The sequence below is a fragment of the Cyclopterus lumpus genome, chromosome 6, assembly GCF_009769545.1.
Source record: "Cyclopterus lumpus isolate fCycLum1 chromosome 6, fCycLum1.pri, whole genome shotgun sequence".
NCBI classification, from domain to species: domain Eukaryota; kingdom Metazoa; phylum Chordata; class Actinopteri; order Perciformes; family Cyclopteridae; genus Cyclopterus; species Cyclopterus lumpus.
In genome coordinates this window covers 2,444,981-2,515,227 of record NC_046971.1, presented here as the reverse complement: position 1 = coordinate 2,515,227, position 70,247 = coordinate 2,444,981, and the positions used below count along the sequence as shown (strand labels likewise).

At 44.5% G+C, this 70,247-nt stretch overlaps 6 protein-coding genes and 1 long non-coding RNA gene across 7 annotated transcripts in view; 2 read left to right on the top strand and 5 right to left on the bottom strand.

The window, feature by feature from the left end:
* The window catches only part of gpr37a (G protein-coupled receptor 37a), a 7,481-nt gene extending 5,713 nt beyond the window's left edge, over positions 1–1,768 (top strand). Inside the window, exon 2 of the mRNA XM_034535118.1 lies at positions 1–1,768. This exon is cut by the window's left edge and continues 189 nt beyond it. Coding sequence (XP_034391009.1) covers positions 1–645 — 645 coding nt within the window. The 3' untranslated portion in view covers positions 646–1,768.
* Positions 1,769–7,849: 6,081 nt separating this feature from the next.
* On the bottom strand, positions 7,850–13,319 carry LOC117731937 (hyaluronidase PH-20-like). Its single transcript, XM_034534507.1, has 4 exons — positions 13,205–13,319; positions 8,867–9,828; positions 8,514–8,603; positions 7,850–8,419 (listed from the first exon to the last, which is right to left on the bottom strand). Exons 2-4 carry the CDS (start codon positions 9,806–9,808, stop codon positions 7,850–7,852), a joined length of 1,602 nt encoding a protein of 533 aa, XP_034390398.1. The 5' UTR covers positions 9,809–9,828; positions 13,205–13,319.
* Positions 13,320–15,717: 2,398 nt separating this feature from the next.
* Positions 15,718–20,321, bottom strand: LOC117732368 (hyaluronidase PH-20-like). The gene is made up of 4 exons (XM_034535274.1): positions 20,188–20,321; positions 16,759–17,720; positions 16,425–16,514; positions 15,718–16,330 (listed from the first exon to the last, which is right to left on the bottom strand). The coding sequence occupies exons 1-4, from the start codon at positions 20,288–20,290 to the stop codon at positions 15,890–15,892; spliced, it is 1,596 nt and encodes a 531-aa protein (XP_034391165.1). The 5' UTR covers positions 20,291–20,321; the 3' UTR covers positions 15,718–15,889.
* A 6,516-nt stretch (positions 20,322–26,837) lies between these two features.
* LOC117732539 (hyaluronidase-5-like) lies at positions 26,838–31,531 on the bottom strand. Its single transcript, XM_034535548.1, has 4 exons — positions 31,178–31,531; positions 28,882–29,806; positions 28,030–28,119; positions 26,838–27,392 (listed from the first exon to the last, which is right to left on the bottom strand). The coding sequence occupies exons 2-4, from the start codon at positions 29,794–29,796 to the stop codon at positions 27,063–27,065; spliced, it is 1,335 nt and encodes a 444-aa protein (XP_034391439.1). The 5' UTR covers positions 29,797–29,806; positions 31,178–31,531; the 3' UTR covers positions 26,838–27,062.
* Positions 31,532–32,691: 1,160 nt separating this feature from the next.
* Positions 32,692–42,805, bottom strand: LOC117732566 (hyaluronidase-4). Its single transcript, XM_034535584.1, has 4 exons — positions 42,610–42,805; positions 37,927–38,917; positions 35,800–35,889; positions 32,692–34,923 (listed from the first exon to the last, which is right to left on the bottom strand). The coding sequence occupies exons 2-4, from the start codon at positions 38,881–38,883 to the stop codon at positions 34,414–34,416; spliced, it is 1,557 nt and encodes a 518-aa protein (XP_034391475.1). The 5' UTR covers positions 38,884–38,917; positions 42,610–42,805; the 3' UTR covers positions 32,692–34,413.
* LOC117732567 lies at positions 35,641–54,792 on the top strand. Its single transcript, XR_004609610.1, has 3 exons — positions 35,641–35,914; positions 50,946–51,036; positions 53,237–54,792. It is a non-coding gene; the product is annotated as an uncharacterized LOC117732567 (long non-coding RNA).
* Positions 54,793–57,522: 2,730 nt separating this feature from the next.
* On the bottom strand, positions 57,523–59,979 carry hyal6 (hyaluronoglucosaminidase 6). The gene is made up of 3 exons (XM_034535571.1): positions 59,125–59,979; positions 58,732–58,821; positions 57,523–57,969 (listed from the first exon to the last, which is right to left on the bottom strand). The coding sequence occupies exons 1-3, from the start codon at positions 59,977–59,979 to the stop codon at positions 57,523–57,525; spliced, it is 1,392 nt and encodes a 463-aa protein (XP_034391462.1).
* Positions 59,980–70,247: the final 10,268 nt, after the last annotated feature.

Sequence of the window (70,247 nt, the reverse complement as noted above, 5' to 3'; positions counted from 1 at the left end):
ACCGAGGACGGCGAGCCGCCGGGCGCGGCGCCGTGCGAGCGCTGCGTGGTCCGGATCTCCACCGAGCTCCCGGACACGCTGTACGTGCTGGGACTCACCTACGACGGCGCGCGGCTCTGGTGGTACTTCGGCTGCTACTTCTGCCTGCCGACGCTGTTCACCATCTGCAGCTCGCTGGTCACCGCGCGCAAGATCCGGCACGCCGAGCGGGCCTGCGTCCGCGGCGGCAAGAAGCAGATCCAGCTGGAGAGCCAGATGAACTGCGCCGTGGTGTCGCTGGCCATCCTCTACGGCTTCTGCATCATCCCGGAGAACATCTGCAACATCGTGGGCGCCTACATGGCGGCCGGCGTTCCCCGGAGGACCCTGGACATCCTGCAGCTGGTCAGCCAGATGCTGCTCTTCTGCAAGTCGGCGGTGACGCCGGTGCTGCTGTTCTGCCTGTGCCAGCCGTTCACCAGAGCGCTGCTGGACTGCTGCTGCTGCTGCTGCGCCGAGTGCAGCCCGCCGCGCCGCGCAGCCGGCGCCGATGCCGACGCCGAAGACGACGAGTGCGCCGCCACCGAGCTGGAGCTGTCGCCCTTCAGCACCATCCGCGTCCAGGAGGCGTCCACCTCCTACGCCAGCGCGGGGACACACTGTTGAGGTCAAAAGAGGTCACAGATCAGCCGCGTCGGGGGCGGAGCTTCTCGTGGCCGTTTGATTGGCTGTCGATTGCTGAGGTTTTTTTAACGGTTGGACACGTGTTTACTGGCGGACTCAGTTCGTCCTTCTCACCGTTTACAGAGTTCACATGTGAACGAACACTCAGGCGGTTTTAGCTTAATAGCATTTATGAGTTTAGTTATTTTCAATTACTTTTTGTTTATTGTGACTGTATTTTACAGAAGCTAGGAGACTCGTGAGGTCACATGGAGAAAAAGAAAAAAAAAGATCATTAAATTGGGTAATGCTATATTTCAGGTGTCCGTAATTTCATTAAAAAATGTCTTGGGGGAAAAAAGCTTTCAGTTCCAGTTTAGTTTGTTTAAAACAGTTGTAAAATGTCCTGTAAATTGCTGCTCTATTTAAATACAAAATACACTGTTATTATTTCTTTTTATCAAAAATATTATCCTCCATATATTAACATTAATATCCTTTCCTTTAGTCAATTTTGCATGTTCAGTTAACGTGTTGCTAAGTGCTAAGCTAATTGATTTCAGAAAATGACATCACTTTAAAACCAGGAAAAGAAGAGACTTCTCTCATATTACAATGTCCAAAATCCAAGTCGACATCTAGTCTCACGTCACGATATCGATATAATATCTATATCGATATATTGTCCAGCTTACATGTAGCAATCGATCACTGTCTCCGTTCTCTGGTTCTTTTTAGAGGACATTTTAAGGACTTTACGGACCGCTGAAATACAGTTAAAACCCGTAAATCGTCTCGAGATAAAGGACATAAAGAAAACCTGCAGTTTGGTTCTTTTGTGTCTAGTTTTCTCCCCGTAAGCGAGTCAGAGAGTATATTGAAAAATGGCCGTTGATGCTGTTGTCGCTCTTTACTCGGTGTGTCGTGTGACCGAGTCACTGTTGTTGTTTGTTGTTGTTGTTTTTAGCCATGTGAAAGTGTCACTTTATTTAGACAGCAAGTAGATATTTGTTGTAATAAATCGTGGCGTTGCGTTTAGAGACGCTCGATGAGGAACAGAAACCGAAACCACTTTAAATTTGAAGCAAATTTTAAATAAAATGTGTGAAACAGGCTGAATGCTAAATGATGCCGATGCCAGTCTTTGTCTTTCTATACGGCCACAATGTTTTATTTTATGACATTATATATATGATTTTAAATAAGGATCACAATTCACAGTTAAAAGCCGTTCCAAGTCCTGCAAATCTTTTCAGAATAAAAGCCTCCTGTCCACGGAAAGAATCAAAAGGGCTTTTATTTGAGTCGTAAACAGGAAGTGTTGAGTTTAAAAATAAATGTTTTACATTTTTCTACGGCTGTAGACGTCACAACTGTAGTAATGTTGCTGATATGATGTCGATATAAATTTTCAAAATGTTTAGTTTTTTACCTTGAATCTCTAGAAAAGGCGCCGTCTGATTCACGAACGCCAAACTTTGGAGACAAATATGTTTTCCAAAGATGAAAAGTCAACTTTTTGCAAACAGATGTTTTCTCACGTGGGGAGTTCATCTTTTGTACCGATGATTCACTTCAAGTAAGGGACGATAAAATTACTTTAATAAGTTAATAACGTTTCTTACATATGAATAAATATCAAAGTTTTGGAGGTAACTTTTCTAATGATTTTGGGTTTCATACAAGTACTCGCAGCTGAGCACCTGCCGACCCAGAGAGTTATTATTAATACCTTTACAGTCCCAACGATATCTCTGTTGTTGACATTTTAACGTTCAACGTCGTGTTTTCCTGGTTCAAACAGAGCAGAACCGTTCAACAGGATTTATTTCGGGCCAGTCGTGGTAAAGAAAATGTGTATTTAATTTGGCAATATAGCAAATCTTTTATTCATTCATAGAGGGAAACATGTTGGTCCAGAACTATAAACAGAGTCCTCATTGTTTGTCCCGTTCAGGCTCGACAGCGTCGTCCACTCAGAGTGACAAACACAACTGAACCCTCCGCAGGCCAACACTGAGGAGGGTTCAGCACAACACAGGCAACGCAAGAAAATCATACGTTATCGTTTAAAAAATTAAAAAATAAAAATAAGTTTTTGTTGTTGTTGTTTGCTGCGTCACACTGGGCGTCACAAGTAGCTGGTCTTCCTCTCGCCATCTCCCTCGTCATCGTCGACGCCGCCCAGCCGGGGGAGGACACAGCCGCGCCATTGTCCTCGAGTCCGCCTCTCAGCTGGCCGCCACAGTGAACCACAGACGAGCACACCGAGGCTCTTTTATTGTGAAAGAAGTCGTCTCTGATGGTCTCTGGTCTGAGCCCGGTGCAGTCGGACCCCCCCCTAAAGAAGAAGTACACAAACTGAGCTCCCTAAAGGGGGTTCGGGGCGACAATTTATAGCAAACAAGAGCTTTACGAGCGCTTCATTGGCCAGTTTGATCCACACGACGATAGCAAATCAATACAGAAGATGCTAAAATGATCATAAAACATGGGACAACTCACGTTGACAACGTTTAATTAAAGTGTGCATGTGAAGGAATCTAATCACCAAATATGGGAGCAGGAGGTCGATTTTGTGTGTGTGTGTGTGTGTGTATGTTTGTTCTTGCTACATAGTGAGGACTACAACATTTTAAAACCCTTCGCTGGTCCTCACTTCTTCGAAGGCCTGTTTTCAGTGTAAAGACCTTTTGTTTTTTTATTTCAAAGGTAGGGTCGGTAATCAGCTTTGAGTGCTAACCATAGCCATGTTGGTTGTTTATGTTCATAATGATAGTTTTGGGGGAGTGTTTGAGTGACAAATCCAACATTTGAAGGTCTCGCGGTCCGGATGGACTCACGCTGAACGCCGATATCTTACTTTAATCAGGTGCTTCAGAAAAACCAAAGATTCCTTCTATGATTCAGAGCCAAGAGTTTGGACTATGTTATTGTTTTTTTTAAAAGAAATCATTTCATATGAAATCACATAAACCTTCATCTGAATTCATAGCCGTGGGTAATGACATGACATTCTTGTTTGGTTGTATTCTTCGAATCATCCGGAGGGGACTCTTCGTACGTGAACTCCATTCTTCTCTAATCACCCGTTTGGCTTTGATTTGTTCTCTGGCACCAAACTTGCGTGTTCGAGTCTTTTGTAAATGAAGGCTGGCGGCCCCCAGTCGCTGCTCCAGTAATTAGACCGCCCCATTCATTCAGAAACAATGGGGCGGCGGGTACACTGAGGCTCACTGACCTTCTCCCAAATGCTCCCATGGGACGGCTTTCTGGGATGCGACGGACGACCTGGGCGGGCTGGGATCGCTGCCCCCTGATTGGTGGACGGGAGCCAGACTGCCACGGCAACCAAGGCATTTGTGAAATCATAAAACAAATAAAATAAATAGTAACAAACATAATTTCCACAGAGAGCTTCCTTCCAAGAAGCCTTGTTTTTTTTGTCCGTTTTACTCTAAATGACCATCATTTACTAAATGAACATCACGCTGTATTGAAGAAGACTTGAAATTAGAGATTGAGACCAAAAACTAATGTTTACAATGTTTACTGAGGGAATAAATCAAGAGAAGGTCAAGGGTCAAAGGTTAAGGATAATTATGAGGAGAAATGTGAATGTGGAAAAAGGATCTGAGAGCCCGTCCGCCTTAATTATCACCATGAAAGAGTCTTTGTGTCAAAACAGTTTTAACATATCTGCTCCGACAGGCAACAGAAGCTGGAACCGGCCGGTAGCGTGAAACGGGGGGGGTGGGGTGGGGTGGAGTTCGGGGGGGGCGAGGGGAGAGGGGGGAGTTCCCCTCCGTGAGGAATCAGTCTGGGCAGCGGGGCGTTCAGTCACAGCCGGTGACCTAGAAATGTTGCTGCAATCCCCAACAAAGGAGGAGAGTCGGGACAATAAAGCTCTTATTCACCACCACCACCGGACGACAGCTTCCATCTGACAGAGCAGATTATACTGGGAGGGGGACCAGGCTGAGCCCAGCTGGGCCGGGCCGGACCAGCCTGGACCAGGCCGCCAGAGCAGGGAAGGGGGACTGCTCCACCGGGAAAAGGTTTCGTGAGCACTCAGCTGCTCTGGTGTGTACGTTCGCTAGCTGCCACCTTAGCCGCCATGTTGAGAGCTGTGTGGAGGCAACACGTGCGCTCTGAATTTGTAATTCAACACCTTTTAAAGTACAATTTTGTACAACTCGACTTACTTCACTTGACTATTTCTATTTTATGCCACTTTATATATTAGTACATTTGAGACCTACACTATACTTTTTACTCCACCCTTATATTGATTATTTAAAAAAATACCAAATATAAACATATCGCATTGATTAAAAATAGGTTATGCTTAATTCAAATAGATTAAGCTATTAAATTATGATGTATAAGTATAGATTAAACTATCCTGCAATATAGGAAGTAATTTAAATGAGCACCACCTTTACCAGCTGCAACATTAATGATGAACACTTCAATAGTTATAATCCAGTTATTATAAAACATATATATATATATTTTTATTATTATTATTTTAATTTTAAATTGAAATAGGCCTTTCTCCATAACTTGTGGTACTTTTGTATATTTTTAATACTTTTTGCACTTTAACTGAAGTTAGGTATTGCTACCTGTGGCCCCTTTAGGTGCACCGTAAAGCCAAAGGCCAGAGTCCACCACCACGACATCTCCTTCCACCACCACGACACACGTTGACTGTTTTCAAACCGCACAAAGAAACGTTCTCGGACATGAAACACAACGGGCCGGCTGTTCGGCTCAGCGCCTCAGATGCCGGATTCTTCTGGATTCTTCTGGAGGGCCGGGCTGATGACGAGGACGAGCCCTGAATATGGATGTGAGGACGCCGAATGCGTTGCGACATTAAAATATGAGTGCGCTCTGGAATTCAGTTAATTCCTGCGACGGGAAAACAAAGAGCGCGTTAGAGTCGCTTCACAAAGAACTCTGTGTACCAGAGACGTCACTGGGATTATTATTATTTACTTTACCTTCGCACAGAGACAGGCGATCGCTGTTTCACCCCTGGTTTCCTGTCCATATGCTAAGCTAGGCTAACCAGCTTCAGGTTACGGTACAAAGAGGAGACTCTCGACAATAAAGGGAATTAGCTTATTTTTTACCAACGTGCTGACGTATTCTTTTAAGATATATAAATTCTCTAGAAATAACAATATCTTTTTTATTTTCCTTGGAGGTATTATTAAATTACCTTAAAGTATATACAGTTTATATATATCTATATATATATATAGATATATAGATATATCTATAGATATATAGAGAGAGAGAGAGAGAGAGAGACTGTATATATAAATATACTGTATAATTAGATTTCTATATTGTATTATATATATTTATATAAATATTATTGTATGTATATATGTGTATGTACATATATACATATGTGTATATATGTATGTAAATATTTATATATATATACTTTTTTGTGCATCTATATTTATGTAAATATATATATATGTTTGTGTGTAAATATGTATATATGAACAATGTACAATACATATACACACATTGAGTGTGTGGTTCAGTGAGCTCTGGCGCCCTCTACAGGACAGGAAAATGCAGCTCAGTCTAGTACAGACAGTAACTATGTACATTTACTCTAAAAGAGTACATTATTTTATAGTTGAAGTATAAAGTATAAAGTAGGAGAAATGGGAAATACTCAAATATTTACTTTGCAAGAGATTATAAAAAAATAAAATAAAATGTAAATCAACTCGTACATTTTGATGTAATATAATTGTTTCAACTACTCAGCAAGATATAAAGTAATAGTATATCAAATAATTAAATACAGTTTAAGATGGAAACTCACGGCCCAAATGTTTCAGATTCGAGAGGAAACATTAATTATGCGTGGTAACATATTCATGTGGGATATTGTACATTAAGTCGGCCAAAATCCACACGAACCAGTGAAATTTAGAAACTTCGTGGTTTCTTCAAAAGCATCAACTAAGCCAGAGTTCCCAGTGCTAGAAACTAGAACGAGCTCTTGAGCAACACTTTAGTGAACCATTTTGTTGCTCTTGGCGCCATGTGGGCCTTTGTAGTCTTTAGACATCCTCGCTCATAATTAAAGAAATGATTTCTTAAATTGTGAATTGAGTATGTATATGCATTAAAAAGGACGGATTTGAGGCCGACTCAGAATGAATTGAGCAAAGAGAGTGGAAATCTTTTCAAAGTTGCGGTCAATTTAATACAAAGTTCCGTCTTCTGCGTTTTCCTTGATGCCTAGAGGAGGGGTCGCAGTACAACGAGTGTGTTTTAGAATTAAAAAAGCACTTTAATGATGTGACGGCTGCTGGTTTCCTCTCCCGATGCTGCTCCTCCTCATTCTGTGGTCGGGCTGCACTGCCCTCTAGTGGCCGTCTGCCTGTACTGCATTTCCACCGTCCGGATGTTGTGTTTCTGCTGCAGCGGGAGGAGGGTTGCGACCACACACACACACACACACACACACACACACACACACACACACACACACACACACACACACACACACACACACACACACACACACACACACACACACACACACACACACACACACACACACACACACACACACACACACACACACACACACACACACACACACACACACACACACACACACACACACACACACACACACACACACACACACACACACACACACACACACACACACACACACACACACACACCACACACACACACACACACACACACACACACACACACACACACACACACACACACACACACACACACACACACACACACACACACACACACACACACACACACACACACACACACACACACACACACACACACACACACACACACACACACACACACACACACACACACACACACACACACACACACACACACACACACACACACACACACACACACACACACACACACACACACACACACACACACACACACACACACACACACACACACACACACACACACACACACACACACACACACACACACACACACACACACACACACACACACACACACACACACACACACGATAAACGGGGTTAAAAAAAGGTCAGCAATAAAACAAAGTGGGCTGTTAAAACTGTGGACTTGTCCTTTAAGTGCCTAAAACCCACACCTCCTGAACCCCAAGTACCACATTTGTGCCATTAACTTATATCCTCATCACAACGTACTTAAGACTGAGCAATATCGTCGCCAGCAGGAGGGGGAGGGGCCTGTGAGCGCCTCCATTGGTTGCGTTGACGACGGCCTCGGGGAAGGCCTCGGGGACGGCATCGGGGACGGCCTCGGGGACGGCCTCGGGGACGGCCTCTGGGATGGAGTCGTCCATCAGGTCCGAGTCGTACATCAAGTCCGAGTCGTACATCAGGTCCGAGTCGTACATCAAGTCCGAGTCGTACATCAGGTCCGAGTAGTACATCAGGTCCGAGCGACACGTCTTCGCGTCGTAGCAAATGCAGTCAAAGTTGCGGTCGAAGTAGTCGACGTCGTCCTGCGAAAGGCCGCCGAGCACGGTCAGCGGGCCGCTGGGACGCCCGCGGCCGATGTCGTAGCGCCGCGGGTCGAGGTGGAGGTAGACGTCTTGGTCCCAGCGCTTCCTCAAGCAGCGACCACGGCCCTGGCAGAGCGCCTCGCTGCAGAGCCGAGCCGCCGTGGACACGTTCAGGATGTACGGGTTCATGACCTGCTGCAGGTGGATTTGGGCGTCCAAGCAGGAATCCTGCAGGGTTTTAGGAGAGAGGAAGTCAGGTTAGCGGGTGGTCGAGTTACGTTGGGGGAAGGAAAAAGAAAAATAAGGGAGGGTAAGTTTCTACCACTGAGTCGGTGACGGCCATGTCTCCCCAGGAAATGATGCCAGCGGCGCCGAGAGCAGCAGCTTCTCCGATGGTGTTCACGAGATCAAACTGAGAAGCGTAAACAAAAAGAAGCCAACAATCAATCTTAAGAAGTGTTTCTACTCTCATAAAGCTGGCCTCAAGAACACTGTAAATACTGCTGCCATAGATTTGAGCTCTTTATACAAAAAAGGTCTGCCTTGCGTCTTTATCCACCAGCCAATCAGGGGTCGGTATCTAACATACACATGTATAGCACACACACACACACACACACACACACACACATCATAGATTGGGTCTAGAAGGCGATTAAAAAAGGTGCGTCTGACCTCTGACATGTAGTCGTCGGTGCTGTCCTTGTAGACCGGCCGGATGTAGGCGTAGATGGGGATGGTGTAGGAGCTGTTGGGGAGCATCGACACCCTCATGGCCTCCTGGATGCGATGCCGGACGTAGTGCCGGGCCTGCAGGGTGTCCCTGAGCGTCAGCTCCAGGTAGATGGAGGGAAAGAGGGCCGTGGACTCCTTCCAGAGCCACAGCAGATTGTCGTTCCGGTCCTTCTCGGTGGGGGGGCACTCTCCGGTGAAGCCCGCCATGTCCTGGTTGTAGTCGTAGTTGTAGCAGTCGGGGTAAAGGTAGTAGCCCCAGAGGCGGTTGGGCCTCAGCGCCTTGCCGATGCGGATGGAGCGGACGAAGTACCTCCTGGCGCCGCGTTCGAAGGAGGCCTGCGCCCGGGCCTCCACTTCGTCCTCCGTCATCCACGGGTTGTTCTCCTGGACCGTCTCGATGGAAATCTGCCTGTAGATGTCCTTGCTGCCCCAGTTTCGAACCCACTGCGGCCGCCACTCCTCGAAGTCGAGCACGGCGAGGCCCGGCCGGTTGCCGGTGATGTAGAACTCGATGTCGTCCTCGGCGAGGTCGCGGTGCTCCTGCAGGTCGACCAGCTGCGGCAGGCCCTCGTCGTGCAGCTCTCCGGTGTCCTCGTCCACGTAGGGGAAGAGGCCGAAGCGGTCAATGTAGAATATGGAGATGCTCTGGTTGATCGCCGTCTTCAGCGTGCTGCTGATCAAGTGGAAGTGGGAGAGGTCGAGCGGCATGTCGAAGTGGATGTCGCACAGCTCCGTCGGGGCGTTCCACATGAACTGAAAGTGTTGGCCGCGACGGAGCGGGTGGTCCGTGCTCGGCATGGCCCGGACGCAGCTCAGCAGGGCCAACGTGGCCACGAAGACGGAGGCCAAACGCTCGGCCTGCGGCCACTGGAGTCGATTCATTTTGAAGACGGCAAATCTGACTGGTGAGCAAAAAGGGAACGGGACGTTAGGAGGTAGGAAGGAGTTCAACGAGTCCTACTCACAAAGCCGGCAACCACCTTGACTATATTTTCACTAGAAACTGCTCTACATCTAACCTCACTGTAACTCCACTTCATGTCTCTGACCACTTCTTCATCTCGTACTCTCTCCCACTCTTTGGAACTGACAACCCTCCCACAACGGACTCTGCACCTGTCCGTCGCAACATCCTGTCTGGCCTCGTCTGTTCCGTCAGCCCTCCCTTCAACTGACTCCTTCTCACTCATGCATCCTAACTCTGCCACTGACACTCTACTCTGTGTTCTTATTAACACCTCCCTCTCAACTGGCTGTTTCCCTAACTCTCTGAAGGAGGCGGAATCAACCCTCTCCTGAAGAAACTCACTTTCGACCCATCTGAAGTCAACAACTACAGACCTGTCTCTCTCCTCCCCTTCCTTTCCAAAACTCTAGAGCGAGCTATCTTTAACCAAGTCTCCTCCTATCTCCACAGTAACAACCTTCTAGACCCCCACCAGTCTGGATTCAAGGCCACTCAACAGAGACTGCCCTCCTTGCTGTCTCTGAGCAGCTTCACACTGCTAGAGCAGCCTCTCTCTCCTCTGTCCTCATCCTTCTAGACCTTTCCGCTGCCTTTGACACAGTGAACCACCAGATCCTCATGTCCTCCCTCCAGGACCTGGGTATCTCAGGCACCGCACTCTCACTCTTCTCATCCTACCTCACTGACTGCACTTACCGGGTAACCTGGAGAGGATCTGTTTCTGAGCCTTGTTCTCTGACTACTGGAGTCCCTCAGGGCTCAGTCCTTGGTCTTCTTCTCTTCTCTCTGTACACCAACTCTCTCGGCTCTGTCATTCGCTCGCATGGCTTCACCTACCACAGCTATGGTGACGACACCCAACTGATCCTCTCGTTTCCCCAATCTGAAACACAGGTAGCAGCACGAATCTCTGCCTGTCTGACTGACATCTCTCAGTGGATGTCCGCACAGCACCTGAAAATTAACCCAGACAAGACTGAACGTCTCCTCCTTCCAGGAAAAGGCTCTCCCACCCACGACCTGACTATTAACTTCAACAACTCAGTGCTGGTTCCGACTCTGACTGCCAGGAACCTCGGAGTGACGCTCGACAGTCAACTCTCCCTGACTGCCGACATCACCGCAATAACACGCTCCTGTAGGTACATGCTCTACAACATCAGGAGAATACGACCCCTTCTCACTCAGAAGGCGGCACAGGTTCTGGTCCAGACTCTGGTCATCTCACGGCTAGACTACTGCAACTCCCTCCTGGCAGGTCTACCTGCTAATGCCATTCGACCTCTACAGCTCATCCAGAATGCAGCTGCTCGACTGGTCTTCAACCTCCTGAAATTTACCCACACTACTCCGCTCCTCCGCGACCTTCACTGGTTACCGGTGGCCGCCCGCATCCGCTTCAAAACATTGGTACTTGCGTACCGTGCTGCGAACAGATCGGGTCCGGTCTACATCCAGGACATGGTCTAACCGTACACCCCAGCCCGTTCACTTCGCTCGGCTTCTGCCAATCAGCTTGTAGCTCCTTCACTTCGAGCTAAACACTCAACAAAGTCACGACTATTTGCTGTGCTGGCTCCTCATTGGTGGAACGAGCTCCCCATTGACATCAGGACAGCAGATAGTCTCTACATCTTCCGTCGCAAACTAAAAACACATCTTTTTTCGACTATACCTTGAATAGGGAAGGTAGCGCCATAGTAGCACTTTCGTAGCATTTAAATGTCTCTTACTGATAGCACTTTGTAGTTTAACTTTATTGAAGAAATTGTACTTGCTTGATTCTTGTTCTGAGTTTGGACTCATGGTTTAATGCACTTATTGTAAGTCGCTTTGGATAAAAGCATCAGCTAAATGACATGTAATGTAATGTAAAGAGCAGTGAAGCACCTGGGGAGCAACTGGGGATTCAGTGTGTTGCTCAAGGGCACTTCGACATGCAACTATGGGGGGAGCGGGGATTGAACCGGCTACCTTGTGGTACCTTTCATTTTTAGGTTGTAATTTAATTTGTCCTGAAGTCTTTTAGTTTAGTAGATCAGAGAGAGAGTAAAAGAGTGAGAGTGAGTCTGTCGGGCCTCAGAGTCTTGATTGGATAAAGTACCTCTTGGCATTTGGACCTGGATTCTAACCCCCGGGCCTCCGCTTTTCCTCCTGTCGCCAACGTGCGCTTCTTCTCACCGTTTCAATAGAAACATGTCTGCAGATTTCTTTTCATGCCCCAGAGTGTGAGACTCGTTATCCTTGATGCAGCACACCTGGGTGAGACTCGTTATCCCCGATGCAGCACACCTGGGTGAGACTCGTTAGCCCCGATGCAGCACACCTGGATGAGACTCGTTAGCCCTGATGCAGCACACCTGGATGAGACGGCCTCCCGCACAGGTGAGCCGCTTCCTTTTGTATTCATATGTGTGTATATATATATGTTATGTATACAGTATATATATCTATATATATTTGTGTAAATATATATATATATATATATATAATATAATATAATATAATATAATATAATATATGTGTGTATATGCATGTGTGTGTGTATATATATATATGAGTATGTATATATGTTTGTGTGTAAATATATGTATATGTATGTATGTATATATATACTGTATATACATGTGTGAATGTATATGTGTGTATATATATGTGTGTGTGTATATATTGTTCTGGCCAGGAAATGTCTTAGAAAATTATAAACACAGTTAGAAATGAAGCGTCACCCTTCAATTTAGTTTTCAAATACTAGTGTGACCCAACCACACTAGATAACCAAGGATCACAGTCCATTTCCAGGAAACATCTGTTAGATAACCATTTGTCATAGCAAGTTACATAATTGTTTCTGCTGGTGAACTCTAAGGAGTTCGCCTGTTTCCTCCATGTCATCTGAGTCCTTCAGATAGTCCGGAATGGGAAACAGGTCCGGTAGTCCAATCACCATTTGAGCAAACTGGGCCTTTTTCCCTTGCTCGATCGTCATCATGTTCATCATCTGAGCCAGTTGGAGGCTTGCCATAACACCCATCTGTTTGTCCATACTTCTCCGGCACTGCCTCCTCAGGATGGGTACGATGCAACATGCCAATAGAAAAGCTACAATTATAACTATTAATGCGCTAATGCCTGTGTCAAACATTTGGTCTAGCCAATCCCATAACCCCCCCCCCCCCCCCTTGCCAGCATTGTCCTTAAATTCCTGTCTCAAACCCTGCATCTTCATCATTGCAACAGAGAATGTCCCGTCTGGTGCAATGTTATTGGGGATGAATGTACAACAAAGTTTTCCAAACATTTTACTCAACTGATTCATGGGTTCTGGCTTCTCTCCAAGATGGATGAAGAGTCGTCATCTGGCCGCTGTACTGCATGCTCTTTGATGTCGTCACAGGTTCCACCATCGTCAGTCTCTCCTTCCCCATGCTTCCCGTCAGCCTGCATATAAGGAAGTTTGTTAGTTTTAGCACATATTCCAGGCTCACCTTGTATGTCATTTTCATCTGCTTTCACACAGTCCTTGGTTTTGTCCTTTGTGCAATGACTCAAGCGATACTACGTTGTACTTCCTTCGACCTGGACCGTTTTTGCCGTTGCTCTCACCACTCGGTAGGGACCTTCCCGTCTTGGCTCGTGTCACTTTCGTCGGAAGATTTTGATGTACACCTTGTTCCCTCGTACCACTGGTTTCTCGAGTTTCTGGTCGGGCCTCGGTTCCTTTCCCTTTTCCTGGAGATAAATAGATCTATGTATGGCAGTTAGTTGCTTCATATAGTCTTTTAGCTCTGTCTGCAGCTGCTCAAGTGGGGGTCCTTTGTAGGGCCAATTCAATTTCGTCTTTAGTGTTCCGTTAATCCGTTCCACCAAGCCTTGACTTTGTGGATGGTATACTGCACCCAACCTTTGTTTGATTCTCAACTGTTGTAAAATCCCCTTGGCTACTTTCTGCACAAACACTGAACCATTGTCTGAACTTATTTCTGAAGGTATGCCAAACCGTGGGACGACTTCTTTAGTCAGAAACTTGATAACTGTTTCAGCTCCTAGATTCTTTGATAGAGCCTCATCTGCAGTGTTAATTCCCCTTATAATGTCATCACTGCCCTTCCTGTGTACCTGACATTTAATGATTGCCAGCCTCGCTGGGCCCATCATTGCCGATATCAGATCCATTATTTGTTTTTCATGCTGTATTGGACTTCCGTCTGTTTTTCTGAAACCTCTCCGTTTCCACAACGCTCCAAAAAGTTGTGTGACGCCTAGTGCATTCTGGCTGTCAGTGTACATTTTTGCAACTCTACCTTTAGCAATTATGCACGCCTCAGTCAATGCTTTCAATTCGGCTAGCTGTGCTGAACATGGTTCAACACAATCTTCGGCATTCACTGTCACAAAGTCATTGTCTATTTGCTCAACCACGGCAAATCCTGCATGATTACCTAAGTAGTCCCCATAACAAGATCCATCCACAAAGTACGTCACATCTGCGTTCACTAATGGAGTGGAGTCTAGGTCAGGTGGCAACTTGATGTATCTCATTGTATCTGCCACACACTCATGTGGCTCTCCTTCAAACTCAAATGGAACAACATTTGCTGGATTCGTAGTTGTCCACTTTTTTATTGTCACATGACTATTGTGACAATAAAATATGTCAAGAGTGGCATATAGTGCAAACACCTCGTCTGAGTTACCACCTCGCCTGGAGCCACAGTTCTGGTCTCTTTAGAAGTTTAAAAGAAGACTCAACACACCATCAAACAGGAGGAAGGTTGGTGTCGGTCAGACTAGTTAATGACTTATGGTGGCAGTATTCATATTAAATCATCTAAGTATTTCAATAAGTTGTGTTTTTAAATCATTTCCAGTGCATCCCTAGTAGTAGTTGCAGTGTTTTCCTGTGTGAGGAGTGTGTGTGGTTCAGTGAGCTCTGGCGTCCTCTACAGGACAGAAACATGCAGCTCAGTCTATTACAGACAGTAAATAAGTACATTTACTCAAATAGTCCTGACTATAAAACATATTTTAAAAAAATATTGGAGTATTTCTTATTACTCCTACTTTATACTTTCACTCCAAAGTGAAGATTAAGTGAAGATTATAAAAAAAGAACTCCTCAAAATGTTCAACTAATCATATCGTGTTCAATAAAATAATTGCCATAGTTAGCCAGAGTTCCCAGTGCTGTTAAACATCTAAATTAGAACGAGCTCTTGAGCCACACTTTAGTCGGCCATTTTGTTGCTCTTGGCACCATGTGGGCTTTTGTAGTCTTCATACATCCCCGCTCATAATTACAGAAATTATTTCTTAAATTGTGAATTTTGCTGAATTAAAAAGGACGGATTTACAGACTTAAAACAATAGTCATGTGCCGATAGATTATATTATAGTTATGGATCCCGTGCATACGAAGGATCCCTTTTATTATGAACTGGGACATAAAGCCAATCTTTGTTCTGAACCAAAATGTATAATTAAAAAAAAAAAAAAAGTCATGATTTGAGGCCGACGCAGAATGAATTGAGCAAAGAGAGTGGAAATCTTTTCAAAGTTGCGGTCAATTTAATACAAAGTTCCGTCTTCTGCGTTTTCCTTGATGCCTAGAGGAGGGGTCGCAATACAACGAGTGTGTTTTAGAATTAAAAAAGCACTTTAATGATGTGACGGCTGCTGGTTTCCTCTCCCGATGCTGCTCCTCCTCATTCTGTGGTCGGGCTGCACTGCCCTCTAGTGGCCGTCTGCCTGTACTGCATTTCCACCGTCCTGATAGTGTGTTTCTGCTGCAGGAGGAGGGTTACCACACACGCACACGGATTGTTCTAAAGTTCTGTGAATTAAAACTAAATCCATCTTTAATTGAAAGGCCGATAAACGGGGTTAAAAAAAGGTCAGCAATAAAACAAAGTGGGCTGTTAAAACTGTGGACTTGTCCTTTAAGTGCCTAAAACCCACACCTCCTGAACCCCAAGTACCACATTTATGCCATTAACTTATATCCTCATCACAACGTACTTAAGACTGAGCAATATCGTCGCCAGCAGGAGGGGGAGGGGCCTGTGAGCACCTCCATTGGTTGCATTGACGACGGCCTTGGGGACGGCGTTGACGGCCTTGGGGGTGGAGTCGTCCATCAGGACCGAGCGACACGTCTTCGCGTCGTAGCAAATGCAGTCAAAGTTGCGGTCGAAGTAGTCAACGTCGTCCTGCGAAAGGCCGCCGAGCACGGTCAGCGGGCCGCCGGGACGCCCGCGGCCGATGTCGTAGCGCCGCGGGTCGAGGTGGAGGTAGACGTCTTGGTCCCAGCGCTTCCTCAAGCAGCGACCACGGCCCTGGCAGAGCGCCTCGCTGCAGAGCCGAGCCGCCGTGGACACGTTCAGGATGTACGGGTTCATGACCTGCTGCAGGTGGATTTGGGCGTCCAAGCAGGAATCCTGCAGGGTTTTAGGAGAGAGGAAGTCAGGTTAGCGGGTGGTCGAGTTACGTTGGGGGAAGGAAAAAGAAAAATAAGGGAGGGTAAGTTTCTACCACTGAGTCGGTGACGGCCATGTCTCCCCAGGAAATGATGCCAGCGGCGCCGAGAGCAGCAGCTTCTCCGATGGTGTTCACAAGATCAAACTGAGAAGCGTAAACAAAAAGAAGCCAACAATCAATCTTAAGAAGTGTTTCTACTCTCATAAAGCTGGCCTCAAGAACACTGTAAATACTGCTGCCATAGATTTGAGCTCTTTATACAAAAAAGGTCCGGAGTCCACATTGCATCTTTGTGACCTGCACATCCACCAGCCAATCAGGGGTCGGTATCTAACATACACACATCATAGATTGGGTCTAGAAGGCGATTAAAAAAGGTGCGTCTGACCTCTGACATGTAGTCGTCGGTGCTGTCCTTGTAGACGGGCCGGATATAGGCGTAGATGGGGATGGCGTAGGAGCTGTTGGGGAGGATCGACACCCTCATGGCCTCCTGGATGCGATGCCGGACGTAGTGCCGGGCCTGCAGGGTGTCCCTGAGCGTCAGCTCCAGGTAGATGGAGGGAAAGAGGGCCGTGGACTCCTTCCAGAGCCACAGCAGATTGTCGTTCCGGTCCTTCTCGATGGGGGGACACTCTCCGGTGAAGCCCGCCATGTCCTGGTTGTAGTCGTAGTTGTAGCAGTCGGGGTAAAGGTAGTAGCCCCAGAGGCGGTTGGGCCTCAGCGCCTTGCCGATGCGGATGGAGCGGACGAAGTACCTCCTGGCGCCGCGTTCGAAGGAGGCCTGCGCCCGGGCCTCCACTTCGTCCTCCGTCATCCACGGGTTGTTCTCCTGGACCGTCTCGATGGAAATCTGCCTGTAGATGTCCTTGCTGCCCCAGTTTCGAACCCACTGCGGCCGCCACTCCTCGAAGTCGAGCACGGCGAGGCCCGGCCGGTTGCCGGTGATGTAGAACTCGATGTCGTCCTCGGCGAGGTCGCGGTGCTCCTGCAGGTCGACCAGCTGCGGCAGGCCCTCGTCGTGCAGCTCTCCGGTGTCCTCGTCCACGTAGGGGAAGAGGCCGAAGCGGTCAATGTAGAATATGGAGATGCTCTGGTTGATCGCCGTCTTCAGCGTGCTGCTGATCAAGTGGAAGTGGGAGAGGTCGAGCGGCATGTCGAAGTGGATGTCGCACAGCTCCGTCGGGGCGTTCCACATGAACAGGAAGTGTTGGCCGCGACGGAGCGGGTGGTCCGTGCTCGGCATGGCCCGGACGCAGCTCAGCAGGGCCAACGTGGCCACGAAGACGGAGGCCAAACGCTCGGCCTGCGGCCACTGGAGTCGATTCATTTTGAAGATGGCAAATCTGACTGGTGAGGAAAAAGGAAACGGGACGTTAGGAGGTAGGAAGGAGTTCAACGAAAGAAACAGAGATAAGAGACGATTAAAAATAAAAATATTCTGTTTGTCAGAAAAACAAGTCGTGATTCTCGACAGAGAAATAATAATATATCTTTTATTGATCCCTGTGGGTAAATGCTTCTCTGCATTGACCCATCCTTAGTTATTAAAGACTACTACTCTTACTTCCTTCCTTTGCTCTCTCGCTCACTCCTTCCCCTGCTACTCACAAGGCTGGCAACCACCTTGACTATATTTTCACTAGAAACTGCTCTACATCTAACCTCACTGTAACTCCACTTCATGTCTCTGACCACTTCTTTATCTCGTATTCTCTCCCACTCTTTGGAACTGACAACCCTCCCACAACGGACTCTGCACCTGTCCGTCACAACATTCTGTCTGGCCTTGTCTGTTCTGTCAGCCCTCCCTTCAACTGACTCCTTCTCACTCATGCATCCTAACTCTGCCACTGACACTCTACTCTGTGTTCTTCTCTTGATTCCTCTTACGACCCGAAAGGTCCTCAAGTCCTCTCCGGCTCCGTGGCTGTCCGACTCGGTGCGCGCCGAGAGAGCCACTATGCGAGCCTCGGAAAGGAAATGGCGAAAATCCAAACACGCCAGTGACCTGCTCGCCTATCACTCTCTTCTCACCTCCTTCTCTGCCTCTATTTCTGCAGCCAAAAGTCTGTTCTACCAATCCAGAATCAAATTCTCTTTTTCTAACCCCAAAAAGCTCTTCTCTATTTTTTGATCCTCTTGTTTCCCCAATCTCAAACACAGGTAGCAGCACGAATCTCTGCCTATCTGACTGACATCTCTCAGTGGATGTCCGCGAGGGATGGGCGGATGAAGCCTTGTGAAGCATTGAGGCGTTCTTTCTATTTGTACCGAAAAGGATTCGAAGCTTCGGGGCTTCACTTTGAAGAAGAACAGCGACATCTGGTGGTAGACTGAAATTAAAGCAGCCGTGTAATAGCGTGTCGAAGCACTAGCACAACACCTCAATGTTTCAATCTTACATTTCTGCAGTAAAAGTCAATTAAAGCTGCGTGTTCATTCACAGATTTGATGTTATATATAACCGTTATCGATGCCGGTCACTCATGAAACAACGTGTTAGTGATGGGATTTGATCCCCCCCTCTCAGAATGGAAAAGTGTATCATAAAAATGTGTTACCCACTAGACTATAGAGGAACACTTGCAATATCAAATTTTTTTGTATATTATTAAGGCCTTAAAGGTTTATGCCAACAGATACTAGTGAACGCAGTTTTTCTCCAATACTCGCCATAACTCGCAATTCTTTCTATCAATCTCCTCTCTCAAAACCCACATTGTTGATTGACACTCAGTATGGAGCAGAGTTATATTCGCAACGCAGCATTCGGCACCGACACGTTCAAACTGTGCAACGTGTCAAACCAATGAAACGCTTGAAGCACCAGTGACGTTCGAAGCCTCGGACGTCGTCGGACACATGACCGCTGTCATTTGATACAAGCTCCGACACTTGGAGTCGACACACGGCGGTTCAGTAGACTGACTCAAGCTTCGGAGCTCTGGTATCGTTTGCCCATCTCTAATGTCCGCACACCACCTGAAAATTAACCCAGACAAGACTGAACTTCTCCTCCTTCCAGGAAAAGGCTCTCCCACCCACAACCTAACTATTAACTTCAACAACTCAGTGTTGGCTCTGACTCCGACTGCCAGGAACCTCGGAGTGACGCTCGACAGTCAACTCTCCCTGACTGCCGACATCACCGCAACAACACGCTCCTGTAGGTACATGCTGCATAACATCAGGAGAATACGACCCCTTCTCACTCAGAAGGCGGCACAGGTTCTAGTCCAGGCTCTGGTCATCTTACATCTAGACTACTGTAACTCCCTCCTGGCAGGTCTACCTGCTAATGCCATTCGACCTCTACAGCTCATCCAGAATGCAGCTGCTCGACTGGTCTTCAACCTCCCGAAATTTACCCACAATCCTCCGCTCCTCCGCGAACTTCACTGGTTACCGGTGGCCGCCCGCATCCGCTTCAAAACATTGGTACTTGCGTACCGTGCTGCGAACAGATCGGGTCCGGTCTGCATCCAGGACATGGTCTAACCTCACATCCAGGACATGGTCTAACCGTACACCCCAGCTCGTTCACTTCGCTCGGCTTCTGCCAATCGGCTTGTAGCTCCGTCACTTCGAGCTAAACACTCAACAAAGTCACGACTGTTTGCTGTGCTGGCTCCTCATTGGTGGAACGAGCTCCCCATTGACATCAGGACAGGAAGTCTCTACAAACTAAAAACACATCTTTTTCGACTATACCTTGAATAGGGAAGGTAGCGCCGTAGTAGCACTTTGGCAGCACTTAAATGTCTCTTACTGATAGCACTTTGTAGTTTAACTTTATTGAAGAAATTGTACTTGCTTGATTCTTGTTGGGTTACAACTCGGATACAAGCGCCCGAAATGAGCTTCCTCCGTAGGGTGGCCGGGCTCAGCCTTAGAGATAGGTTAAGGAGCTCGGACATCAGGGGGAGCTTGGAGTCGAGTCGCTGCTCCTTCGTGTCGAAAGGAGTCAGCTGAGGTGGTTCGGGCATCTAGTCAGGATGCCTCCTGGACGCCTCCCATTAGAGGTTTTCCGGGCACGTCCAACTGGTAGGAGGCCCTGGGGAAGACCGAGGACACGCTGGAGGGATTATATCTCCCGGCTGGCCTTGGAACGCCTCGGGATCCCCCAGAATGAGCTGGAAAGTGTTGCGGGTGAGAGGGAAGCCTGGGTCGGCCTGCTGAACCTGCTGCCACCGCGACCTGACCCCGGATAAGCGGGTGATAATGGATGGATGGATGGATGGATGATTCTTGTTGTTCTGAGTTTGGACTCATGGTTTAATGCACTTATTGTAAGTCGCTTTGGATAAAAGCATCAGCTAAATGACATGTAATGTAATGTAAAGAGCAGTGAAGCACCTGGGGAGCAACTGGGGATTCAGTGTGTTGCTCAAGGGCACTTCGACATGCAACTATGGGGGGAGCGGGGATTGAACCGGCTACCTGGTGGTACCTTTCATTTTTAGGTTGTAATTTAATTTGTCCTGAAGTCTTTTAGTTTAGTAGATCAGAGAGAGAGTAAAAGAGGGAGAGTGAGTCTGTCGGGCCTCAGAGTCTTGATTGGATAAAGTACCTCTTGGCAGTTGGACCTGGATTCTAACCCCCGGGCCTCCGCTTTTCCTCCTGTCGCCAACGTGTGCTTCTTCTCACCTTTTCAATGAAAATGTGTCTGCAGATTTTTTGTTCATGCCCCAGAGTGTGAGACTCGTTATCCTTGATGCAGCACACCTGGGTGAGACTCGTTAGCCCCGATGCAGCACACCTGGGTGAGACTCGTTATCCTTGATGCAGCACACCTGGATGAGACTCGTTAGACCCGATGCAGCACACCTGGATGAGACTCGTTAGCCCCGATGCAGCACACCTGGGTGAGACTCGTTAGACCCGATGCAGCACACCTGGGTGAGACTCGTTAGACCCGATGCAGCACACCTGGATGAGACTCGTTAGCTCCGATGCAGCACACCTGGGTGAGACTCGTTAGACCCGATGCAGCACACCTGGATGAGACTCGTTAGCTCCGATGCAGCACACCTGGGTGAGACTCGTTAGACCCGATGCAGCACACCTGGATGAGACTCGTTAGCCCCGATGCAGCACACCTGGGTGAGACTCGTTAGACCCGATGCAGCACACCTGGGTGAGACTCGTTAGCCCCGATGCAGCACACCTGGGTGAGACTCATTAGACCTCATGCAGCACACCTGGGTGAGATGGCCTCCCGCACAGGTGAGCCGCTTCCTTTTTATATTTGTGAGTTTGAGGCCACGTGTTTTATGACGCTTCACAGTCGACTGACCGCTCTGTTCAGAGGCAATAACTCAACTTAATGATATTATTGTAAAGTGCATTCACCGTCACACGAGAATCAGAAATAACAGCATCAACAAAAGCCTCGGGTATTTTATTCCAGTACATGGAGAACCGGAGGGGGAGAACCAGACGGGAGAACCAGACGGGAGAACCAGACGGGAGACAGGCGAACCAGACGGGAGACAGGCGAACCAGACGGGGGGAACCAGAAAGAATCCCCTTCCTCACGGGGAACTGAAGCCTTTAGTTGTCCTCAAAGACACCAGACTCCACTCCACAATATTTTTTTAATTAATACATTTCAGGTTAACGTATGACGGTGTTGACTATTCATTCAAAGTATTTATTGACCAATATTATGTTTTGAGTTATATATTAGATACCTCTTTACTGTAGTTTGTTTTAGGGCTCCATTTCTCCCCCAATTAACTCATATTTGACGTATGTCACCACTTTAATATTTTGCTTCCAGCCAAGCAGATGAGAGGAATCTTTGGTTCAAGTTCAAACTTGGACTGCTGTGATTGATTTATGGTATCCTGAAGACAATTGACTCACTCGGTAATTGCCCCCTTCGCTGACACCGAGCTCTTATTATTATTCATAAACATACAGATGAGCTTTAAGACTTTTGAGTTACACATTTTGGTAAAATTGTTTTCTGAGTTACACAAAAAGATCAATAACACAAACGTCTTCATTTATCGCAAATAAAAACATTTTCATTTTAAAATCTTCAACTTTTCCTTTTGATATTAATTAATTTATATTTATTTACCTTTTTTTTTAACCTTTTTAAAAAAAATATATATACATATGTCTTCTTTTTGATTATTTACCAAATTAGCTTATTATTTAAACTAACATTTTTTTTAAAGAAAGCACCGGCACATTCAGACGGTTCATATCTCGAAATTATAATAAGAGAATGAAATTGTATTATTCACTTTGACGTACATTTATAATATGGGTTTGACATATGTCTGCTAATAACAATAAGGACGCTTTACAGACACTACAGATTTACTTCTAATTATAGTCTCCAGTCATATCTTTAAGGAGGCAAAACCGTCTCTCATCTGAACTTTTGAGCGTTTTCACGGGTTTATTGATCCAACTGTCTGTGCTGATTTATGGATTATGCTGCACGGACACAGTTCTCAGTCATAAACCCGCCGACTGGTAGTTTTACTGCACGGTGGGAGCTTCTGTGTCTTTTTTACGAGGCTGGTAACCGGAGTGTCCTTGTCTCGAGGCGGGTTATGGTTTTATGATTTCTATAAAACACATAATAAATAAATACCACCCCTGTCAATGTCACGACCCCGGTGGCGTTAACGAGAGAATAAACAGCGGTAAACCTTTTGAACCCCAAGAGAGAAACACTTAAATGGAGACGTCCATTATCGAAGCCACCAACCTGGTCTGGGGGGTCGGCGGGTGGTCCGGCTTCTCTCCGTCCGGAGTGCACGTTGGGGAAATGATTACCTGTTGGTCACGGGGCGCTAACCCTTGCTCTCCTCCGGGAGTCTAAATAGCTACTCTTTAAATAAGCTGTTGCAGGAGCTTCAATTACAGGCAGAACACGTGTGGAAACCTGTCAGCGCAGAAGAGCCCCGAGGTGAGGACACGAGGACACGGTGTGGACATCCGAGGTCTCTGTTGGGACATGCTGGGAATGCCGCAAAAGCTTTATTAACTTGGTCAGCTGTGGCTGGAAATGTACTAAGCTGAAGGGGATGGACCCAGTTTCCTCATCTGAGGGATGAAGCAAGACGGAATGAAATTCATCACAGATGAAAACAACTTCTGCTTAAAGTTTTTAAAAGAACACAGATTTTTCAGTTAGACACGGATAACAAGTAACGGATAACTTCTTTTCTGTTTAAATGTGTTTTAATGGAACACTTTGATCTTTTGGATGTTGGAGTGTAGACGTTCTGTCATGTGAGCAGAAATTCAAAGAGAAACAAAGCCTATGGATTTGTAGCCAAGAGATGGCTTACTGAGCAAGCTGACTGGCCACAGGCCGTGGGGAACAAATCATGTACAAAGGGACATAAAGTAGCTCAGATATTGTAGACCCTTTACTGTTTTTATTACGGTTTTATTATTGACATCACTTATTTTGATTTTACTATGTCTCTTGTGTGCACTTTACCCTTTGCTGCTGTAATCCGGTACATTTCCCAACTGCCAGACTATTAAAGGATTATGTTATTTTATCTTACAAGGACACTCAGAAACAAAATAACCATACAAAACCAGCACAACGAGACACAAAACAACCCCAAAAGATAAAAAAACACCACAAAGAGACAAAACCAGCACAAAGATACAAAACCACCACAAAGAGACAAAACCAGCACAAAGATACACAAAACAACCCAAAAAGATACAAAACCACCACAAAGAGACAAAACCAGCACAAAGAGACACAGAATAAGCTCAGAGACATAAAACCACCACAAAATGGTTAAAAACTGACTCAAAATGAGCACAAGAAGATGCAACGTGACTACAAAAAGGTTAAAAACAACCTCGATGGTTAAAATCAGGGACCCATGAGCAGCGCTGGGAGAAGTGGATAGCATTCAAGGGACTAAATGTCCTAAATAGTGTAAAGAGCGATTGTTGACCCCTACTGTTTTTCATTTTCTTCATTTATCTATTTATTAATTTTAATCTTCTTTTTGTCATTTACAATGTTTTTGGAACTGGATGTTACTGGAAAAAATCTATAAATAAAAAGTTTTAAAAAAACAACCTCGAACCAAAAGAATAATAAACAACAGATGGTGGGCAGTCCCCGGGAGCCTAATTTCTCATAATACTTCTCCTGAGTCATGGTTTCAGTACCTCTTCCATTGTTGTGTGTGGTGCTTTGCATGGAGCAAGATTTTGAAAAATAAAATGTGTTGAACTTTCACCCCCAAGTTGACAGGAGTGAAGGTGTGGTCTGCTCCTGGATACGTTACCTGAATAATGACACTTTGAATTCACTCCTGATGGTAAAATGCCTTTTTTTCTCCTTCTAATGCTGATAAAATAATGATGTGTCCACAGATCATCGCCATACTGGTGAATACCAAAATGTGTTTACACCAAACCTTGATCCCCCTAAAGCTCTATGTTCTTGCTCACAAGCGAGCAGGAATTTGGAAAACAATATCATGTTCTCTTGTCAGATACTGACATAATTAATGATTGGTCTTTGCTCAGGCGTGTCGGGGCATTGATATCTGAAACGTGTCTGCAGTGAGAATCCAAGAATGTTGTGGGGAATAGACTCTGACAAGTCTTCGTCTCGTGGGTCTTTTGACCTTGACAAGTCTTCGTCTCATGAGTCTTTTGACTGACAAGTCTTCGTCTCGTGGGTCTTTTGACCTTGACAAGTCTTCGTCTCATGAGTCTTTTGACTGACAAGTCTTCGTCTCATGAGTCTTTTGACTGACAAGTCTTCGTCTCATGGGTCTTTTGACATTGACAAGTCTTCGTCTCATGGGTCTTTTGACCTTGACAAGTCTTCGTCTCATGAGTCTTTTGACTGACAAGTCTTCGTCTCATGGGTCTTTTGACCTTGACAAGTCTTTGTCTCATGGGTCTTTTGACCTTGACAAGTCTTCGTCTCATGAGTCTTTTGACCTTGACAAGTCTTCGTCTCATGAGTCTTTTGACTGACAAGTCTTCGTCTCATGGGTCTTTTGACCTTGACAAGTCTTTGTCTCGTGGGTCTTTTGACCTTAACAAGTCTTCGTCTCATGAGTCTTTTGACTGACAAGTCTTCGTCTCATGAGTCTTTTGACTGACAAGTCTTCGTCTCATGGGTCTTTTGACATTGACAAGTCTTCGTCTCATGGGTCTTTTGACCTTGACAAGTCTTCGTCTCATGAGTCTTTTGACTGACAAGTCTTCGTCTCATGGGTCTTTTGACATTGACAAGTCTTTGTCTCATGGGTCTTTTGACCTTGACAAGTCTTCGTCTCATGAGTCTTTTGACTGACAAGTCTTCGTCTCATGGGTCTTTTGACTTTGACAAGTCTTCGTCTCATGGGTCTTTTGACATTGACAAGTCTTCGTCTCATGAGTCTTTTGACTGACAAGTCTTCATCTCATGGGTCTTTTGACCTTGACAAGTCTTCGTCTCATGAGTCTTTTGACTGACAAGTCTTCGTCTCATGGGTCTTTTGACTCTGACAAGTCTTCGTCTCGTGGGTCTTTTGACATTGACAAGTCTTCGTCTCATGGGTCTTTTGACATTGACAAGTCTTCGTCTCATGAGTCTTTTGACTGACAAGTCTTCATCTCATGGGTCTTTTGACTCTGACAAGTCTTCGTCTCATGGGTCTTTTGACTCTGACAAGTCTTCGTCTCGTGGGTCTTTTGACTCTGACAAGTCTTCGTCTCATGGGTCTTTTGACCTTGACAAGTCTACGTCTCATGGGTCTTTTGACCTTGACAAGTCTTCGTCTCATGGGTCTTTTTCAATCTGACAAGTGTTCGTCTCATGGGTCTTTTGACCTTGACAAGTCTACGTCTCATGGGTCTTTTGACCTTGACAAGTCTTCGTCTCATGAGTCTTTTGACTCTGACAAGTCTACGTCTCATGGGTCTTTTTCAATCTGACAAGTGTTCGTCTCATGGGTCTTTTGACTCTGACAAGTCTTCGTCTCATGGGTCTTTTGACTCTGACAAGTCTTCGTCTCCTGGGTCTTTTGACCTTGACAAGTCTTCGTCTCATGGGTCTTTTGACTCTGACAAGTCTTCGTCTCCTGGGTCTTTTGACCTTGACAAGTCTTCGTCTCATGAGTCTTTTGACTCTGACAAGTCTTCGTCTCATGGGTCTTTTGACTCCAATCTTTCCCGGATTTGTGGGTGTTTTGACTTCTCTCCGTCTCGTGTATGTGCTTTAACTCTGTGGCCGTATTGACTCATGCTCATAGGTGTTTTAACAAACAAAGTCTTAATATTAAACGTGCACTTAACTGTCCGTGATTACCGCCCTTCCTGAAATAAATATGTAGATAATACATTTTTAATAAATAGATGTAAGACAGACATTTTTAGGGGGGTGTTTTTCATTCATCTGATCTCATTTAGCTTTTTCTCAGTCTTTGGACGGTTTGTCAAAGAAAACCAAAAGAATGCAAAGAATATTGTTTTCAGAAAAGCATTTATTTAGGTGACTTAATAATAAATAAATCAGTGTTGATACTGACGTGGGAAAGAGTTTAATTATTTAATTTGCAGAACGTGTAATCTTTCCGTCGTTGTGTAGAAGAGACCGTGAATTCATCAAATTACAGACAGTAGTAGTCTTAGTGACTAATGGAATCTGTGGATCAGCAGGAAGTGCAGTTCTGAAAACAGGATGCCAGATTAAACCCAGATGAGCTTCATTGTGGTTGGCTGCGACAGTTTGGGTGAGCAGCTCCAGCCCGCGTAGCACTGACAGGTGAAGTTCTCGGCCCAGACGTTCAGGTCGGCGGCGGACGGGAGACCGATCGCCATGTACTTCTTGTCGGCCCGCAGGATGCTGAAGTGGGCGGGGTTCAGGTGCAGGTAGTGGGCAGAGTCGTAGCTCTTCCTGACGCAGCGGCCCCTCCCCTGGCACAAGACCTGGCTGCAGAGCATGGCGGCCGCCGTCACGTTGGCGATGTACGGGTTGAAGGTGGACGTCAGGTACTCGGACAGAGACTCACAGGCATACTGAAGGGGCGGGGCGAGACTCAGGTGTATTAGGACAAGAAGTCAAGGCAATTTAAAAGCAATTAGGTTAGCCGAAATGGAGGAAATATGGGCCCAGGGAAGAAATTAAATACATTTAATTCAATATTTAAATGTTGTGTTACATTTAAGTGAACTATCTAAGATATATGTATATATATTATATTCATTTGATATATTATATATATCAACTTCCATCCACCCAGTAGAAATTTCACTATGAACCACAAATATCAAGCTGCTGGTGGCGCTAGAAAGAAATGTCAGAGGATCTCCAAAATCATTGTGATTCTCTGGGGAACCCAAATGTCAAGACGACGCACAATAATGGCAATTATTTTTAACACCACACACAAAAACACTTCACATCTGTGAGTTGAGATAACAAACACACAGCTGTCAGTTCCTCCAAAAAAACAGGAAGCAAAGGCATGTTAATTATTTGCTGAATAAAGCCTGGTCATATTGTGTTCCCCTTTTTTAGACCTGAAGAGTGTACACGATGTTCTCAAGGCTGCAGACTCACACGGAGACTTTAAAAGTGACACACGCATGAAGAACAAGGCACGACCAGAGCCTGTTTCTACACATGCATTTTGGCATATTCGAGTGTGTTTACCTTGTTGTTGTAGTCTTTGGTTCCTCCCCACATTACGACCCCTGAAGCTCCCAGAGCTGCAGACTCTCCTACAGTGCTCACCAGGTCCGCCTGATAGAGGACGAACCGCACGGAATATTTAACACATTCGCAAATAGTATTTCACACTCCTACTGATGTGTTTTTTTTAAAGCTTGTTTTCATTTTCGATAGCTTCTTTGAAAAGTCAAACATGCTCTTTCACAGCAGTCCATGAAGGTCTGGTGCATTAGACTGTGTGTAAAGATGGACGACATGACGGCAGTAAAGGTAACAAAAGCCCCCACTCCTCCCTTAGCGGATGGGAAAAGATCAAAGTACACGTATACTTAATTTACCCAAAGATGGTTTCTGTCACTTTAAGTAGTTCTCGTGACGCAGATACATGTTCAAGTGTTAATCTTTCTGATACGTTTGCAGGTGAAGCTGGATCTGGGTCTAGTCCAGGGTGGACTGGTCTCTAGTCTAAGCTGAAGGAGGTTCTGGTAAACCTGCATGACGTCATCTGGTTTCACCAGAATCCGACCCGGTGGCTCCGATGAGGAGCTTTAAGAATAACTCTATAGAACCAGTCCATCTTCTCTCTGATGGTCTAGTTTACTGATAGAGGTCTACAGAGGATCGGGACTACACTGAGACTGGTTCACAACCATTTAACAGACTGGGAGGAACATTTGACTGGTTATGAACTCAAATGAACATCACAGTGTTAACGCCAACAGATGGAGATCCGGCTGTTTGACCCTGCTGCAGTATAAGGAGAGGTTTTCTGAAGGGAACAAAACAATTCCAACAACTTTAATGTTCCTTGTAGTAACTTTAAGTTAGTTTTACCTGGGTCTCGAACTTCTGGGTCTGGTCCCGGTACAGGGGCCTGGAGTAGACGTAGACCGGCATGGTGTATGGGCGCTTGGGCAGCGCGGCCACCCTCAGCGCCTCCTGGACACGGTTGCGGACGTAGAGCGCGGCCTGGGGGGAGTTCCTCAGGTTCTGCTGCAGGTAGACGGAGGGGAAGAGGGCGGTGCTGTGCTCCCACAGCCACAGCATCTGGTTGTTCTGCTCCTGGGTCTTCAGGGAGCACTTCCCCGTGTAGCCGGTCTTCCCCCAGCCATAGTTGTAGCAGTCGGGGAACAAGTAGAAGCCCCAGCGGCGGCTTGGACGCTCGCCGATGCCAAGGCTGATGGTCTTCTCCATGAAGCGCCGCCCAGAGTGCTGGAACTGGCTCTTTGCCATCTTGGAAATTTTCCTAGATGACAAAAAAGGGGCCATCTGCAAGGCGTGAGTGATGGACAGCTTCTTATAAATATGTTTTGACCCCCAGTTCTGGTCCCACAGGGGGCGCCAGGACTCCCAATCAATGACAGCGAGCCCGGGAGAGGAATCCCGGGAGATGTAGTGATCGATTTGACTCTGCGCCATGGCCAGATGCTCCGTCAGGTTGCCCTTCTGGGGGACCCCGCCTCTGTAAAGCTTGCGTTTGGCGGTGTCGACTTTGGGGTAGAGGCCGAGGCGGTCCTCGTAGAAGATGGTGAGGAACTGACCGGGCCCGGCTGCGGGCGTGGTCACCGCCTGGAAGGCCGCGGTGTCCAGCGGGATGCGGAGCTGTCGACACTGGCCGGTGGGGGCGTTCCATATGGCCACGAAGGGGTGGTCGTGGATCAGCGGCGGCTCAGTTGGTGGCAGGGCACGGATGGCGGTGACAGATCCCACGATACAGAGGGCGACGCAAGACAGGAAGGACGACGCCATCGCGGTGGCTCTGGACAAATGGAAGAAAGACAACGAATGACGTTCACTCCCAATTCGTCCATATTCTATCCATGTCAGATTGTTTGATGGATTGTGCTACAATTTAAAGATGCCAATGTGGTATCTGCACGTTTAAGAAGTGGACGTGATCTATGTGACTCTAAAGTCATTTTCTCACAGACTTCTATACAACCAGAGGAGTCGCCCCCTGGTGGTCAGGAGAGAGAATGCAGCTTTAACACATGAAGCATAGACTTCTATACAACCAGAGGAGTCGCCCCCTGGTGGTCAGGAGAGAGAATGCAGCTTTAACACATGAAGCATAGACTTCTATACAACCAGAGGAGTCGCCCCCTGGTGGTGAGTAGAGAGAACGCAGCTTTAACACATGAAGAATAGACTTCTATACAACCAGAGGAGTCGCCCCCTGGTGGTCAGGAGAGAGAATGCAGCTTTAACACATGAAACATAGACTTCTATACAACCCGAGGAGTCGCCCCCTGGTGGTCAGGAGAGAGAATGCAGCTTTAACACATGAAACATAGACTTCTATACAACCCGAGGAGTCGCCCCCTGGTGGTCAGGAGAGAGAACGCCTGGCTGCGTCCAATGCGCTGCCTAAAGTCATTTCCTGCTGTGTTCTGGTCGGTTGGTTTGTAGACGTTGGTCGAAGCAGCATTTGCTCCTAAATTATTGATCGTGTCAAAATTGTTGAAGGCTGTTTTCAGTCTTAATAACTCTTTGTGTCGTAAGCACTGTAAACACATGCTGATTGTTTCTAAGTTTATACTGCGTTCATGTATACAGATTGTTTGTGGATCCATTTGTTCTGGATTAAATAGTTTGAATTAGTTGATTTGTTGTTGTTGTTGTTTTGATTAGATTCGTAGAGTTAAAAAGTTCTCGGACATATTGATAACATATGTTAATCTGTTCATTTTATTTCCGTGTTCCTCTTTCAGCATCTGACCAAAGACTAAGAAAGATGATACAGCTGTTGACTAAAAAACGTATAATCATGTACTGGATATAAATAAAAATATATTTATTGACGGGTCTGTCTCATAAAACACGTCATGCATCATAAGATACTTGTTGATTGATAAAGACAAGAACATATATAATAAAATGATTCTGTATACTCTTGGAAACAATCCAAAGAAGAAAGACAAAACTATATACTAGATAACTAAAGATCTACTAAACAGAAGGCGTTTATTAAGACATAACATTTAGTCATAACCCGTATTTTTGGAGATCAACACAAAATCAATATAACTGTCACTACAAAACACAAATTGTCCAGATAATTAATTGTACATCATTTATATATATATATTTACAATAATATAATATTTCACAACATGTCGTGAGTTCCTACCTGCTGCTCTCTTCTGAAGGACTGGTGTCTAAACTTCTTGCTGCTTCATGTGTCGGAGGAACCGGTTTCTTCACTCTGATTGATCGCTATCTGATCGATTTCCTGACTCCACGCTCAGCGTTCGGAGAGTTGAGGGTCGAACTTTCAGGGTCTGAAGACGTCCACACAGAGAGAGTGGACCCCACTTGGTTGATGACTCAACAGTACCAAAACGACTTTGTTCTAGTAAAGTGAGAAGAGTTGAACACGTCTTTTTAGTTTGTGTTTTAGTGTGTAAGTGTGGGAGTGTGTGTGTGTATGTATGTGTGAGTGTGTGGGGGTGTGAGTGTGTGTGAGAGTGTGTGAGTGTGTGTGGAAGTGTGTGTGTGGAAGTGTGTGAGTGTGTGTGGGAGTGTGTGTGTGAGTGTGAGTGTGCGTGTGTGCATCTGTGTGTGTGAGTGTGTATGAGTGTGAGTGTGTGTCTGTGTGAGTGTGTGTGTGTCCATCTGTGTGTGTGTGTGTGTGCGTGACTGTGTGTGCGTGTGCGTGTACATCTGTTTGTGTGTGTGTGAGAGTGTGTGTGCGTGTGTGCATCTGTGTGCGTGTGTGAGTGTGTGTCTGTGTGAGTGTGTGTGTCCAACTGTGTGTGTGCGTGAGTGACTGTGTGTGCATGTGCGTGTACATCTGTTTTTTGTGTGTGTGAGAGTGTGTGTGTGAGAGTGTGTCCATCTGTGTGTGTGTGAGTGTGAGTGTGAGTGTGAGTGTGCGTGTGTGTGTGAGTGTGAGTTTGTGTGTGTGTATGTGTGTGTGTGTGTGTGTGAGTGTGTGTGTGTGTGCGTGTACATCTGTTTGTGTGTGTGTGAGAGTGTGTGTGTATGTGAGTGTGTGTGTGTCCATCTGTGTGTGTGTGAGTGTGAGTGTGAGTGTGAGTGTGCGTGTGTGTGTGAGTGTGAGTTTGTGTGTGTATGTGTGTGTGTGTGTGTGTGTGAGTGTGTGTGTGTGAGTTTGAGTGTGTGTCTATGTGTGTGTGTGTGTGTGTGAGTGTGTGTGTGTGAGTTTGAGTGTGTGTCTATGTGTGTGTGTGTGTGTGTCGACTGCTCGATGACTCGCTGTTCTGATGCTTATTAGACAATATGGACGATATTAAAGGCAAAAAAAAACACCTTTAAAGCACAAATGATCGGCGTCAATATCTGATCAATATCTGACCTTTTGAAGTATAAATGATGTGTCACGGTGATGTTCGCCGCTGCGTTTGACTTGTTTTCCTCTCATGAAACACTTTTTTGAATGTGTGGTATTTTTCATTCCTCAGGATTATGACAGAAACCGGTTTGATGACTCAAGTTTCCACGTTTGTCACTTCAGAATATAAAGAGTGACTTTAAGGTTTATTTGAGGTATATTTAAATGGATGCCCACCCTAGGAAATATTATATATAAAACATAGACGAAAAGCCATTGCTCTACCACTCATCATGCATCGTGCATAATCCAACATGGCCGCCGACATCCTCTTACGCACAGACAACCAATAGAAACACAGAGTCTTTTATTCGCAGTGCGTTTACATTCAGGTGACATTGTCATAGTCCTCGTCGCATATCTGGTTTACAATCTTCAGAAGTAGAACAATTAATACATGTATTAAGTGCAGGAGACCCGAAACTTCACCTGGAGGCTATAGTCTTGATATGAACCGGCTGATTCAGGATCAGCGTGTGCGGCAGATGCTACATGTTTAACTTCAAAGAACAGGAAGTTATGGAAACTCAACTTTTATCAGACATCCTTGAGGAACCAGGTGGAGGATTAGTACCCGAAACCGTTATCCAGTTCAAGTCAGTTTCACTAGAGGCCTTTTGTGTATGTGTGTATATATATATATATATATATATATATATATATATATATGATATATGCACAGAATACAACCCAGATGACCAAATATTCGTATATTAAATACAATGGATTTTGTACGGACGTTCGTGGTTCCCAGAGGATGGACCACGTTCCTCCGTCCTTCCCTGTAGCGCCACCGTGAGGTCGACATTCGTGAGTTTTTTTTCAGAGAAAAGGGACCTCAAAGACCATTGGTCGGATTGACAATTATCGTTTTTAAAAACCCCGACTGAACGCGGAAAAAAAATCTTCACATTCGTCGTTTTCCAAAAAAGGATTAAGAATGATCCACTTCTACGGTTAAATGTTTGGTTAAAGTTTAGGTGGCTAAAAGTAAAGAAAAAGGTCAAGAAAGGTCAAAGAAAGGTCAAGAGAAAGGTCAGAGAAAGGTCAAGAGAAAGGTCAAGAGAAAGGTCAAGAGAGGTCAAGAGAAAGGTCAAAGAAAGGTCAAGAGAAAGGTCAAGAAAGGTCAAAGAAAGGTCAAGAGAAAGGTCAGAGAAAGGTTAAGGGAAACCTGTTAGTAGAAATCCATAGAAGAAAACCAAGTTTTATTAAACCTAACTATCATTTTGGTTTTGTTTAAATTCACAAACTGCAGCCGTGAAAATGAGTTTTTCTTCCTCAAAACATAACGAATGCAGTTATGTTGTTTGAGAAAATAAATCTTAAACCACGAGCAGACAATCGGTCCACAAGTCCGTGAATGAAATAGAAAATGCGTGTTGTTTAATTTCTGCTGCGGACGAACAAACCTGACTCTGTACGTAATGTCTAGACGGATATAGATGTGTAATGTTGTGTCAACAGCAACGTGCACACGCCTTAAAATGTAAAAACAATACAAAAACAATACGCACTGTGTGTACAACGTGGAACAACAGCTTATTGTTGAAACATGGCATCAGAAATATGTCTTCAAACATCGTCCCTTTTTCATGTGTGAGTGTGTGTGTGTGTGTGTGTGTGTGTGTGTGTGTGTGTGTGTGTCTATAAAGTGCTAACACAATCCTCAAAATAAAGTGTCATGTTTAGTTGTTTACTTTTCAACACAGCAGCTGTCCCCCCCCCATGATGTGTTGTTTCCCCAGAGGATGAACCCTTCTCTCTTCCTGGAGCGCCACCATGACCTTATTATTATGTAATCGTCTCCTGAGCTTAAACTCAGACTAAACCCGAGTTAGCCTTCTCTCTGCGCTCGCCTCGTTCTGGTCTCGTCGTGACCACGAGACCAGAACCATCAGAGTCCCCCGAAACAGATCTCGCTGTGCGCCCTGGAAACAAAGTGTTCATGTTTACTGACGGCGCTCAACGCTCGGCGAGTCTTTCAAGTCTTTTTTTAAAAAGTCGTGTTTGCCTCAAGCGACCGCCGTCAGCACCGCCAGGTTCATCAGGAGCGCCGGCAGCATCAGGAGGAAGCCGGCGGCGGGCGGCGCCTCGCTCTCCGCCTCCTCCCATCGTTCCCCCTGCTCGTCCTCCCACGCCGTCCTCCGCCGCTCCTCCTCCTCGTCCTCCTCCCCGGCCCCCCGCCGCCCGCCGTCCTCCTCCCTCACCGCGTTGGCGCTGTCGCAGCGCTCGCCCTCGTGGCCCTCGTAGCAGTGGCAGCGGAACCGCTCGGCCAGCAGCCGCAGCTCGGCCTGCGTGTGCCACCCGCTGACGGCGAAGCCCTCGTCGGCGCCGCCGGAGGGCCGGATGCGGTAGCCGTCGGCGCTCAGGTGGAGGTAGTGGCGGGCGAGGGGGTCCCGGCGGACGCAGCGGCCGTTTCCCCGGCACAGGAAGTCGCTGCAGACCTCGGCGGCCCGCGTCACGTTGGTGATGTACTGGCCCAGGCGGTGGCTCAGGAAGGTCTTCACCTTGGTGCAGTTGTGCTGCAGGGAGCAAGACACGGCTGTCATGTGATGTTATGTGATGTCATGTGATGTCATGTCATGTGACATCCTGACCACCAGGGGGCGACTCCTCTGGTTGTATAGAAGTCTATGCTTCATGTGTTAAAGCTGCATTCTCTCTCCTGACCACCAGGGGGCGACTCCTCTGGTTGTATAGAAGTCTATGCTTCATGTGTTAAAGCTGCATTCTCTCTCCTGAACACCAGGGGGCGACTCCTCTGGTTGTATAGAAGTCTATATAAATGACTCTACTTCTCTTGATTTATTCCCTCAGTAAACATTGTAAACATTAGTTTTTGGTCTCAATCTCTAGTTTCAAGTCTTCTTCAAAACAGAATGATGTTCATTTAGTAACTTCGTCCTCTTCTCATATACAATATATATGTATGTATGTATGTATGTATGTGTGTGTGTGTGTGTGTGTGTGTGTGTGTGTGTGTGTATGTGTGTGTGTGTGTGTGTGTGTGTGTGTGTGTGTGTGTGTGTGTGTGTGTGTGTGTGTGTGTGTGTATGTGTGTATGTATGTATCTACATATACATACAGGTTGGCGAGTTTACTGCTCTCTAGCTGCCCAAGGAAACCCCAATGCAGCTTTAACTGGTGTCCCTGTGTGTGTGTGTGTGTGTGTGTGTGTGTGTGTGTGTGTGTGTGTGTGTGTGTGTGTGTGTGTGTGTGTGTGTGTGTGCGCGCATGTGAAGCAACCACATAATGACAGTGGGCATCAGGCAGCTCGCAGATTGCAAATTGCATTGCAAACTTTTTGAAAAGGAGGAACAACAAAAAAAAAAAGACCGAGCGCTTCCTTAAATATTATGTGCGTATTAAAGAGAGAGTTGAGGACAAAGGACACCGACCCTGGACGAGGTCAGGTTCAGATCCCCCCAGATGACGAACCCCGCTGCTCCCAGAGCAGCGCTCTCCCCGATGGTGTGGATCAAGTCCTTCTGCAGGAAACACAGGAAGAAACGGGTAAAATCATAAAGAACACGAAAAGATATCACATGAAACTTCACCACTTCATCACTCACATTAAGAGTTATTGTGTCATAGGGTCAAAACATGACCTCATAGATATCACATGAAACTTCACCACTTCATCACTCACATTAAGAGTTATTGTGTCATAGGGTCAAAACATGACCTCATAGATATCACATGAAACTTCACCACTTCATCACTCACATTAAGAGTTATTGTGTTATAGAGTCAAAACATGACCTCATAGATATCACATGAAACTTCACCACTTCATCACATTAAGAGGAGTTATTATTATTATTATTATCAGAGGATTATTATTTTGTGAAATGTTACGTTTAAATATGCAAATGAGGCGTTATCTAATGCTACATTTTGGTGAATTTAGGAGAAATCTACAGACGGAAACAGACAAAGTGGTAGAATAAACATCTAAATGTATTTTGGATGTTTTCCGTCCCCTTATGGAGGCAGAGCATGAAAAAAATGTAGTCAAAAAGAATTTCCTTTAGTTCACTGTTTACTAAATAAAGCACAAGAAAAGACTTTTATGAACCAAAAGGTTGTCAAGGTAAATAAAAAAGCTGCGTTTAACAATGTTTTAATTTTTTCATACATAATCACATATAATTCAATCTAATAAACTTGCTGTGTTTTTGTCTTTTGGTAAACATCATACCAGTGTGAGAGATATTGTAAAGGTTATATCTGAAAGTCCTCTGCAGAGCAGTAAACACAAATTAAAACCCCTCTGGTTTTGGTGGTGAAGTTCAGGGACAACCAGGAAACCACAGCGTCGTATGTTTCTATCTAATGACTCTTGAGCTGCTTTTCTGTGGTTTTCCACCAGATGGCAGCGATGACGAAAAAGTAGACTCTGACCTTCAGTCAGTGAAAATCCATCCTTTTATGTTTCTAGAAATGTCTTCAATTAACATCTTTGTATAAGTTGAATTAGTTTTTTAATTCTGCATAATGAGTACTTCTACTTTTTCTACTTCTTCTACAATGTCCTATTTTTACTTAATTATAAGGTACGAGCACTAGGAGCACCAATTAGTCGTGTTTGCTCTACTTACTAGAAGAAAAGCTGATGTTTAATACAACATGACAAAATTAAAACAAATTGCAGTCCACAGATTGTTGTGTGTAATTAAACAGTAAAGTTATACCCCAGTCTAGCATTTCGAAGTACACATAATTAAATATTGCACTTTAATCTGGATAACATCTCCAAAGTTTCTTTCATAATGTTTGTTATCACAAACTTCCATCACCCAGTAAGGAGTCACCATGAAGGTACCTTGGAGGATATAGTGTTGTTTGTATTGAACAGATTTAATAACTCGTATTCCAAACACGGTTTTGTGTGATCATCTTCAAGTCGCTTCTCATTTTTCTTGCGTTTTTCCAGAAAAGCGTGTGGATTTCAGCTCGTTGCACGCATACGGCCTTTTCAGACTAAAATGTTGTCTTAAAGTTGGGTTTAGGGAACAAAACTACTTTGTTAGGTGCAGGAAAAGATTGTCGTTTTTTGGTTAAAATAACCACGGAACTGCGTCACTGGAGTTACGTGACAAATACATCCCCCACTCGTCCTGTTAGGGCCCTTTGGGGACTTTATACCTCCTCGTTCGTGGGTACTGCCACGAATGCTGGATGTCTTCAAGAATGTATATTTGAGTGCTTAACAGATATATAAGTCAGATCCTTTAGATTTGACTGGGTGTGGCTCTGCGTATGTGATAGTTATTTATTTTTAACTATATATGGAGCACCTGAGCTGTTAGCTCTAACGTGTAAAAGCTGTGGCGAGACAAAAACGTCCATCTTCTCTATTTTCGTGGCTGTAAACTTTAACTCGTAACTCTGGAAACACACTACTTTGTTGGGCTCCAGCAAAAGTGGCAATATGTTAATAATGGCTGAACTAGAATATGTAAATAAAGGTTTAATACTGAAGAGAAGAACGAGTGCATTGCCGTGATAACGGTGGCTCTCACCATGGTGAGGAAGGCCAGGGCCTCGTCTCGGTAGCCCAGCCTCAGGTACACGTAGGTGGGGAGGTCGTACTCCCTGGAGGTCAGCGAGGCGATGCGGAGCGACTCCCGGATCCGGTGCTGGGAGAAGTGCAGGTTGCCGATGCTGTTGGCGTGGCTCTTCCGGATCGCCACCGAGGGGAAGAGCGCCGTGCTGCTGTTCCACAGCCACAGCAGCTCGTCGTTCCTCAGCCTCTCCAGCAGAGGGCAGAAGCCCGTGTAGTTCTGCTCGTGCAGGTTGTAGTTGTGGCAGTCGGGGTAGAGGTAGAAACCCCAGAGTCCGTTGGGGCGAAGGCGGGTCCCCAGCTGGATAGTCCTCTGCATGAACGCCTTGGCGCTCTTCTCAAACCGCCGGCGTGCCAGCTCTTCCACCTGCGCCGCCGTCACGTTGACGTATGCCTTGGCGGTCATCTCCCTGGACTTGCGTCGGTAGATGTCCTTCTTGTGCCAGTTGCGGCTCCACTGAGGCCGCCAGAACTCCCAGTCGATCACAGCCAGGCCGCGGAAGTCCTCTGAGGGGATGAAGTGGTTGATGTCCTGGTAGGCCTTGAACAGGTGCAGGTCCAGGCTGCTGTTCTGTGGCACGCCGCCGTGCACGGCCGCGCCCTGCGGCGTGTAGTGGGGGTAGTAGCCCAGCCGGTTGGCGTAGAAGATGGTGACGTTCTGGCCCGTCCAGTCGGCGCGCGGGCTGCCGTAGATGTGGAAGAGGCGGTTGGCATTGGTGGTGATGTTGTACTTGATGGTGCACATGTCCAGAGGGGCGTTCCAGGCGGCGATGAAGGGCTTCCGGCCAATCAGAGGCAGCTTGGCGGGTTTCTGACCGAAGGCGGCGTGGAAGAGCAGGAGCAGCCAGGAGCAGGTGAGGGTGACAGGGACGACGTGGTGGGAGGAGGATGCCCCGCCCACTGGCACCACAGGCATCCTGGGGGTTCAGAAGGAGCAGCTGTCAATCATCCTGAAGAGAGGGGAAAAAAAGCAGAAACAGTGAATATCTTTTCATAACTTCTGTTGGGGAGGCGTAAGGACCCGTCCACATGTCGCGTTTATGGCGCCCTGGATCAGTAGTACGGCTCTGTAGTACGGCTCTTTTTAGACAATACTCCAAACAATCTAGTCCATACTTGTCTCCTGCTGCATTTACAATTAACCCAAAGCTTTTAATGACAGAGTTTCAATGAGTCACCTTCATCTGCCCCTAGACTGCTTTCAAATTAATGAGTTTATGTTGACATTTTATTTAAAATAAAATCCCTTGAAGGATAGTTTTCAGAGATACAAAGCAATGAATGAACGTGATATTAAGCCATGTGGAATATTTCTACTTAATGAATTTGGATATTTTCCTCAGTACTTTGGTTTGTATAGATTAAGATTAAAGGATGAAGAAAATTACTTAAAGTCACAGAAAATCAAAAGACAATCAGGATTCCATCAGCGATCCATATTCGAGTCATCAGTTTCCTGCAGGTTCTTGCAGCAAATTAATCTTGTGCCTGATAATATACCAGAGGTCACAGAGAGGAAGTCGGTTGACACCCAGGGATTGGAAGCAGGATTTCAGCTGAGCAGATCGCTGCTTTCCTCTCCACAACCAGTCCTCCTCCGAATGTACTGTGTGCTTTATATATTGTAGCTTTAGATAGGTAGGTAGTAGATATTTAGATAGATAGATAGATAGATAGATAGATAGATAGGTAGGTTTTTGCTACAGCAGCATTTATACATACAGGTTACGCAATATCGTATAACAAAATGCACAATATATACAACCAATAGAATATTGTAATAATATTAAATTAACTAACCCCTCGTATGAGCTAACAGATTAGCACGGAGAACACGTTAGTTACTAATCCTACACATTAAATAATACTGATCTTTATCCGACAACGTGGACAAATACCGGCTTCAAACTGAATGTTTGGCTACTATCTTTGACTGAGGACGGATAAAATACATTAAAACAATATTTAAAAATGGTTTTATAGACACACTTTTGGCTAAATTAGTGTGTCGTTAAGATTTAAGAAGTATACGTGTTCAAATACGGGTGAAAATATGAATGAAAAAAAATCATAGTTAATTGTTAACAGTTAGTTTGATTGGTCCGCTAACCAGCGGGGGACGTCCCGGCGACAACGTCCCGGCGACAACGTCCCGGCGACAACGTCCCGGCGACAACGTCCCGGCGACAACGTCCACGCCTTACGTACGGTCTCTGGCCCTGTGAACTCTGAGCCGGACCCCGGATTGGGAACCAGAGCTCCAGTCTATGGTTCTTATCCTAAAGATCCAACGCCTCGGAGTTCATGTTTAAAAGAAATAAGTCTCTGTGTCAAAGTGAATTATTCATCCAGAGGAGCTCGGAGCCGCCGGGTCGGTCTGGCATCGATTAAGATAAGAGTTTGTTGATGTCTGTGGTTCTTGTGGAACGGCTGCTTCCATTCAACGAAAACCAGAAAGGGAGACTCCGTCTAATTAACGGTGTCTCTTTTGGACGGGGGTGAGTTTGAGCCTCTCAGGGCAAAGGTCAAGACCCCCCTTTGCAGGTTCTCTGTAACACTGCGCATCTGATCACAGATCAGTTTCAGAGGACCGAAGCACGTCGTTTTATCTTTTGATCTTTGAGCAGAAACTCCTGGAGCGCCAGTTGGGTTTCAAGCCCAAAGAAGTCCCTTTTGAGCTCCGGAGTAATGCAGCGGACCGTTTGATGGAGGCCTTTTTCCTCAGAGGATGGAAAGCTGAGCGCTTTGATGATTTCGGGAATCGAGCCGAACCCCCTCCCTCCCCCAATGATGGAGAGCCGAGGGGGGCGGGCGGCCAAAGAATAACAGAATCCCTCACATGCGCCATCTGCCACGTGGATTTGGTCCAACGCCATAACTACGACTCAGTCAGTCTGATTCTGGCTGCACGGACCGGCCTCCAGGAAGGAGGGAAGGAGTTACTTCTTCTTCCAAGGTTACTTTTAAAAGTAGTGCCAATGAAATAGTCGTAATGAAAGACAATTATTTGTTAAAAAACTTTAAACTACACGTGCACGTTAAGCTTCTACACAGATTAATATTTGACTAATTTAGTCTTCAAAGGTCTCACGGGGGAAGGCGTGTAAATGGAGAAGAGGTCCCGCCCCCTTCCGGTGGACCACCACGGGACTTCGTGTTCCCGTAGTCAACATCTTGATTGCGTTTGAATTGTGCCCTCAATTACACGCATGACGTCTGTCGACTTTGAAAATACGTCATCGCGAAGACGTCGTAACTGACGTCTCTCTCTCTGCGTTCGGAGCCAGGGTGTTCTCACGTCAACGGTCGCCGGGGTAAAACTCGTCGGGGAAGTTAACGAAGCTAAGATAGTTAGCCAGCGAGCTACGTGGCGAGGCCACCGCCATGTTGGAGTTGGCGGCGAGAGAAACGGGAGTTCACCGAGCGGACACTGAAAGGGGAGGGACTTCGCATCTCCATATAGCACTTTGTTGTCCATTTAGACCATGAAGCAGAGTACGCTTTAGGGGCGTGGCTACAAGGGGATTGACAGGTCTCCCTACCTCTCTATGGTCACTCGACGTAAAAAAGGTGCAGAACCGAGTTTTAATGGCAGAGACGTTGGAAGTCGTGACATTTTGAGATAAGCTTTCATCGATCCCCCAGAAAAAGGGTTAATTTGTATTGTTTTCTGACTTAAGGTGATTAAAAAGGGTTTTGCCACAATAATCTTTTTAAAAATTCCTTACATTTTTCTTTTTCTTTTATCTGGGAAACTCTTTGGCGGGTGAATCTTTGTTTGTGTTTTTTTTTTTTTTTTTGTGGTGGTAATACTCATTTTGGCCACAAGAGGCTGATGACGTTTATCACTATCAACCAAAAACATTAATGTTTCTCCGACGGGTGATTTACGCCGATTAAAATACATGTGACATAAAACACGTGATGTTGCATAACTTACACAACTAATATATGTACACAGAGTATTTGGATGCTTTTAGCCCCGTTTAGAACATGAGATAGTGGAGCACTGCAGCCTCTTGTGGCCAAAATGATTATTACAACAACAAATGTAAAAAAAAAAAATATCCTGACTATGATGCTTTTAAGTGAATATTTTAAAGCTTGTTTCTATTTCATTTTATTTTTTTAAGATTTTCATTTCATATTAGTACCTCTCAAGATACCACAAAGCCACCGTTGGTAATAACTACAGACGTGTAAAAAAACAACTCCCATAACTGACTTGTATTTTATTTATTTTTAGCCGCCTGTGATGAACTTTAATCCAGATGCTCTCGCAGGCATTCTTTCTTCTTTTTATTTGACTATATCCTGTAAGTGTGTCTGAGACAGAGTGTCTGAAAGTCCCCCTAACTGGGACCTTTAATGTCTCCATAACGGCTGATGCGCTGATGAATGCTGGGTAAAAAATGTGCTGATTTCTACATCAGTGAAAGTTTCTCCACTTCCAGATCATTGTTACGGGTGAGCCAACATTCCTGCCCCCCCCCCCCCCCCCCCCCCTCCTCTTCCTGCATCAGACACTCGAGCCACGCTGTCGCAACCAGAGCCTCCAAAAAATATCACAAAATACATTCAAATACTTCCTCTTTTATTTGTGCAGCAAAACATGTAAAAGCTGCAAACTCGAGCCGCTCACCTGTAGACGGGCACACGGCCGATAGCTGGCAGTCCGGTGGGGGGGCGGAGGTCTCTTCTCGGGGGTCACCGCCGGGGTCATGGTGGCCCTCTGCGCCGCACGTCCTCCGACACGCTCGCGTGGGTTCACTACGAGGAGTCTGAGACACGAGACAGCCATCCACACTTATATACGGAGGAGAGAGGGAGGAGAAAACACTACAATGACTAGAGGGGGGGGGAGAGGGAGGAGAAAACACTACAATGACTAGAGGGGGGGGAGAGAGGGATAGAGAGAGGGAGGAGAAAACACCAGGGACTAGAGAGAGGGGGGAGAGAGAGAGAGGAAGAGAGAGAGGGAGGAGAAAACACTACAATGACTAGAGGGGGGGGGAGAGGGATAGAGAGAGGGAGGAGAAAACACCAGGGACTAGAGAGAGGGGGGAGAGAGAGAGAGAGGAAGAGAGAGGAAGAGAGGAAAGGAGAAAACACCACAAAAACTAGAGACAGAGGGGGGGGGGGAGAAAGGGAGAGAGAGAGAGAGAGACCACCACAACACAGTATGGAGAGCAGGGGGGAGGTTTTAAATCCCTGAGCTCCTCTGAGGTCTGATCCTCTACGAGAAAAAAGTCTCAACTCCATTTCAATCAGCATCAGACGTAAACACACAGATGTCGACAACTATTGTCTGTGTGTGTGTGTGTCTCTGCATTCTCTCTACTGACCACCAGGGGGTGACTCCTCTGGTTGTATAGAAGTCTATGCTTCATGTGTTAAAGCTGCATTCTCTCTACTGACCACCAGGGGGTGACTCCTCTGGTTGTATAGAAGTCTATGCTTCATGTGTTAAAGCTGCATTCTCTCTACTGACCACCAGGGGGTGACTCCTCTGGTTGTATAGAAGTCTATGCTTCATGTGTTAAAGCTGCATTCTCTCTACTGACCACCAGGAGGCGACTCCTCTGGTTTTATAGAAGTCTATGCTTCATGTGTTAAAGCTGCATTCTCTCTACTGACCACCAGGGGGTGACTCCTCTGGTTGTATAGAAGTCTATGCTTCATGTGTTAAAGCTGCATTCTCTCTCCTGACCACCAGGGGGCGACTCCTCTGGTTGTATAGAAGTCTATGCTTCATGTGTTAAAGCTGCATTCTCTATACTGACCACCAGGGGGCGACTCCTCTGGTTGTATAGAAGTCTATGCTTCATGTGTTAAAGCTGCATTCTCTCTACTGACCACCAGGGGGTGACTCCTCTGGTTGTATAGAAGTCTATGCTTCATGTGTTAAAGCTGCATTCTCTCTACTGACCACCAGGGGGTGACTCCTCTGGTTGTATAGAAGTCTATGCTTCATGTGTTAAAGCTGCATTCTCTCTACTGACCACCAGGAGGCGACTCCTCTGGTTTTATAGAAGTCTATGCTTCATGTGTTAAAGCTGCATTCTCTCTACTGACCACCAGGGGGTGACTCCTCTGGTTGTATAGAAGTCTATGCTTCATGTGTTAAAGCTGCATTCTCTCTACTGACCACCAGGGGGTGACTCCTCTGGTTGTATAGAAGTCTATGCTTCATGTGTTAAAGCTGCATTCTCTCTACTGACCACCAGGGGGTGACTCCTCTGGTTGTATAGAAGTCTATGCTTCATGTGTTAAAGCTGCATTCTCTCTACTGACCACCAGGGGGCGACTCCTCTGGTTGTATAGAAGTCTATGCTTCATGTGTTAAAGCTGCATTCTCTCTACTGACCACCAGGGGGCGACTCCTCTGGTTGTATAGAAGTCTATGCTTCATGTGTTAAAGCTGCATTCTCTCTACTGACCACCAGGAGGCGACTCCTCTGGTTGTATAGAAGTCTATGCTTCATGTGTTAAAGCTGCATTCTCTCTACTGACCACCAGGAGGCGACTCCTCTGGTTGTATAGAAGTCTATGCTTCATGTGTTAAAGCTGCATTCTCTCTCCTGACCACCAGGGGGCGACTCCTCTGGTTGTATAGAAGTTTATGAGAAAATATATACTCTATGTATAAACATATATATTTCCTGATACCTCTGACTATATATATATATATATATGTATACATATATATATATTATATATATATATATATATACATATATCATGTATATGGCTGCCTCGTCCCTTTGAACTCACATTCCAGGGGTCGACCGCACATATTTACCAGCAGAAGACCAAAGGAACTCCATTCCTTCTGCTTTTTGGATTCTTATTCATTTATTCCCTTTTTTCGTGTTTCCATGCTGAGTAAATATGTCTCACAGCTTTTTGTGGGAAGAAACACAACATAGTTTGTGTTTTTATAACTGCACACAATCATGTTGGAGTGTACTATTATGGGGGAAACTCTGGGCTGTTGCTTATAATTAAAATATTAACATCTGAGATCATCTGCTGTTTATTCACTGGTAGCTTTTATTGTCATCTCTGTATTAAACCCCAGGATGATTTAAATTGTGCAGAAGACGTCCGTCACTGTCATAACTCCTCGTTATGGGTTGTTTGTAGCCGCCTGAATGGGCGTCATTTTACATTCCTCACATTTTAATGCTTCATACGGACCAAACTTCACCGACACAAAAAAAACGAAACAACGAAACTACGAGGAAGAAAACTGTGGACGTTTGTTCTGTAAAATAACAACGCTGATGTGCTCAGCCCTGTCTTCTAATAGTTATATCTTTATTATATTATGTATGTGTAATATATATATATATTATAATAATTTAAAAAACAGATTATTATTATGACAAAATACACGCAAAAATATTTTATACACAATATATATACAATATATTGTATATATACATATATATTGTGTATTAAATATTTAATTGTATATTTTGTCATCATTTAAAAATATTTAATACACAATATACTGTATATATATATATATACTAAATATATATATATATATATATATATATATATATATATATATATATATATAGTGTATTAAATAGTGTATTGTATTTTTTGTTATAATTGTAAAATATTTAATACACAATGTATATTTATATATATATACTATATATATATGTAGTGTTTTAATTATTGTATCGGATATTTTGTAATAATAATTGTTTTTAGTTTTGTTTCAATTTACAAAGTTCACCACACACACACACAGACTCTCACACACAAACACACAAACACACACACACACACACAGACTCTCACACACAAACACACAAACACACACACACACACAGACTCTCACACACACACACACACACACAAACACACGCACACTCTCACACACACACAGAGTTCAAACGTTCTTTAGCCGTTAAATCAGATTAACGAGGAGGAAGCAAACATTAAAGTTTGGTTTCAGACAACAATAACAACAACAACAACAACAACATCACACATTGAGCTGCTGTTTTGTTTGATTTGTTGAATTGAAGAATGTCATAATGTGTTTGTGATGAATGAGACTGTAAAATATCAGATTAGTGATTCTTTTATTTTTTAGATTTAGGTTTTGTTCTTTAACCAACACGAAATGGAGACTTATTGTTATTGTTGATAATAATAATAACAATACATTGAATTCATTTTGAGAATACATTTTTTTATTATTTTTAATATTTAATAAATTAATCAATATTGGAAAAACGTTTTTAGTTATTTTCAGGTAAATATATCCTTATGTTTTTACTTTTCAGACGTGCTCAATTACATTTTTTTAAAGTCCAACAATGTCTTGACTTTAACAAACTCACTGACTTTGAATGTGAAAATCTACAACAGCTTGTGGAGTTCAGTGTGAAATCGGCTCAACTCGATGCCACAAGATTTTTGTTGGTGAATCATTTCTGCAGCGATCTATTGTTTTCTCAAGAAATCCCACAACGTCAATATCTACTTTGTAGATTCAGTGTCTTAAGACATGCATTCTCCCTAATGTCCACCCGGGGCGACTCCTCTGGTTGTATAGAAGTCTATGCTTCATGTGTGAAAGCTGCATTCTCTCTACTGACCACCAGGGGGCGACTCCTCTGGTTGTATAGAAGTCTATGCTTCATGTGTGAAAGCTGCATTCTCTCTATTGACCACCAGGGGGCGACTCCTCTGGTTGTATAGAAGTCTATGCTTCATGTGTTGAAGCTGCATTCGCTCTCCTGACCACCAGGGGGGCGACTCCTCTGGTTGTATAGAAGTCTATGCTTATATATACAGCAGAAAGTCTCTACATCTTCCGTTGCAAACTAAAAACACATCTTTTTCGACTATACCTTGAATAGGTAGCACTTAAATGCCGTAGTAGCACTTAAATGTCCCTTACCGATAGCACTTTGTTGCTTAGCACTTTAGTAGCACTTAAATGGCACTTACGGATAGTACTCTGTAGTTTAACTTTATTGAAGAAATTGTACTTGCTTGATTCTTGTTGTTCTGAGTTTGGACTCACGGTTTAATGCACTTATTGTAAGTCGCTTTGGATAAAAGCGTCAGCTAAATGACATGTAATGTAATGTAATGTAATATGCTTCATGTGTGAAAGCTGCATTCTCTCTACTGACCACCAGGGGGCGACTCCTCTGGTTGTATAGAAGTCTATGCTTCATGTGTGAAAGCTGCATTCTCTCTTCTGACCACCAGGGGGTGACTCCTCTGGTTGTATAGAAGTCTATGCTTCATGTGTTAAAGCTGCATTCTCTCTACTGACCACCAGGGGGCGACTCCTCTGGTTGTATAGAAGTCCATAGAAAATGACTCTACTTTATTCCCTCAGTAAACATGAGTTTATGGTGTGTGTGTGTGTGTGTGTGTGTGTGTCTGTGTGTGTGTGTGTGTGTGTGTGTGTTTCTGTGTGTGTGTGTCTGTGTGTGTGTGTGTGTGTGTGTGTAAAAAGCCACATTCCCCTGGCATTGCGATCCTGACTGCAGATCCGTTTCCACCACCTCCCTGGATGAAAGCCCCCCCTCCCCCCTCCCCCCTGCACAGAAACCTCAGCGTCTCCATCAGAGCCTCCTCACGAACATATGGACTCTGTTATAAAAACGTCTGGGCTCCGACCGCCGCTGTAATGGCCTCGACTGTAATGAGGCATCGAGTTGGGGGCGGTGGGGGGTGGGAGGGGGGTGGGGGGTTCGGGGGTGTCGTTGCCGTGTAATATAAAGTTTTTTTTCCGGGAGCGAATGAGCAGTTTCACAGATTCCTCCGTGAAACTCAGGAGGTTTCTGCGGTTGCCGCTGACGACGGTCCCCGTCTCTTCCTCGTATCGACTGCTCTCCGACTCTCAGAGAGTCCAACATGTTTAAACCAATGCACGGTGTTCGGTTTCTCTACAGGCATCCTTGGGCTTCTTCTAATTTCTGGGATCTTCTTGCAGAGGCTTAACATGTCCTCCCGATACAGTAATCCATCACCGCGGAGTCTTTGTTTAACTTTATTTCCCTATTTTGGTAAAATAATAAATAAATAAACCCCAAAAAGAAGAAGAAGAAGTTATATCAGATATCAGTTTTGAGTCCTCGCCTGAATCAATGGCTCCTGAACTACGTGGGTTAGCTTGAAAACATCGTGGTTTTGGGTTCACGCGAGTTCACTTGACAGAACGTACTCGCGGGAACCTTTAAAAAAAGTCAACTTTTGGTCTCGCACAGGACTCGGCCAGCGGTCTCCTGGGTGAACATCCTGGAGAGACCTTTTTAGACAACAAACCACCTTTTTGAGCAACTGGATTTCGGTCCGTTTTGGAACGCTTCCCGGATGCATTTACACTGGACATTATTTTAATCTGCATCAAGTGACTGACTTTAAATGGGGTCTAATTCGTTGCTCTTCAACCCTAATTTAGTACAGTACGTAGTACATTTAGTTTTCCAGACAGAGGGGAAATACAAAGTTCAGTTCCTGGTGCAAACGTGAACTACGAGGTGATGTCATCCTTTTGGGTTCGGAGGCGTTGGATCAACAACGCTCTCAGTTGATGTTCAGGAGGGCCGAGCTCACCAAACGATGTCAACTTGGGCGACTCGTCCCGAGTGATATTCAACCGTGAGGTCAGCCGGTCGCATTAAAAGAGATCTCATCTGCAGGGATGTGACACAGTGTACAGAAGAGCAGAATCCTCACTTCCTGTTGAAAACAACATCGTCGAACCTCTCTGATCTTTTTTATCGGACCATCACGCAGAAGGAAATGGACATAATTGTCTGTGTCTCTGACCTTTGACCTGCAGGAAACTGGAGCGCAGCCTCTTGTCTGCAGTTGTTATATTAAACAATGATGCTTTTTTCTCTTCTATTATTGCAGTGTGGCCAGCTCTCATATTATTGTTTCTGAAGCCATCTTTCGTCCACCGACCTCACTCTACTACTACGTTACGGCCCTCCGGGGGCTTGAAGAGAGTCGCGTTCGGGTGGCGTCGGGGATCTGAGAGGTCGGCTGGATTCAAAATCAACAGCCTGACGCCAGGCTGCTTGGACGGCGGCCATGTTGTTACTGGAGGAGACTCTTCTTCCAATGTGGAAACGTCTTCTCTTCTTTTTACAGAGTTTCACTGACGATACAAGTGGCTCTGTAGATGTGTCAGTCCCTTACTAGTACTACTACTATAATACTACTACTATACTACTACTACTGTACTACTACTGTACTACTACTACTACTACTGTACTACTGTACTACTACTACTGTACTATTGTACTACTACTACTGTACTACTACTGTACTACTACTACTACTACTATAATACTACTACTATACTACTACTACTGTACTACTATACTACTACTACTATACTACTACTACTACTGTACTACTATACTATACTACTACTACTACTACTATACTATACTACTACTACTACTACTATACTACTACTACTATACTACTACTACTACTGTACTACTATACTATACTACTACTACTACTACTACTATACTATACTACTACTACTACTACTATACTACTACTACTACTACTACTGTACTACTATACTATACTACTACTACTACTACTACTACTACTATACTACTACTACTACTACTACTACTATACTACTGTACTACTACTACTGTACTACTATACTACTACTACTACTATACTATTACTACTACTACTACTACTACTACTACTACTACTACACTACTATACTACTACTATACTACTACTACTACTATACTACTACTACTACTACTACTACACTACTATACTACTACTACTACTACTACTACTACTACACTACTACTACTACTATACTACTACACTACTACTACTATACTATTACTACTACTACTATACTACTATACTACTACTATACTACTACTACTACACTACTATACTACTACTATACTACTACTACTATACTACTACTACTACTACTACTACTACACTACTATACTACTACTACTACTACTACTACTACACTACTACTACTACTATACTACTACACTACTACTACTACACTACTACTACTACTATACTACTACTACTACTACTACTACACTACTACTACTACTACTATACTACTATACTACTACTACTACTACTACTATACTACTATACTACTACTATACTACTATACTACTACTACTATACTACTACTACTACTACTACACTAAGACCTACTTCTACTGCACAGCTAAAGCCAGGGTCAATAGGGTCAGACTACAGGAGTTTTGGACCATTAATCCAACCCGGTCCCACCAATTGGCGTGTGAAGGTCATTGAGTACGCAATAACAATGCCATTTTTTGCTTTTTGTATATAATCTTACGCCATAGTAGTCTGTAAAAGTAGTACAGGAACCTATGGTGGATGGGAGGGGGAGGTGAACTAACACTAGACCTTTAACCAGGAGCCCAGTGTCCGTGTCCCAAAGCGACGCATCCTCATGCAACGGTTTGTAAGACGTCTTACGAAAAGTCACTTTTTTTAGTGTTTTTCCTAGAAAAGCCAGCAACACATGTCAATTCACACTCGTTACACACATACGGTCTTTTTCAAGATAAACCTCCGTTAGGTTTAGGCAACGAAACGTCTCGGATAGCGGGAGCCGTAACTACATGACCCAAAATATGTGACGCAAACAATGGTCTTCTGGGTGAAAGATTGCTGTTTGTTGTTCCTCAGATCGACTCCTCTGTACTTTTCTTTTTGAAATCCAGGGAGAATTATGGGTTTTCCAGAGGGGAAAGTCATCAATCTTTGCTTACAGAGAGCAGGAAGTGCATTTTAGATGTGTTTCTTTTCTTCTATATGAGGTGGTTTTTGAGGTTTTCCATCTGGATCATCAGTCGTCAGAGTGTATACCTCGTTAATTGTTTGTATACCAAGGTGGTAAATGTTTATCTGCTTTCCCCCTCCCGGCCTGTAATCAAGCAGCAGCAGATGAAGCTGATGGAGAGACAGCAGAGAGGTGATGAGCAGCTGATAAACAGCAAATCAGAGCCGCAGACTGAAGCCGGGGCCACAGGTCAGACTCGGACTCGACTGTTGTGCACGTGAAGACATGGTAGGTAGGTAGGTAGGTAGGTAGGTAGGTAGGTAGGTAGTAGGTTGGTAGGTAGTAGGTATGTATGTAGCTAGTAGGTAGGTAGTAGGTAGGTAGTAGGTTGGTAGGTAGTAGGTATGTAGGTAGGTAGTAGGTATGTATGTAGGTAGTAGGTAGGTATGTAGGTAGGTAGTAGGTATGTAGGTAGGTAGTAGGTATGTATGTAGGTAGTAAGTAGTAGGTAGGTATGTAGGTAGGTAATAGGTATGTAGGTAGGCAGTAGGTATGTAGGTAGGTAGTAGGTAGGTAGGTAGGTAGTAGGTAGGTAGGTAGTAGGTAGGTAGGTAGGTAGGTAGGTAGTAGGTATGTTAGTAGGTAGTAGGTAGTAGGTAGGTAGTAGGTAGGTAGGTAGGTAGGTAGTAGGTAGGTAGGTAGTAGGTATGTAGGTAGTAGGTATATAGGTAGGTAGTAGGTAGTAGGTAGGTATGTAGGTATGTAGGTATGTAGGTAGGTAGTAGGTAGGTTGGTAGGTAGTAGGTAGGTAGGTAGGTATGTAGGTAGGTAGTAGGTAGGTTGGTAGGTAGTAGGTATGTAGTAGGTAGGTTGGTAGGTAGTAGGTAGTAGGTATGTATGTAGGTAGTAGGTAGGTAGTAGGTAGGTAGTAGGTAGGTAGTAGGTATGTAGGTAGGTAGTAGGTAGGTTGGTAGGTAGTAGGTAGTAGGTATGTATGTAGGTAGTAGGTAGGTAGTAGGTAGGTTGGTAGGTAGTAGGTATGTATGTAGGTAGTAGGTAGGTAGTAGGTAGGTAGTAGGTATGTAGGTAGGTAGTAGGTAGGTTGGTAGGTAGTAGGTAGTAGGTATGTATGTAGGTAGTAGGTAGGTAGTAGGTAGGTAGTAGATATGTAGGTAGGTAGGTATGTAGGTAGGTAGTAGGTATGTAGGTAGGTAGGTAGGTAGTAGGTATGTAGGTAGTAGGTAGGTAGTAGGTAGGTAGGTAGGTATGTAGGTAGGTAGTAGGTATGTAGGTAGTAGGTATGTAGGTAGGTAGGTAGGTAGTAGGTAGGTAGGTAGGTATGTAGTTAGGTAGGTAGTAGGTATGTAGGTAGTAGGTATGTAGGTAGGTAGGTAGTAGGTATGTAGGTAGTAGGTATGTAGGTAGTAGGTATGTAGGTAGTAGGTAGGTAGGTAGTAGGTAGGTAGTAGGTAGGTAGGTAGGTAGGTAGGTAGGTAGGTAGGTAGGTAGTAAGTAGGTAGGTAGGTAGGTAGGTATGTAGGTAGGTAGTAGGTATGTAGGTAGTAGGTATGTAGGTAGGTAGGTAGGTAGTAGGTAGGTAGTAGGTAGGTAGGTAGGTAGGTAGGTAGGTAGGTAGGTAGGTAGGTATGTAGTTAGGTAGGTAGTAGGTATGTAGGTAGTAGGTATGTAGGTAGTAGGTATGTAGGTAGGTAGGTTGGTAGTTAATTGAATGCTACCAAATGCAAATCAATCCGCCGCTGCAAACAGACTTCAAAAAAACATTATTTCCTACTGTTTGCGTAATATTTGCGAAACACAAACTACAGTGAAAGGCTGTTTTAGAAAGTTAATGAATTAAGTAAATTTTTATTTTTTTTATCAAACTAAATTAAACATGTATGTCTTCTGGGCTTGGAGCCAAGCCACGGTCAGAAAGTATTAAAAGATGCACTTTTTTATTTTTTTCATGGTATTTGTTGACAAATAGAACAATGTAAACACGAGGGAAACTAATGCGAGACATAATGGACTACATTATGCAAAAGCATGTCCTGTAACTTCACTGGTTTGAATTCTGGTGGGAGAGAACAAGCTCTCAGACCAACGTTTCATTCTTTGCCAGCTTCGGTTTAGACGAGCTGAACATGCTGCTGACACCGAACTAAAGCTGATTACGGGGATTAGCTCAAAGTACAGGAGCTAACTGATCTGCGGGTTGCTAAATGACAGGTGTTTGGTTTCTGTGTGTTTAAGACATATTGAATGATGAACTAGGAGAGTTTATTTTATAAACTAGGATATTGGATACAGTGTTTGAGAAAGGGAACTCTTTAAATGTGGTCGTGTAAAAACATTTGCAGGAAACTAACTAACTTTAAAGAGTTGTTCTGTTTTCTGATCTAACTTTCGAGGACAACACATATACGTTTCTCTGTTCTCACATTCTCAGGTTTTGTGTTGACAATACGGAGAGGAAGAAAAAGAAACGGGAGAGGACCGCGACCTGCCGATGCTGAGGCTGTTTACTTCCTCGGCTGTCAATCATCATAAGACAACAATAATGATGATAATAACGCCGACGGAGTCACGCTGTCAGAATTACTCAGCCGAGTTTGCTTCACTTTGAAGGCTGTTAATCTGGTTCAGATGTTCATTGTCCACATAGGATGGATCTTAAGGACTCTGCTGATCCTCTGACTTTTCATCTTCAGCGCAACCAAAAGGTTCAAAAATAGATACGCTTAGTCAATTGTATTAAGATTGTCATACATTTGCTTCAAAGTGCTTCACAACCTGTACTCTACAACTCCACCAAAACACCCTCTAACAAGAAATAAAGCCTTTACACACCAAGTGCATGACGAATAAACAGCTAGAACAAATACTCATTAACTATTCATACTGTCAGTGATGCAATGTTGTCACAGTTGCAGAAAGTTTTTCAATAAAAAGGTTACAATAGATGGACCAACGACCAGGATCCTGCTGACCCAGAGCAGCGTCTGGGAGTCGGCCTGAGGTCAGATGTTGTATAGGCTAAGATGTTTTATTGAGTTTCCTTTGACTCAAATGCTCTGGTCAGCAGTTACGCTCTGTATATATGTTTTTGTACTGTATTGTGTACGTTTTGAATATGTTGCCACTAAAGTTGAAAGAGTTGGATGAAGAGTTAAGGAATTGCAAAGTTATCTCAATTCATCCGGAGGGGAACATGAATGGAATGTCTGAACCAGATTGTTTTCCAATCTATCCGTGAGTTGTCAAGACATTTCACTCAAAACCAGAATAGTTAAGGGGGTCGCCAGTCGTGTGTGATGTTGAGATATTTCCCCAGATAAGGGAACACTTTGAGCCCCCTGGTGTTGCAATATGTAAAGTCAAGAAATCACCAAAGTCCCCAGGGTTCATCATCTTGGGAGCATAAATGTTGGTACCAAAGTGTGTACCAATCCATTGACTAGATGTTGAGATATTTCATCAGATATTGAAAATGTGGACCCCCTGGTGTTACAATAGGTAAAGTCAGGAGATCTCCATAGTACCCAGGGTTCATCCTCCTTGGAGCATGAACGTCTGTAACAAATCTTGTACCGATCCATTGAGTAGATGTTGAGATATTTCACCAGATTAGTTAAAACCTTGACCCATTGGGGTTGCAATATAGTTAAATTCAAGAAATCACCAAAGTCAGTGGGGTTCATCCTCCTGGGAGCATGAACGTTTGATTCAAATTGCATCGCAATCCATCCAATAGCTGCTCAGATATTTTGGTCTAGCTCAAAGTAGTTGACGAACTGACTACTAAAATATTAGTTTTCCGACATATACACAACATTTCTATACGTTCAGTGTCTTTGAACTGTCCGGTCGACCTCGTCGCAGGTTTCTTAGAAAATGTTCTCACTTTTCTCAAAGCTGCAGATCGGCGGGCCACATTTTCATGATTATGGTTTTTAAAAAAACAACAACGTATAGCTCAATTAATCAGAAGCCGCCACCACCGAGTGCTTTAGTCGGAGTTAAGAGGCATTTCCTCCAATTTTCATGAGATGATGCAAAATAAAATGTCACTTTTCATGAATGATGTTTATCTTTCTCGGGTGTGATCCACCTCTAACTTCCACTCTTTTTGCAAATCAGGATTTTCTCGCAGCAGAAAAAGATGGCGGCTGGTGGAAAACCCAAACTCTTAAAGCTTAAAGCATAAACATTTTTCTTTAACATTATTACCACACAGATATAAAGCAACCTCGGAAAAACAGCAAGTTAAATTACATTCACATATTTTCTGCATCTGTTGATTTGAATAGAAATAACGAATGACTGGACAGGGAGGAGCGAAGTGTGGGTGTTCTTGTTTTATATTAATGTAAAAACTACAAAGCCCAAAAAGGGGATGAATGTTCTCCTGAGTGGATCGGACAGTTTCCACTCGGTAAGTCCTCTGAGGAGCCGAGAACCACTAAAAGTTGCTCAATTGTGTTTTTCCTGGGGGAAAACCTCTCTGTATCCATTATGAGATAATCTGAGTCACGGTGGTTTTATGTGCCGGGTTCATCAGAAGGTGTTCTGCACAATAATCCATTCTCAGGCCTTTGTGTCGGTGTTACTTCCATCAGTGCCCAGCGGATCAGACTGGTTGTACTGGGCAGCTTCCAGGTGGGATGTTTAACTCCTCGTTTCTCGGGCGCTTTTACTACAAAAGCCAGCAAATTGTGTCAAATAAACTTCCGTCTTCACAGCTGAGAGCGGCCTGTGCGTGTTTCCAGACTTCCATTCCTCGTGTGAAGCTGCAGGCGGACCACAGGCTGACCTCAGGTCTGTACTTAACTCTCACGCTCAGAAAGATGTTGAACCGTTCCTTCAAAGCTGCTCATTTGCTATCCGGCTGCATGAGGTCAGTGAATGGTGAACTGTAAACCTTCCAGCCGGATGAGTCAATACCTTTTATTTATGAACGTGAACCACGTGTTGCTCTCAATGCTCCTGCAGCAGCAGATTAGTGATGGAAAGCTGCTGTTGGTGAAGACCTTCATTTACAATCAGCTGGGTTTCGATGGCCGCTTCTTCTTCTTCTTCTTCTTTTCTTCTTCTTCTTCTTCTTCTTCTTGAGTCATGAACCCGCGGGACAAACGGAGGCTATTGTTAAACCGCCTCGGTCATGTGACTCGCCGTGACTCACTGATGAAGACGTCGGCCTCGTCGTTATAACAAATTAAACAAACGGTCGTGAACGCGGCCGAACTGTCTTCTCGTCTTTCGGTGATTCGTTGATTTGTATTTATGAGGATTTTGTGGTGGTGGAATGTTTATTTTGAGGAAATTAATTATTTCTCTCTCTCTCTCTCTCTCTCTCTGTCTCTAGTCTTCCTCTAAAAGTGCTTTTTAAGCAAACCAGTCAACTTACAGAACGTATAAAGGATCCACAATCTGGTACAAACGTTGAGTTGGTTCTGTCAACACAAAGAGTTTTGCAGGAGAGGATTCAGGACGACAGAGCTTCGGTTATTTCCATCCATCCATTCTTTCTTTATCTGTGACCACAGGACCCACACAAAGAGACAGGCGATCTGGTTCATGGTGGAGGAACCCCACGCCGACACGGGGAGAACATGCAGAACCCTTTTTGTTGTAGAAACCCCAAAAGCATCACGTGTATTTTGTATTCATGTATTCGCCTCCGTTGGGCTCTGAATGGTCTGCGGCTTGCAGCTTCACGTCAAACATTTGTTGTCAAAACCTCCATGGAAACATTTTTTTTCATCTGCAACAAACGAGGCTGTGTATCTTGTCAAAAACATATGTTTGGAACAAACTGAGCATGCAGATCAACATCGGGCGAAGGTTCCCATGCTCCGTGCGAACCGGAGCCACTTGATGTGGTTTGGCCCGTTTGGAGATGGTCCCCGAGGGTGCGTGACATTTCCCCCATTGGTAGGTCAAGGTTGAGCAGCTTGAGTTACAGCAAAAGGACACAAACATGTCATCTGAGCTGCTACGCCACACTGGAGGTGTAATACATGCTCGGTAAACTGCTCTGTTTTTGTTGAATGACTGCACTGTTGTTGTTGTTGTTGTTGTACCCTGAGAAACAACTGTACAAGGAGCTGGAGGACGTGGATCAGCAGACGGATGTCTGAGCTGATTGATGCGAAGAGATAACGGTTCCCTGGTTTCTATTGGATGCTTTCATTTATATATTTTTTGCTTTTAAATCACAGCTTTGTGGAATTTTCTTCTGCAAAAAAAAAGCTACCTGCAAACTTTAATAAGAGCTTTTAATTCTGTTTTTTTATCACATTTTATTTATTTTTTTATCTTGTGTGCGTTGGTCTCAAATTGTTGAATGGTAATTATTTTAATTTGTTGTATTCACAATCCACACTTCTGGCTTGTCATTGATCTGTGAAGCACTGTGAGCTGCACTCACCTGTTTAACGCCGCTGTACGTATACAATTTAACTTATTGATTGATTTTCAAAGCAACCTTTTCAGCCTAGAGATGTTTTTGATACTCAAGTACTCATCGTGAAACACTCCTTTAATTAAAACAATCGTTTTCAGAATCAACACTAAGACAAACATTAGTTGAAGTAAATCCAACCACTGCGAGCTGAACTGTATTTATGGATGTTTGTACTGGGAGTTTGGAGGTTTTCCCATTTATTTCAACAGTTTCCTTGTGGACGTAAGAGGAACTGCGGCTGACCGCACTTAAAACTTAAGCCTCGGCGTCTACAGCATCAGACACTTGATAACCAGGCAGAGTCCCAGGAACATGATGACACAGAAACAGGGGTAATGGAGCGACAGGAGCAGCAGGATATCTCCCAGCAGGCCGTTCTCAGGCCTAGGAGGAGGAGGAGCCTGGGGCATCTCGCAGTAAACGCCTGTCCAGCCCTGGTAGCACTGGCAGGTGAACTTATGCTTCATGTCCAGGACGTCGTGGCGGTCGAGGTGGCCTCTGACGTGGAAGCGGGGCCCCTCGGGGGCCGGGTCGTGGCGGATGTGGAAGAAGCGCGGGTTCAGGTGCAGGTACGCGCCCGAGTCCAGGCTCTTGCGGACGCACCTGCCGTTCTTCTTGCAAAGCGCTTTGCTGCACAGCTTGGCGGCGGAGGTGACGTTGATGACGTAGTGGCCCAGCGGGCCGTCGATGTACTTCTTCACGGTCAGGCAGTTCCTCTGGAGGAGGCGGGAGACAAATGACATTGGTAGTAAAGATTAAAGAAACACCCAAAAACGCTAAAAACCAACTCTGTTCAATTGAAGGGGAAAGGCAACCATTCCACTCCACTCCCTGAGACTTCCTCGTTCCTTTTTTCGTTGTGCATAACATACCCAATTATTTGTGGGATATCTACCAATTACGGCACACTATTTGCTGTAGGTATAACTACGAATGCTGGAAGAGTGTGGTGACCGACTATGGAAATGTTCAACTCCAATAAGAATGAGTTAAGCTCCACTGTTTCAGTACAGTTTGAATTCAGCTCTTCAGCGATACTTAGATTACAGATTCTCCTTCTTCTAGGTGTATTTAATGTAAAACAATCCACAGAAGTCCTGACCACTTTCACACATACATCAAATGCTTTGTCTCCCGGTTTCTGACTGTCGGAGTTTGGTCAAAAGAAAAGAAAATCCCTATTTTTAGAAACATTCGGTTTGCTTTGTTTTATGCACATGTGACTGCGTGGAATTTCTGTCCTTAACATTTATTGTTCCCGAAGGCGTTGTGGCTTGTTTTATGTAATGCATGCTATGATATTGGAGTAATGCTATGTATGCATTCAGTTAAAGGCTCTTACTTTGATCTGATTTTAAGTGAATTAAAAGCTTTGGGTTTTGAATTTAGCATTGAAACTTATGTTAAAACCTCTGTAGTTTATATAAACACCAGGTTCATCACTACATAACGTAGTTTTGCTTATAGTTGTCCGTTACCTGCGATCGTGCATACTCTGACGATCCCCAGAGGACGACGCCCGACGCCCCCAAGGCGGCGCTCTCCCCGATGGTGTGAACCAGATCGCTCTAAAAGTAACAAGAATCAGAGGGACCTTTGTATCCAAGTAAACACCGGAATCTAACTCTCTGGTAATAACTGCCTTTCGATGGCATGTGCAACAATCCAAAAGCTTCACTGCTTCTATTTCAATACAATGCAATACAATATTCACACTAACAACAAGCAACCATCATGAAAGAAAGATCAAGTCAACGGTTAAATCGCAAAGAATTGCGAGTGTTTTGTTTTTTTCCAGGCGGTCGACCGAATGCTTTTCTGCCTATAGCCCTATAGCCCTATAAAATTTAACTGAGAGCTGAAAAACTCACCTCGGAAAGAACCACAAAGGTGTAGGCGTAGAAAGGTCTGGAGTAGACAAACACCGGCAGCGTGAAGTCCGTGCGGGCGATGGACGCGATCCTCATGGCTTCCTTGACCCGGTAGTGGACAAACTTGACCGTGTTGGAGGAGGACTTGAGCTCGTAGTCCAGGTAGATGGACGGGAAGAGGGCCGTGCTCTCCTTCCAAAGCCACATCAGATGGTCGTTGCGCACATGCTCCACGTTGGGGCATTCGCCTGTGTACCGCTGCGGGTGCTGCTTATACCCGTAGTTGTAGCAGTCTGGGAACAGGTAAAACCCCCACAGCCCGTCCGGCCTACGACCTTCAGCCAGGGCCAAGGTCAGGTTCATGAAGGTCTGCCCGGCCCTCTCGAAATCTTCCTTCGCTTCCTTCTCCACTTTGCTCTCCGGCCAGTTCGGGTGAAGTTTCCAAATCTGTTCCATGGACTTGTTGCGGTAGATGTCCTTGGTGCCCCAGTTTCGGACCCACTGGGGCCTCCAGTTCTCCCAGTCGATGACACCCAAGCCTCGGAAATCCTTGTGGGGGATTAGCTTGTCGATGTCTGCCCGGGCCTTGCTCAGGTGTTTGGAGATGCTCTGGTTCTGCGGCAGCCCACCGTTGATGGGGACCCCGGAGTTGGAGTAGTATGGGTAGTATCCCAAGTGGCTATGGTAGAATATGGTGACGTTTGGTCCGCTTAGGGTTTCGTTGAGGTTCGCTACGATGTCGAAAACACTGAGGTCCAAGTCCACCTTGAATCGAAGGCGGCAGGACTCAGTGGGAGCGTTCCACACAACGACAAAAGGCCGGTGAGGGATCAGAGGCGCCCGGGCCGGCTTCATCTGGTGGCCCGGTATTTGCAGTTGTTCGCCGACACCAACCCACAAGGCCAGTGCCAGGAGACGGAGCCCCATCAGCGTCATGGCCCCTGAGTCCTCATGGAGCAATTAGTGGTCCTACAGAAAGAAGGAAAAAGGAGATAATCTACATGTTTGGAGAGAAATTAAACAGATTTCGAGCTTCAGTGAGCAGAGATAATCAGCCAAGCCCGTGAGAGGACACATGAGTGATGATCAGTGAAGTGAATGCTCCAAATTCCACCACACAACAAAAACACAAAAGCTTCCCTGTTCTCAGAGGGAGCAGGACTCTGATGAAAATGATGCTGGTTCAAATCCCAAAGCAGCAGAGACTGTGTGGATCGGGAAAGCAATCAGGATAAGCTTTTCCCGTCTTTACTCCCATTAACCAGTAACTGAGGGACGCTTTCTCCAGTCAGAAGGTCCTTCTGTAGGGCGGACTTCATGCATAATTACTGATTTAATCAGAGAGATATAATGCTGCTTTGGTAAGGAACCCATCTACTGCAGCTGATGAGGTTTTCTGGGAGAAATTCAGACTGTGGACGAGATTTTCCGACATAGAAATAGATCGAAATACATTCATGACGAACATAGATGAGGTGTTAATAACATGAATAAAATACATAAATAAACATTGTAATCAACCTATGTCGTTGTTAACTGCTCCTAACAACTGCAGTCAGATTGCAATTACCCCAAAGTCTGTCTGAGTGTCGAGTAATTCTTTGCAGTAGTTCTTTAAAACCCCAAAAAACTAAATAAATTGGTTTATATGAAGGCAAGATAAAGTGTCAAGATAAGGTTTGGGAACATTTAAAAGAGATACATTCTTTAAAAAGTTACATTTGACAACCTTTGAATAGGTTCAGAATCAAGTTTATTTGTTTTCTGTTTACACATTCAGAACCCGCGGTTCGTCTCTTTGTGGCTCTGCTTTTATTTTCTTCTGTCATTCCTTTGAAACTGCTCCCTCCAGCTCTTTATGTAAGAGTCCCATCTAATTGCTTATGGCGCCCCCTCATATGCAAGTAATTCATATTTTAAGTTTTTCCAAAGCCAGAAGAAGGGGGTGGGGGGGGGGAAGACATCGTGACCCCACTCTTGGTGAAACACGGCCACTGAGGTTTCCTCCAAAGACGCCACGGAAAATCTGCCATCATTCTCTCTGTAACCGGGGCAGCAGAGTGGGAAACCACTGAGGCTTCTCCCATCATTTCCACTTTTCCTTCATCTGAGTGGGGCGCCGGCCTGGAGCTGATGTTCTCCGCTGAGAACTGTGTGAACGCATTCATCTTGGAATGCGGATCAGTGAGCTCGGGAGACGGAGAGTCACAAATAAATTCTCAAAATGTTTCCTTCCAAAACATTTTAAGAAGTGCTGTAAGTTTACTCCTGTAAGCATTCCCACAGGATGTGTGTCTCGCAAACCAGTTTTCGTAAACCCTCCGGGCTGGATGGGTTTTCTAACGATGCCGATCCAAGACAAACAGAGTGCGGTGAGGCCACTCAGGCCGTCCTCCAAACCACCAAAAGCCCTGGAAACACGGCAGATCCAGACCACAAGAAGGACCCCCCAAACGCAGAGTCCATACTGACACAGGAGATCCAGTTAGATGTTTTGTCTCAGACGGACACAATGAAACGGCAAAAAAGAAACTCAACTAATGGGCTCCAGAGGAGGAAAACGGGGTAAACTGCCCGTGGCATCGAACCCTCGTGATTGTGAACCCCACGCTACTGGCACGGCTCCGGAGAGGGCCGATCCACCACTTCGGTCCAGACTGGAATCATAACTACTGGATGGATTGCAATGATATTTACTTTGGACAGCAACGGTCTGAACTGTTCATCCAGCGCCACCATAAGGGGAACATTTTTAATGTGTTCAATTCTTTGGTTCATGATCAAAATGCCTGCAAAACGAATGACATTCCCGTCAGCCTCAGATGTACTCTGGCACCGAGAAGCTCATGTTAGCATGCGGAAATCGGCCCCCGACAAAATGCTCACATTTTCCAACTGGCAAAGTCGCTCTCCTTGGTCGGGTTGGTTAGGTTTCGGCGTGAGATTGTGAGGTTAAGTTTAGGGTGAGAAAATAAAGGGTAAGCCCACTAAAGCCATTGGAGAAAGGCGGGTCATGCCTCCGCCATAGTATCATTCTGTATAATAATTAGCCACGTGCTTCTGTTGCATTAAAGTTATTTTATTTTTCATTAATGGGACTTAGGAGAAATGTTGGATAACGGGGCTGTCGGAAAATGGTCTTTTGGGTCTACATGTTTTAGATGTTTGGGGTTTGGGAATAATGGCGTGGCTCCAGCTAGCCAGCGGGGAAATGTGGTAGCTTTCTGGGTTTCTTTCTATTTTCTCTACACTGGGTTGTTTACTCCCCTCTTGGCATTTTATTTAATTTTCATTCATACTGAAGACGGGGAGAAGCCATGTCACTTTGGCAGCTGTGTGTGCAGAAGTGGAGATGTTGTATCCAAGAGGGTCGGAGGTCTCGATGGGTCCGAACGAGTGTGTTTGATTCAGGACCAGCTTGTAGAGGGTAGTCCGGAAAATATGAAGCCAGCCTTGAATTAGCATTTAATGATCCAGCGTTAACAACTAACAACCAGAGACAGAGTTATTCAGCAACACCACACTTCATTGTGTGTGTGTGTGTGTGTGTGTGTGTGTGTGTGTGTGTGTGTGTTCAAGGGACTTTAAAACCGCAGAATGTCTGAGTCAGACTTCTGATTCGACTCCCAGCATGTACAATTTTTCATTTTGAATGTTTGGGGTTACACATGACGTGTGTGTGTGTGTGTGTGTGTGTGTGTGTGTGTGTGTGTGTGTGTGTGTGTGTGTGTGTGTGTGTGTGTGTGTGTGTGCGTGTGTTGTTTTTCTAGTGCAGTAATGTCGTGGCTTTACTGTATCTTAATAATGCAGTTCAGTGCTGCAGATTTGCAGTTTAATTTCCCATTAATGTGTTGATGATCATAATGAGAGTTTGTGTGATTCATAGCATTCACAAATACAGATAATATGCATAATTGCAACTAAACTTCTGTTTCAAACAAAGTGCTTGTTGGCTCGTCGACACGTTGAACAAAGTAGTTTATTTGAAGCCATCACATCTGGTTCACTTAAAGGTTTCGGTGGAGTCTTGATTATGTTCACTTGGTTTTCAGGCTGCGGTCTCTCTGCTGCAGTTTCCAGATGTGATTTTATGATTTTATTAAGACCAGCGCTCAAACACCTCACTGCTGCAATAACGACAAGCTGCGTTTCACATTTTACTTTTCACAGATTAGTCATTAAGCCCATCTGTCCACCCACCCAGTCTCTTTCTCCAACACACGTGTCTCAAACGTTACTGTTCTGTACGCTGTGTCGTTACGCTGTGTCGTTACGTCGTTACGCTGTGTCGTTACGCTGTGTCGTTACGCTGTGTCGTTACGCTTTGTCGTTACGTCGTTACGCTGTGTCGTTACGCTGTGTCGTTACGCTGTGTCGTTACGCTTTGTCGTTACGCTTTGTCGTTACGCTGTGTCGTTACGCCGTATCGTTACGCCGTGTCGTTACGCTGTGTCGTTACGCTGTGTCGTTACGCTGTGTCGTTACGCTGTGTGGTTACGCTGTGTCGTTACGCCGTGTCGTTACGCCGTGTCGTTACGCTGTGTCGTTACGCTGTGTGGTTACGCTGTGTCGTTACGCTGTGTCGTTACGCTGTGTCGTTACACTTTGTCGTTACACTTTGTCGTTACGCTGTGTCGTTACGTCGTTACGCTGTGACGTTACACTGACATTCAATGTATCCTGTGGTATACAGAAAAATACACAACGCTAACATTATTTCTGCAACTGGGTTGGCTGAAACGTTGTCGACTGGACTCTAATAACAAAGATATTCTGTAAATGTCCCCACTGCGGGACTAATAAAGGAGTATCTTATCTTATTTCATAATTTTACTTCATGATACTGTTTTATAGTATACAGGTTAACTGAACATGAACAATGCTACTCCTTTGTTTGTATATCTTCTGCATGGATGATTCTCTTCTGACCATTGTACAGACTTCTCATTGTAAAAGGAATTAGCTGGAAACATGAAAAAGTCAGCAGCGTTTTCAACCAACTCGGTAGGTGTTAAACTCAGCATTAGCTTATTCTAATGACCCTGTGAAATCAGCCGTAACCAGACGTGCCTCTAACTTTTTCAATAAGAGAAAAGATGGTTTTATGGTTTTAGGATAACTTACCTTCCCGTCCCCGCCGACTGTGCCGAGGATCAAGGCCTCCTGTTGGATGATTTTCTCATCAGAGACTGAAGTTGACCATCTGATGAGCTGTTGAATGTCTCTCCTGTTGTCCCTCTCTCGGGTCCCCTGATGACCCCCTATTGTTGGATTGGCCCCCCCTCATCTGCCCAACAGGACTCTCATTTACTGGACCAGATGACGTACATGCTGGAGCACATTCTGGGGTCTACTGTGGACTACAATTACCTAGGTATCATTTAGAAATGTATTTAATGGAGGAAAATAATGTGACGGAAGACAAGTAAGACTATAGAAGTCTATATAAATGACTCTACTTCTCTTGATGTATTCCCTCAGTAAACATTGTAAACATTAGTTTTTGGTCTCAATCTCTAGTTTCAAGTCTTCTTCAATACAGCGTGATGTTCATTTAGTAAATTATGGTCATTTAGAGTCAAACAGACCATAAAGCAGGGGATGCTTTAGGGCGGGGCTACAGGGTGATTGACAGGTTGACGCCAGAGACGTCACTCCTCCTCAGTCAGTGGGACAATTTTAGGACTCCCCAAAAATTGATTTTAAAGATTTAATTAGACTCCCTAAGATCTTTCTCGCGCCAACTTGTTTAATTATATGTATTTTTCATAATTTATCAATATTTATCCATTAAATTATATTATTATTATTATTTTTATTATTATGATATACGGCTCAAACTGCTGTACCACCACATTTCCAGGAAGAAAATATATATATATATATATATATATATATATATATATATTTAATTTTTTTACTAGGAACAGTAAAAATGTTTCTACTCTTTAAACATTGGCCACAGTCAAATAAAAAAATGAAAAACATTTGTATATAATATAATATATAACTCCCTCATTTCCCTGGTAATCGGCGTCAGTGACTTTAGTTGTAGCCACGGCCCTGATTCCAGACCCTGTAGTGACCCTTGCTCCACCCGTCTGTCTCCCTCCAGCTTAGAAAACAGAAATGTCCAACATCACTTTATGGCTGCACAAACTCGACCGAGTCGACTGTAATTTGCTCGAACTCTGCCGAAGAGAATCAATTATAAACGCTAGAACATTTGGTGGTTACCACAAATTCTACTTTAAATGACTCGTAGCTTGAGAAGGATCTGTCCGTGCTAGTTGTTCCTGCACAAAGTGTTATGTTCCAAGTGTGTGACAAGGAGTGAGGAAGAAAGATGCAGCACAGACAATCTCCAAGGTATTACCACACCGATGGAAACCTGGAAAGTTATATTTTGCTTCCTTGGAGCCTGGTAGCAAAGTTTCCGTGCTTCAGGGGTTAGAAACAGCAACGGTTAGACAGTCATTAGTGTGTCCTGTACATTGGACTTTCAGTCCTGAGTGGTGGTGCTACAGCGGGCAGCTCTACCACACACAAGCAAACTGCAGCATCAGCTGCAGGGATCACGTGTTTTTACCACAGACTGCATGAAGTGGACGGAGTCATCGTGGCGTCACACATGTGTTTGTGGAATGCTGTTTTGAGGCCGTTAAACTCATGTTTACAATGTTAACTGAGGGAATAAATCAAGAGAAGTAGAGTCATTTATATAGACTTCTGTACAACCAGAGGAGTCGCCCCCTGGTGGTCAGGAGAGAGAATGCAGCTTTAACACATGAAGCATAGACTTCTATACAACCAGAGGAGTCGCCCCCTGGTGGTCAGGAGAGAGAATGCAGCTTTAACACATGAAGCATAGACTTCTATACAACCAGAGGAGTCGCCCCCTGGTGGTCAGGAGAGAGAATGCAGCTTTAACACATGCAGCATAGACTTCTATACAACCAGAGGAGTCGCCCCCTGGTGGTCAGTAAAGAGAATGCAGCTTTAACACACGAAGCATAGACTTCTATACAACCAGAGGAGTCGCCCCCTGGTGGTCAGGAGAGAGAATGCAGCTTTAACACATGCAGCATAGACTTCTATACAACCAGAGGAGCCGCCCCCTGGTGGTCAGGAGAGAGAATGCAGCTTTAACACATGAAGCATAGACTTCTATACAACCAGAGGAGTCGCCCCCTGGTGGTCAGTAAAGAGAATGCAGCTTTAACACATAAAGCATAGACTTCTATACAACCAGAGGAGTCGCCCCCTGGTGGTCAGGAGAGAGAATGCAGCTTTAACACATGAAGCATAGACTTCTATACAACCAGAGGAGTCACCCTCTGGTGGTCAGGGGAGAGAATGCAGCTTTAACACATGAAGCATAGACTTCTATACAACCAGAGGAGTCGCCCCCTGGTGGTCAGGAGAGAGAATGCAGCTTTAACACATGAAGCATAGACTTCTATACAACCAGAGGAGTCGCCCCCTGGTGGTCAGGAGAGAGAAGTGCAACCATGCTGAAAATGAGCCTGAAATAAAACACATTAGAGCTCCACTAATGTAACATTTTGTATGTATTGATCTGCTTTTGTCTGGAGTCTGTTTGCCCTTTTAAAATGACCGGTAACGTCTGTGCCCGTTGAGTGTTTTGAGCCTCGTTTTTTTCTTTTTGGGGCTCTAGAGACGTCAACGTTTGTCTTTCCTTTAGTTTTTTCTTTGTTCCAGATTGAAATAACTCAACAACGGATGGATTGTAGTGAAGTTTTATTGACGATGGAGGATGAATCTGCTGCAGACGAATACACGATGTAAAGTCCAGACGTCATGAAGGAGGGAGACATGATGGTCTTTAACTTCGGGGGGGATGATGGGGGGCACTTTTCCAGCCTGTTAGTCCTTGAAGACGTTCAAAGTGTCATTTGTAATCACGGGGAGTCGCACAACAAGCCGTTGTTGGGATGCGGCTGCTCACCGGCCAATCACAGCGTAGAGTGGCCGGTGATTGTCTGATGTGGGATTGAAGTTGGACGGGAAACGACGCAGACGGACATGATGACTCCCGTTACGCTGTCTGCAGCAGCAGTTTTGATTAGATTTCACCGGCGGGCTGAGAGCAGAGGTGCATTCTGGGAAGAGGGCGTCGTTGACAACGCTCTTCACATTTGATTGAACCTTTTTTTTGGATCACTGATGCTTGAATTTCAATCGTGGGGATATAGAAGTCAACAAATCTTTTATGGAACTAAAAATGTCGAGAAGAGGGAAAAGTCTGATATGAATATTCTTTTCAAATTATTTTTATTTTTATTTTAATTATAGAAAATGTATTTATATATATATACATATGTATATGTGTATATATATGTATATATATACATACATATGTATATATATACACATATGTATATACATGTATGTATATATGTATATATATATTTTGATGTCAAACTAGCAGATAGAAAACATCCAAAACATAACTTCAGGTGTTTATTTTACTACTTTGTCTATTTACGTCTTTAATTTAAGTTTTAAAAGTTTAACAAAAATTACGATTTTTAATGCATATTTATATATTTATATCTATTGTTATCTATTGTTTATATCTATGTTTTGACCCTCTTCACCTGTAGAGTCTTCAACATGTGTGTAATGTAACTTTATTTCATTCATAAATATATTAAGAAGCTTTATGCAGAGGGGTTTGTTCACACAGCAACCAGAGCCTCATTTATTCTACATTTATTAATACAGGAAATACATGCAAATTATCACATATTTTACTTGTTGTCTTTTTTAATCTCATGTATGCTTCGATGTGAATATCCTGTGTTCCTGCCATGTGCACAGTTTGGGTGTCTACCGCCATCTAGTGGTCCCATCTCCTCAGAGACACTGAGCAACAAATTGTGGACTCTTGAACAAATTAACAAACATTTCACTATATTGTGTCTCTTTGTAGTTACTGTGTGTCTCTTTGTAGTTACTGTGTGTCTCTTTGTAGTTACTGTGTGTCTCTTTGTAGTTATTGTGTGTCTCTTTGTAGTTATTTTGTGTCTCTTTGTAGTTATTGTGTGTCTCTTTGTAGTTATTTGTGTCTCTTTGTAGTTACTGTGTGTCTCTTTGTAGTTACTGTGTGTCTCTTTGTAGTTATGTTGTCTCTTTGTAGTTATTTTGTGTCTCTTTGTAGTTATTTTGTGTCTCTTTGTAGTTGCTGTGTGTCTCTTTGTAGTTATTTTGTCTCTTTGTAGTTACTGTGTGTCTCTTTGTAGTTATTTTGTCTCTTTGTAGTTACTGTGTGTCTCTTTGTAGTTATTTTGTCTCTTTGTAGTTATGTTGTCTCTTTGTAGTTACTGTGTGTCTCTTTGTAGTTATTTTGTGTCTCTTTGTAGTTACTGTGTGTCTCTTTGTGGTTATTTTGTGTCTCTTTGTAGTTACTGTGTGTCTCTTTGTAGTTACTGTGTGTCTCTTTGTGGTTATTTTGTGTCTCTTTGTAGTTACTGTGTGTCTCTTTGTAGTTATTTTGTGTCTCTTTGTAGTTACTGTGTGTCTCTTTGTGGTTATTTTGTGTCTCTTTGTAGTTACTGTGTGTCTCTTTGTAGTTACTGTGTGTCTCTTTGTAGTTACTGAACAAATGTTCAGCTCATCCATCCAGCAGATGTCCAGATATTTCACAGGATAGGTGGCAACTTTGAGCTGATGGAGCACCAAAAGCATTAGAATTCATCCACTGGGGACCATGACTGTTTAGTCCAGACTGAAATATCTCCACAACTATTGATATAGATTGATACGATATTTGACACAGTCTGGACCAGCCTGCACGGAAAAAAACTAAATCTCAATGCCATCTGATCACATTGTCATTGCTCTCCAGAAGATGAACCCTTTATAAATTAAAGACTCCATCACCTTTCCTTCAGAGCCCCACTCGAGACAACCCTCCCATTGGTACCTTCACTACTGGTCAGGTTCTGAGAATAGATAGTTGTGAATGGCTCCTTTAACTCGTCTTGTCCGGCCTCCGCTCAGCGTCTTACAAAGCAGAGTGTAGAAGCAGCTGGTCTGCGGATTAGTGCCGGTGTTAATGCTGCTGACGGGCTTTAAACCCACAAGCAGGCGGGCGAGGCCTGCAAGGACGCCGACATCCATCTGCCGGCCGCCGTCACAACCCTCCTCCTGATTCTACACAGTGTAAAGCGATGGGATGTCATTGAGGGAGAGAAGGGCAGTCGGAATGAGGAGGAACGTCGAGGATCTTGCCTGAAGTTGTTGATCTCGCTCTGTAACAAAGCGACGGTTGACGTCCCCATTAATATTCACTCATTCGTTAAACCTTTACTTATTCAGTGTGTTCCGGTTGCAGGACAAAAAACAGAAGAAGTGGTACAAGCAATGCTTTGTGTAAATACACTTAAAGATCCGCACTCGTGGTTCAGTTTATGCGTTGACCCAAGAGCATGGCACCTCAAACGCAGAAACACCAGTGGATCAATAAACGGGTGTTTTAGCTTCTGTTATATATGTAAAGCTATAGGTTTTAATTAACTGTAAACTGCAGAAGATATGCAATATATATGATGGGCTTCACATTTATACAGATAATGTGCAGGTCTCCTCCCACTAACAGTGCTGGCCAACAAATGTAATCATTTAATCCACACTGACATTAAGGCAGATGATGCTGATGACGAATACGGTGATGATTTATATTTCTGTCAGTTATTTAGTTTCTTTCTTTTTATGTGTATATAATTGTATATTTTACAGGGACAATGCACACCAATCAACAGTAAGACTATAACTGAGCCAGAGAGGCTAATATTCATCTGCTGTCCCAGGCCAGATTTACATTTAATACGATATGATTATTTTGTACAGCCTAGTAGTCTAACGTTATGTTACAATATAGTTTTTTATTTTTTTATTTTATGAATTCGATATTATTGCTATTATTTTAAATATATATTATTTTAAAATGTTCAACAGTTTATTGTTCAAGTATTTTATGAAGAAGTGCGTCTTATTTACTTTTTTTTGTTTTGTTTAAGTCCACCGTCTGGCTCCTCCCCGCTCTACGTCACAGCCCATCGCCCCTCCCCCTCCCTCCGCAGAGCTGCATTCCACAT

Excerpts from the sequence above, each read along its gene's own strand:
- LOC117731937 (XM_034534507.1), bottom strand. The coding sequence starts at position 9,808 with ATGAATCGACTCCAGTGGCCGCAGGCCGAGCGTTTGGCCTCCGTCTTC. Across the intron at positions 8,604-8,866 it reads CCGACGACTACATGTCAGAG|TTTGATCTCGTGAACACCAT; the intron begins GTCAGACGCACC and ends TACGCTTCTCAG. Across the intron at positions 8,420-8,513 it reads TGGCCGTCACCGACTCAGTG|GATTCCTGCTTGGACGCCCA; the intron begins GTAGAAACTTAC and ends AAAACCCTGCAG.
- LOC117732539 (XM_034535548.1), bottom strand. The coding sequence starts at position 29,796 with ATGGCGTCGTCCTTCCTGTCTTGCGTCGCCCTCTGTATCGTGGGATCT. Across the intron at positions 28,120-28,881 it reads CCCAGAAGTTCGAGACCCAG|GCGGACCTGGTGAGCACTGT; the intron begins GTAAAACTAACT and ends GTCCTCTATCAG. Across the intron at positions 27,393-28,029 it reads CCAAAGACTACAACAACAAG|TATGCCTGTGAGTCTCTGTC; the intron begins GTAAACACACTC and ends CCGCCCCTTCAG.
- hyal6 (XM_034535571.1), bottom strand. The coding sequence starts at position 59,979 with ATGAAGCCGGCCCGGGCGCCTCTGATCCCTCACCGGCCTTTTGTCGTT. Across the intron at positions 58,822-59,124 it reads CCTTTGTGGTTCTTTCCGAG|AGCGATCTGGTTCACACCAT; the intron begins GTGAGTTTTTCA and ends TGTTACTTTTAG. Across the intron at positions 57,970-58,731 it reads CAGAGTATGCACGATCGCAG|AGGAACTGCCTGACCGTGAA; the intron begins GTAACGGACAAC and ends CGCCTCCTCCAG.
- LOC117732566 (XM_034535584.1), bottom strand. The coding sequence starts at position 38,883 with ATGCCTGTGGTGCCAGTGGGCGGGGCATCCTCCTCCCACCACGTCGTC. Across the intron at positions 35,890-37,926 it reads CCCTGGCCTTCCTCACCATG|AAGGACTTGATCCACACCAT; the intron begins GTGAGAGCCACC and ends TGTTTCCTGCAG. Across the intron at positions 34,924-35,799 it reads TGAACCTGACCTCGTCCAGG|CACAACTGCACCAAGGTGAA; the intron begins GTCGGTGTCCTT and ends TGCTCCCTGCAG.
- LOC117732368 (XM_034535274.1), bottom strand. The coding sequence starts at position 20,290 with ATGTCCGAGCTCCTTAACCTATCTCTAAGGCTGAGCCCGGCCACCCTA. Across the intron at positions 17,721-20,187 it reads TGTAACCCAACAAGAATCAA|TCAGATTTGCCATCTTCAAA; the intron begins GCAAGTACAATT and ends TTTCCTCACCAG. Across the intron at positions 16,515-16,758 it reads CCGACGACTACATGTCAGAG|TTTGATCTTGTGAACACCAT; the intron begins GTCAGACGCACC and ends TACGCTTCTCAG.